The sequence below is a fragment of the Carica papaya genome, chromosome 6 (assembly GCF_054855325.1).
Source record: "Carica papaya isolate Zhongbai chromosome 6, ASM5485532v1, whole genome shotgun sequence".
NCBI classification, from domain to species: Eukaryota; Viridiplantae; Streptophyta; class Magnoliopsida; order Brassicales; family Caricaceae; genus Carica; species Carica papaya.
The window spans coordinates 17,248,157-17,320,245 of record NC_142314.1 but is presented as its reverse complement, the minus strand read 5'-3'; the positions used below and the strand labels follow the sequence as shown (position 1 = coordinate 17,320,245).

Sequence of the window (72,089 nt, the reverse complement as noted above, 5' to 3'; positions counted from 1 at the left end):
AAGTACTTATGAGAAACAACTTGTCATCTTATTACTTCCAATCAACAATTAAATTGAAAGAGAAAATTGAAACTCAGATGAAAATATACAAGTGGACACTTCATATTGTATTCCCTGAAATGGTCATAACAAATTAATAATCACTAAAAAAATGAAACAAACCCCTGAAATCATGGCATGAAAAATCCCTAAAGCTATGTTTGGAAAAGGTGAATGCCACAGAAAAGAATTTGTGCAATTCATTTGCAAATCCATTTTAACATTACAACTAACCAAAGAATTTGAATTCCATATGAAATTAAGAAAATGAAATTCAAATCCTACCAACTGTGGTGAAATTTGAAGTGATCCTGAGAGTTTTGAGAAAATATGCTTGAAATGCATTTTGCAATTTTATCTTGGCTTGTCAAAAGTAGTGGTTCATTTAAATTCTGTGAAAGTCCATGACTTCTTTGAAATATTAAAATTCATTTGTTTGATGAAATAATTGTTCAATTCATCCACAGAAAAAAAAAATTGAAATTTCATTGTTTGTTGTTTCCAAACAGAAGCTACCATTTGATATGCTTTACATCTTGGATGGATGCACAGAGTACAGATCCCAATACTTGTAACGCATATGATTAAATTTGCGTAAGGTAAAGGGATAAATCAAGAAAAGACCACTCAGGAAATCGCAAGGAATACCACCTGAGGCCTGAATAGTTTTTCAAATTATTACTATAAGAAAAGAGTATAAATCAACTTGCTATTAACCACCATTTTACTCAGATGGACGAAGTCATTATCGTCAATTTAAAAAATCCAAACCCGAAATATGTTGTTGACTCTCTTAAGGAGTCTAATTACTTAACAATGACGGATAGAACCAGTGCTAGAATAATTTTCATGCGAGCACAACTCTGATCACTATAAGCAAATACCTAGGTACAAGAGGATATAACAGTAACCGATAGAACACACAAAATAATACCCAGGAGTACAAAAAGCATAGAAATAAACCTGATTATAAAGCTAGGTAGACCTAGAAATGAAATGAAAGGGCATATAGAGAATCAGTGAAAGCCGGTGGAGAAGAAAACTTACCAGCAGGGAGATCCTTCTGAGAATTCGAAGCCATGAAGAAAGCTGAATCCAACAAAAAAAATATATATATATATATATAAGTGACTCATTAAGAACCAAGATATCGAGAAAAAAACAAAGCAAAAAAAGGCAAGAAAAAATCCGATAACCCCAAAAACCCAATAACCTAGAATTTGATCGATAGAGTACGACAGAGATAACAATGAAATGAAAATCTGGAGAGATATTATCGAATTTTCTAATACCGCAAATCAACGAGCTTGATGGGATGAATCGATAGATGGAGAGCTAAGAGAGCTAGTTGAAGATGGATAAAAAAAACCCTTGTCGCTCCCCCACCACTGAAATCTCAATGTACACCGAAGCAGGATAGCATACAAATGGGGCTGCGCGGTGGGCCATCTCTATCCTCATCTGGTCGTCAAATGGCTCTTTTGCCTTGCTCTGAATTACGTGGGCAGGCTCGGCCTTGCAATCGCTCTTGATCGGCTCATGGGCCGACACGGATGAAGATCCATGAACACGTCTTTCTGGGCCAACTTAAAAATGTGATAATAATTAAAATAAAAAAATAGAAAAGAATTAGCTTTGTAGCTGTTCTGCAATATTTTATGTGCGTATAAATTATATATTAAATATTATTCGTAAATTTTATTTTCTTAGAAACAATGTTCTTAGGGCAAGTTAAACATTTTGGTTTTCGAATTTTTAATTTTTTTTATTTTAGTCCTAAATTTTTTATTCATAGCAAATTATTGCTGAATTTTTATTTTTTTCCAAAAGTTAACTTCATTATGTTTTAAATGAAAAAAAAACTAAAAATTGGGTTACTTTATGTTTGGCGAAAAAAATTGTTGTATCTATGTGAAATACACACTTTTTCAACATATTATTCTTTCTTCTCTTCTTGCAATTTCAAAATGAAAAGAAAAAGAAAATTATAAAACAAAATTAAAATTGAAATTAATTACAAATTAAAAAGCAAAAATTAAAATTAAAAAAAATAAATTGAAACTTTACTCTTTAAATCCACTCTTTAGACAAAAGATTAGAAAGAGAAGAAAGAAAGATGCATTGAAGATTAAACAGAGAAAAGTAGTATAAACTATAGAGAGAAATTAAGGCTTTATTCTTTTGTTTTTAGTGAAGAAAAATGAGAATCACCATAAAGGGGCACTAGCCGATAAACAATTCTTCCTTTAACTTGCTTATAGTTCCAACTATATCTTTTGGATCATCTATAGGTTATTATAAGGTGTAAGACCAATTTCATGAGATAATGAAAGAAAAAGTGGAAGGAAAAAAGAATTCGTCATCATAAATGAATGGGAGAAGGGAACGAAGTAGAGCTTTAGAAGGATGTACGTGTAGGCAACCGAGTGGTAAGATGATAGCACCTAATGATTCTGCCAACTACATGCCTCTACAAAGATGCGAACTCTATTGTGTTGATGAGCATCAAACACTTGTGAGCCCAAGCCTAGTTTATTTAAGCCCACATCCATGAGTGCCCTAGGTCACAACACCTGTTTCATTAAACATGTGTGGATTATATTGTGGTGCATCTCAGGTGTTCTTACACCCAACTGACTAGGGTATAAAAACCCTTTTTCACCAAAAGCCTAACTCTTCCTTTTATCTTTTTTTTTTCTTTCCTTTCAGCTGACAGGTGCAAAAAACCCTAAAAAAGGTTTTTCTTAAGGGACAGGGCGATGAGTGGGTTTATAACGGAGCTAAATATACTTGCTTGCTTTTCTTTATTCAATATTTGAATATAATACATGATAGAAGATTTCTACAAAGAAAATATCATTTTATTATACATTTACAAAATGATAGTTGGAATTATTACATGGTACCATAGCAAAAATCCAATGAGATATTGGCTTAACCTAAACTCACTGTTTTGACCAGATTGATCTAAACTTAGAAAAAATAGGAGATTTGTTTGGATTGGACTAACATAAAACTGAGAAAAAAAAAAGAAAGGGAGTCATTGTTTCGATTGATTGATGATCTAAACCAAAAATAAAAAAAAAGAGTTTGAAAAGTCAGAACTCTCAAAAGCATGTTAGCAATTGAAAGTCTAATTTCGTACAAAACCAACACATATCAAAACCCTAGGACTCTAGAAAAGATGAATCTAGATCCATCAAACCTTTAAACTTAATCGTAGTATTAGTCTATTAGTTGTTTGATGGAATCAATTACTACACTTGAGCAAGATCCATGCAACATGCGTTGAGCATACAAAACAAACTAAGTTTCATATATGGAGCCCTAGTAGAACCAAAAGATCCAACAAATCCACAAAGGAAACATTGAACGCGGTGTAGTGATATCATGGCTACTTGGATACATAATGTACTTTCCTATGATATTAGGGATAACACATTTTATAATAAAAGACACGTTTGTTAGTCATCTAAACATTCTAACATATTTAAATGACAAAATTATAGTGATAATTAGCATAAGCATAAGATCGATAAATACGTCTCACCATTACTTTGAATAGTTGGCCTGTTTTTCCTCTCTATATTGGATTCTTCTAAGCACTTAAGAACTTCACACGATAGAGCAATGTACTGAAGAAGATTTTCTATGCTTAGGGACCCAACAAACACCACTTTTATTTATAGACGTTTTTCCATAAAAAACATTATGTATAATTAATGGGCGATTCAATTTTGTAACGTCTCGTCATTAAAACTGTAATGGAAATACTTAATTGTATAATATTTTTCTCATTAAGGAAATGTAACGAAAGTACTTAATGAAATATTTATGGATTTGAGTTACTTACACAGACCATAAAAGGAAAAATAACTTACATTCTCCTGCTTGGTCCATATATTTCATTAATAATACTCAAATGTTATGAATCTATTCTCCTAAGAAAAGAAGGAAAATATATGAATCCTGGCGATAAATCCTCTAAAAAATGAGTATTATCTTCCACATATCACTATGCATTTTACGTCTTTAATTTTGCCCATTATTACTTAATGAATAAACCTTATATTTATTATAGGTCTAAACTTTAACGATATTTCTTAAAATAAACAAATAAATATGTACACAAGAATTCCAAAATGAGACATCACAAATAATAGAGTTTCATTAACATTTGTTCTCATAACGAAATTTAAATAGTGGAACCAGGTCTTATCTTGATTTCTTGATCCTTAAATTTCAATGGTGAAAGGATCAATTATCATCAATTCAGTTATAACATGCTATATGACCACTTTTTTATTTTTAACACGTTCTCTTATGGTTAAATACTTAATGTTGATGTGTTTATTTTAACTACCACATTTGTTATTTTTAGCCAAGAAGACAACAACTGAATTGTCGCAATTCATTTTCATTGGCCTAGAAATTGAATCAATGATTCTAATCCCATAAATAAAACTCTTTAACCATACTTTAAAACATAAAACAAACTCAGCCTCCATAGTGGAAGTAACAATCAAGGTCTACTTAGTGCTACTCTAGGATATAGTTCCACTAGCAAACATAAAAATGTATCTTGATGTTAATCTTCATGAATTAACATTGCTAGTGAAGTTAGAATCAGAGTAGACAATCACCTCCAAGTTATCAGTTCGTCTATACTTAAGCATGTAAACATTTGTTCTTTGAAGATATCTCAAAACTTTATTTGTAGCTCTCTAGTGGTCAATACCTAGATTATTCTGATATCTTCTTAAGATTCTAATAGCAAATGCAATGTCAGGTCTTGTGCAAACCTGAGAATACGTTAGGTTTCCAACAATAGAAGCATATGAAATTTTCTTCATTTGTTCCCTCTCTAAATTATTCTTCAAGCATTGGTTAAAACTGAACTTATCACCCTTCACAATAGAAGCTATACTTCATGAAACATTTTTCATCCAAAATCTCTCTAAAGTTTTGTTAATATAGATTTCTTGAGACAAACCTAAAATACATCGATTTCTATCTTTATGAATCTTAATGCCTACAATATAGGACGCATCACCCATATCTTCTATATCAATATTTTTAGAGAGAAATTGTTTAACCTCATATGACATTCTTTTATCATTACTTGCAAGTAAAATGACATCCACATATAAGACAATAAAACAAATTTTACTCCCACTAATCTTTTAGTATATTCACTTGATGATAGCCCATAATTAGTTCCAAAGGTACAATCTTGCATCCATGAAGAATGCCCAAAACAGAAAAGTAATTTCATCCTTGAATGTTTTCCTAAATGGGATTATTCCTGGGAATAGGCTAAGTTTGTCCAAAGGAATTTTAAGGCCCAAGTAAGGTTAATAGGCTTGAAGAATCAAAAGGAAATCCAAGTTTTAGGCTTAACTCAAGGAGGATCTTCTTTATTGTAGGGATTTATATGATCTGATTAACTTAGGAACTACTAAACCAATGAGAAAATTAGATGATGACTAAGAGAATATGCATAGAAAGATTGTAGGAACTATATGATAGTGGGTGGATAATAGTGTCTACCATTATATAAATAAAAAAGTAAATGCACAAAGGACAAATGCCTCTTTGTACTTTCTTTTTTAAGTCATTATATCTATTCTATTCATTGAATAAGTGATCATCCAAGGGTTCTTACTTAGGGAATCTTTGGACTTTGAATTGAAGGTTTTATTGAATCATGGTGGTTCTAGTTTTCTTTCATTTCCATGTAAAGATCATTTCCTTCACGAGTACGTTCGCCTACTCCGCCAAATACGGATACACCCCCATGAGCTTTGGCAATGTTATTGATCAATTCCATAATGAGTACTATTTTACCCATTTCAGCTCCCCCGAATAGTCCAATCTTTCCTCCACGACGATAAGAGGCTAAAAGATCTACTACTTTAATTCCTGTTTCGAAAATAGATAATTTTGTATCTAATTGTATAAAGGCAGACGCAGATTTATGAATAGGAGATGTTGTGCGAGCATCTACAGGGCCTAAATTATCAACTAGCTCTCCAAGCATGTTAAAAATTCGTCCTAGAGTCGCTTCGCCGACTGGAACACTTAAAGGAGCTCCCATATCAATCACTTCCATTCATCTCGTTAGACCATCCACTAGTTTTGTGGAACAAATTGAAAAATATGTATGAGAGAAAAGATGCTCGGAATAAGATTTTTATTATTAGAAAGCTTGTTAATCTTAAGTTGAGAGATTGACAATCACTTGTAGAATACTTGAGTAAATTTTAAGAGTTGATAAATGAGTTAAACACCATAAAAATTGCTCTAGATGATGAACTGTTGGCATTATTGTTCTTAAGCTCTTGTGCCAGATAGTTAGAAAACCTTAGTAGTGTCTCTCAGCAATTTTACTCCAGATGGTATTTTGTCTTTACCTGTGGTAATAGATACTACACAATGAAGAGCTTAGAAGAAAATATATAGGTATTCAGACTTCACAGACACTTATTACAATAATAGATAGCAGGGGTAGAAGTAAAAGTAGAGGTCCTAAGGGGTGCTATAAATCTAGAGATATATCACAAGTGAAAGATAAGTTCAGTTGTTATCATTGCGACAAAGAGGGACATATGAAAAGAAATTACAAGATTTAGAAAAAGGAACATAAAAGTGAGAAAAATCAGAAAAAAATAGATGATCAGAACACTACTGTAACTATAGCTGATGACAATGAAAAACTAATTGTACTTTCATTTGTTGAGAATCATAGCCACGTCACTGATTCTGATATTGAATGAGTTGTTGATTTTACAGCATCCTATCATGCTACACCCAGAAGAGATGTCTTTACTATTACAAAGTAGGGAATTTTTGCAGAATAAAGATGGATAATACCAGCTACCACGACATTGTGAGTATTGGTGATATTTGTGTGTAGATAAATGTTGGTTGCACGTTGACTCTGAAGAACGTGTGTCATATACTAGATTTACGTCTTAATCTAATTTCTACAAATGCTCTTGATTTAGATGGTTATTACAATCTATTTGGTGGTAGAAAATGAAAACTCACTAAAGTTTAATTGTGGTTGCTAGAAGCAAATTGTGTCATACACTTTACAAGACTCAGATGAATATTATTATAAGTGCATTGAATGTAGCTGAAGATGATATTTCACCAGACTTGTGGCATAAGAGGCTAGATCACATGAGTGAGAAGGGGTTGCAGATTTTGGTAAAAAAGTCCCTTATTCCCTTTGCAAAAGGTATGAGTTTAAACCCTTGTGATTATTGTGTGTATGGTAAACAACATAGAATTTTTTTTACTAGCTCATCTGAAAAGAAAAAGAATGTTTTTGAATTAGTTTACTCTAATGTGTGTGGTCACATTGATGTGGAAATCTTAGGAGATAGTAGATATTTTTTTACTTTTATTGATGATGCTTCACAAAAGGTTTGGGTGTTTGTGTTGAAAACAAAAGACCAGATTCTTTAGTATTTTAAACAATTTCATGTCATGGTGGAAAGAGGGAAAGAAACTTCCTTAAAGTGTCTTCGTAGTGACAATGGTGGTGAATACACTTCAAAGGAGTTTGAGAATTACTGCCTACAGCTTGGAATTAGACATGAGAAAACAGTGTCTGTTACTCCTCAACATAATGGCGTAGCCGAAAGAACAAACAGGACTCTCTTTGAAAAGGTCAGATGCATGTTAAAAATGGCTAATTTACCAAAATCATTTTAGGGTGAAGCACTCTACACTGCCTGTTACTTGATGAATCGATCCTCATCATCTCCTTTAGATTTTGATATTCCTTAGAGAGTATGGTCTGGGAAGGACGTTAGTTATTCTCATTGAAGGTATTTAGCTACAAGGCATTTATACATGTACTTAAGGAGCATAGACAAAAGCTTGATGAGATGACAGTTTCATGTATTTTTCTGAATTATGGAGATACAGAGTTTGTGTACAGATTATGGGATCCAGTGAAGAAAAAAGTCGTAAGGTCTAGAGATGTGATTTTTGACGAGTACAAGAACTTATCAGATTTTGAGATATCAGAGAAGATTATAAGTGAAAATGTTCCTCTTCCTGCACTAGTTTCTCCTTCGATCAGAGATGTTACAGATGAGAGAGAGTTACATAATGGTCAAGGGTTTGATAATATGTCAGCACCAGATGATACTGAGTAGGGGGAGTAACCCCTTACATCCCAGGTTACAGAAGAACATCAGCTTAGAAGATCAATTAGAATACATCATCCTTCTATTAGATACCCCAGTTTTGAGTATATTATAATTACTGAAGAGGAAGAGCCAGAAAGTTTTCAAGAAGTTCAGAACCATTAAGAAAAGGCTCAGTGGTTGAAAGTAATGGAAGAAGAGATGAGTTCTTTGAAGAAGAATAATTCCTATGGGTTAGTTGAACTTCCAAAAGGCAGAAAAGCTTTGAAAAACAAGTGGGTTTACAAGCTTAAGATGAACGGTGAGAAGCTAGTGAAATATAAGGATCTTTTGGTAGTAAATGGTTTCAATCAAAAAAAAGGAATTGACTTTGATGAGATATTCTCTCCTGTTGTGAAGATGAGCTCTATTCAAGTAATTCTTGGTTTGACTACCAATTTAGATCTTAAACGGAACAACTAGATATTAAAACAACATTCCTTCATGGTTATTTGGAAGAAGAAATCTATATGGATCAACCAGAGGGATTTAAAGTCAAAGGGAAAGAACACATAGTTTGCAGGTTAAAAAAGAGTTTGTATGGAGTGAAACAAGCTTTGAGACAGTGGTACAAAGAAATTTGATTCGTTCATGGTTAATCATAGCTACACCAGAACAGATGCAGATTACTGTGTATACTTTAGGACATTCCCATATGGTAAGTTTGTCATTATGTTGCTTTATGTTGATGATATGTTGATACTAGGATAAGACACTACAGAGATTAGTGGTTTGAAAAAAGAACTGTTTGGCTCTTTTGATATGAAAGATTTATGACCAGCACGATAGATTTTGGGTATGCAGATTACTCATGATAGGAAAGGTAAAAAGTTATGGTTGTCATAACAAAAATATGTTGAACAGGTTATAAATAGATTTCATATGAAGAATGATAAGCCAGTTAGCACACTACTTGCTAATCACTTCACACTTAACAAAAAATTATGCCCTGTTAATCAAAAGGAAAAAGAAGAAATGTTAGTTGTTCCTTACTCCCCTGCAGTTAGGAGTTTAATGTATGTTATGATTTGCACTCGATCAAATATTGCTCATGCTATTGGTGTTGTAAGTAGATTTCTTTATAATCCTAGTAAGAGTCATTGGAAAGTAGTAAAATGAATTTTCAGATATTTGAGAGGTACTTTTAAGATGTGTTTATGTTTTGGAGGTCCAGAACTAATTCTAGAGGGATATGTAGATGCAGATATGGCAGGTGACCTTGAGAGCAGGAAGTTTACTTCAGGTTATGTGTTTGCTTTTGCAGGGGGAGCTGTATCATGACAATCTAAATTGAAAAAATGTGTTGCCTTATCTACAATTGAGGTAGAGTATATAACTTTAATTGAAGCAGGTAAAGAAATGCTCTGGATGAAAAGATTTCTCGAAGAGTTGGGTTTGAAGCAAGATGGATATATGATGAATTATGATAGTCAAAGTGCTATAAATTTGAGTAAGAATGTCACATATTATTGTCCTACGAAGCATATTGATGTGAAATACCATTGGATATGAGATTTGGTGAATAATAAAGATATGCTATTGAAAAAGATTCATACTGATAAAAATCCAGCTAACATATTGACCAAGGTAATGACTCGTGACAAGTATCAATCTTGCACTAAAAAGGTGGGACTGATTGAACATTGAGCAATGTATGGTGGACATCTCCTCATGGGCTGGAGGGGGAGATTGTTAGTTATATATCCAGCCCAAAAGAAAAAAAAAGGGATAAATAAGTAATTTAAAAGAAAAGAAAAAAAAGGGAATTATGGCTGCAATTTATTGGGTATATATATATATGTGTACTGCAGAAAAAGAAAAAAAAGAGTTAGAAAGAAAGAGAGAAGGGTGTGCAGCAAGAGGAAAGGAAGAAGAGAACTTGTATGTATATACACATAGATACAAGTTGAGTGGCTACCAAAAGAAGAAAAAAAAAGTGGTTTTCATTCTCTCTCCTTGATGACATCATCACCAACATCAACAATTTTGTCATTTTCCTAAGGAAGTTTAAATTTGATTTTGTTTACTTCTTTCTTCTAGTTATGCATAAAGAAAAGATTGTTCTTTCTGTTATGGGTTTAACTCTTGATGGATTACCTTGTATTTAATTTTATTAATAGTGGATTTGATTCAAAACTTGACCTGTAGTTTTTTCTTTCACACTGAAGGATTTTCCATGTAAAATATGTGCATATTTATAGGTTTTCCATGTAAAGGCCGCACACATATGGACCCAGTTGACTTGCCTGCATGACCTAGTAAACCAGCCACGGACCCACATCCAGTATGTGGCCCAGCTCACATGTGGGTCCAGCCAGCACAGATAGTCCATTCGCACGACCCGAGTAGGCCCATGACCCAACACGCGTGCTCCATCTAACCCGCAACCCGTGACCTGACCCTCCACTTCCTTAAGTCTATCTTGGACTCCACCACCTCATTTTTTCATATGTTTAATTTAATTTCTCCATGTGTTTTACATAAAAGTCACATAGGATAATTTCACCAATATTTTTCAAGTCTTCTTAGACCCCACTGTAATTTTTCCATGTTTTTAATTAATTTCCACATGTTTTAATTAATTTTCCCATGTGTTTTACATGGAAAACACATGGGATAGAACATATCCTATTGTTATTATTATTTTAATGTAAATTATATTCCTATTATTATTTTAATTATTTATCTTATAATTAAATTGGAATAGACTATTATTTTATTAATTTTTCAAGTGGTTGGATCATTTATAATTATCTCGGAAAAACCTATAAATAGGTTTTTGCGCATAGGTTATAAACACAATTTATTTAAGAGAAATAATATTGAAAGATTTACTTTTTCTTCAAGAATTAGCATTTTGCTAATTTTCTTTTAGCTTCTTCAAGTTCTTCAAGAAGCAGGAATCTTCAAAAGTCTTATTGAGCTAAGGAGCAGAGATCAACTTATTGGTAAGTTCGTAATATTTTTCCTTTCCTTGTTTTATCTTCCTAGTCTTTATTTTTGCATTCTTTTTAGCATTATAGATTCAATTAGAGGGAGGAGTTTGTAAGTAGTTAAGTTTCGGTATTCCATACATTGAATGGGTTATAGAAGTTGGTTTGATCCTCCTTATACCCTCCCATGTCATCTGGTATCAGAGCTTAGGCTCCTAAAATCCAAAGCCATCTTTATTATTCTTCAGCATTCTTGTTATTTAAATTAAAATTAAAATTTATTTTGCTTGTTAATTCGTTTGCATATCACTTGGTTTCATTCTGCCTACTCGTTTCAAGTAATTTTGTATTTATTCTAATATTCAGAAAAATTATATATATAAAAAATACAAAAATACTCTAATTGCACCCCATAAGGCAATTGACATGTTGTTAGCATCTTGCATGATAAAAGTAGAGTTTATTAGATTGCCAGAAAACCACCAAGAGGAAGACTAAGTCATCTATTAGGTGCGAGTGAAAAACTTTTATTTTCATTCTGTTTGTATCAATCATTCTATATTGCAAAGCACACTCGTGTATACACACATTGGGCTTCTAGAGTCTAATAGGAATTTTGGAAAATTCTTTATAACTCGCAGGGACTCGATTAAAAAAGATCCCAACTCTAACACTTAACTTTGCAAGTGAAGCTTGAGGGTCGAGAGTTGAGAGTTAAAACACGAGTGATTGTGAGAAAGTGTTATTTTCCACTAACCTTTTTTGCATATTTTACTCACAATGAATTTTTGTGAAGAACTCACCGAATTATAGTGCAATATGCGAAAATTTGAGTATCTATTTGATGAATGGAAGGACTTAGAGTGAGAAGCATTAAAGGAAGAGATGGTCTAGTCATATCATGTTGTGACAAAGAACCTTCCTATTCAAGTTGTGATTCAAGCTCCCACAGAGGTTAAACACCCCATCACGGAAGATATAAAAGAAGACGAGGAAGTCGGCCACCAAGATGAGCCATGTGTAGTTGATAAATCCTTTATTTCCAGTGATCATATCTTGCATGATCCATGAGGAAATGTCGTTTTGGTCAAGAATTACATCAATGATAAAGTTAGCAAGGCAGATAAATATGGTGAGCTTTCTATTGTTGTCATTAATCAGTCTCTTTTTCATAAAGGTCAAGATTCAAGGACGAATTTTTTTAAAGAATAGGGGGATGATGTGATCCTAGATAGTCTAGAATTAGTTCTAAAGATGCAATCTTACATCAATAAGAAATGCCAAGTTTGTCCAAAAGAAACTTAAGGCCTAAGTAAGATTAATGGGCTTGAAGAATAAAAAAGGAATCTAAGTTTTATGCCCAACTCGAATAGGCCTCATGGCCTCACGACTTGGAAGATTGTCGGTTAAGGCAGGCCACCTGCATGTGCAGCCCAACAGACCCATAAGGCCACACTCACGCAGACTTAGCTGACTTGCCCACACAACTCAGTAGGTTAGTCATGGACCCGTATCCAGCACGCGGCCCAGCCCACATGTGGGTCCAACCTGCATGGATAGCCGATTTATGTGACACATGCGGGCTCATGACCTCATCTGCAACACGTGACCAGACCCTCCATTTCCTCGAGTCCATCTTAGACTCAACCTCTTTATTTTTTTCACATGCTTAATTTAATTTTTCTATGTGTTTTACATGAAAGTCACATGAGATAATTTCACCAATATTTTTAAATTCTTATTGGACCCTGCTTTAATTTTCCCATGTTTTAAATTAATTTCCACATGTTTTAATTAGTTTTTCCATTTGTTTTACATGGAAAACACATGGGATAAAGTCTATCATATTTTAATTACTACTTTAATGTAAATTCTATTAATAGGATTGTTTTAATTATTATCTAGTGACTAAATTAGAATATTTCAAGTGGTTGTGATCATCTAGAACTATCCTAAGAAAGCCTATAAATAGGCCTTTATACATAAGTTGTAAACACAATTCATTTGAGAGAAATAATATTGAAAGCTTTGGCTTTTCTTTAAGAATTAACATTTTTCTAATTTTCTTTTAGCTTTTTCAAGTTTTTCAAGAAACAGGAGTCTTCAAAAGTCTTTTTGATCCAAGGAGAGGGGTTTAACTTATCGGGAAGTCGTGACATTTTTTCTTTCTTTGTTTTATGTTCCCTAATCTTTATTTTTGCATTCCTTTTAGGATTGTAGATTCAATTAGAGGGAATAGTTTTCTAAACAGTTAAGTTTCAGTATTGCATATATTGAGTGAGTTATAGGAGTTGATTCAATCCTCCTCACACCTTCCCACGTCAACATTGATCCACAATGTTCTTTATAAAAACAAATGAAGAAATAACATTATGGAATTTCAAATATCACAGACAAGAGGCTTGTTTTAATCCATATATGGATTTCTTCAATTTGTACACTAAGTGCTCACCATCACTAGAGGAGAATCCTTCTAGTTGTTTCATGTAAACCTCTTCCTCTATATCACCATTGAGGAATGTTGTTTTACATTTATTTATTGTTTTCACCAATGAGTTACCAATGCCAATTTAATTGGTAAAAAATCTTTCTTAAATATAGGAGAAAAGTCTCAGTGTAGTCAATTCTTTCCTTTTAAACGAATTTATTTGCAATGAGACGTGTCTTATATCTCTCAGTGTTGCCTAATGAGTCTTTCTTTATTTTTAAGACCTATTTGTAGCCTTTACACCATTAGGCAACTCAACAGGATCCCATACCTCGTTACTATTCATGGAATCCATTTTATCTTTCATGGTATTGAACCATAATTTTGACTCTCTTTCATTTATGACCTATGAAAAGGACTCATGATCATTTTCTGCTAGAATACTATAGTCATACTCTTGTAGATATACAATTACACTAGAAATTATTGACTTTCTCTCTCTAGTAAATCTCCTTAATGTTGCAACAACATTTTCTTGAGAATTCTGTTGTTATTCAACTGGTTGTTTAGAGTTTTTTAGTATCTCTTGAACAATTTAATCTACCAAAATATTGTCAGCATCTTGTAGAACTTCAATGATTTATTGCTTAACTCTTGTTTGTTCTTCAGGGGTATTATGTATGATAACCAATCTATCTCCTGAAGTGGAAAGTTGATCTCTCACAAAAACTATGTTATGAAATTGATCACTGCTATTGATTAAGTCATCCTGAAGAAACTTTACGTTTCTTGACTCCACAATCCTAATGTTGTGAAATAGACAATAGATCTATATCATTTGTGTGACATCCCTAAACTTATCCGAATTATTGTATTCGAAATTTTATTTTTAAAATACAAATAATTTTCTATGTATGTGATTTACATTTTAAATTTAATTTAGATCCTTAAATATATTAAAAATGGGAAGAAAATAAAAGAAAAAGAAAACAAAAATAGAAAGAAAACACTTGTGGCCATCTTATGGGACTGCTTTGTGGGCATGCATGCCCTGCGGGCAAAAAAGTCCCACCTGCACAACAGGTTAACATGCCTTCGCATGGGTGAATAGTGTTGAACGGGACTGCAAGCAATTCAGCCCGATAATTGGTAGTTAGGCAAAAGTCACCCATCAAACTGATCAGCCATAAGGCCGATCAACAATTTGGGGAGCTTACGTGTGATCTACCAAATAACATACATCTCCCATGGCCTTAAAAAGGCTGAATGATCTTGCCTCTCTTCATTTTCTTCTTCTTTCTTCGTCTTTTTCCCTCAACAAAGAGAGAGAGACCGAGAACAAATTTGAGAGACTACCACAGTAAACCACCATATCCTTCCTTCATTGAATGCTCGGTAAGTCTTTTTCTTCTTTCATCGATTTTTTCTTTCTTTTGGGTGTCAAACAACTCATCTCGAGTCTTCTTTTTCTTCTTTTTCTTCTACCCACTATTTGCAGATCCCATTTACAGCTCAAGGCCACCTCTATAACGTTGTGGCTACTGCAACTAGTCACTCTTCTTTGGACCACCCTTAAATCACCTTCTTTTTTTAACTTAATTAGCCCACATTGAAGGTAAGGGCTTGAGTGTTTCTTTTCATGCTTCATGTGTGTATTTTTATGTTTTGAAGACCTTTAAATACTGGAATTAACACATGCATGTTTATTTCTAAGAGGTAAGAATGGGTGTTGGATGTTTTTTGGTTATTCTTCTAAATTTTTGATAATGAGGTATGTTATTCTGATGTGTTTTGATGACTTGATGATTTTGATACATGATTTAATTCCATTTGTGAAAATGGAAGGAATTGCACGAGTGAAATGCCAGAAATAAAATCAAGTTTGTGAGGGCACGACTATGCTAAAGTGCTTGCGAGCTGGAAGGGCTTATTCAGACAAGTCAAACTATTGGGATAGTTTGCCCGTTGCGCACTACATGTGTAGCCTGCTGTGCTTCACGGCTTGCTTAGCACGCCCGTGTGCTGGGCATACTGTATGGGATTTGGCTTGGGCCCTTTGCCTCACCTGTGAGATGAAGGTTGAGAGGGTTTTCCCATTTAGAACTTGGCTTAAAATGAAAACCCAATGGCCCAGCTGGTTAAAAGGGCCTAATGGATCTGGGTTTGGTTCGAGTTGGGCCAAATGTGTTCAAGGACCCCTATTTGGGTTCGAGTTGGGCCAAATGTGTTCAAGGACCCCTATTTGGGTTCAAGGTGGGCCCTTATTGTCCGAGTTTTCCTAATGGGCCTTAACTGGTTCAGGTGGTTTAGTAGGCCTTGGTCGGGCCAGATTTGGGTCAATGGACCGAGTTTTGGTCAAAGGTCCCCATCGGATCCAAGGTTGGGTCCAAGTAAATAGATCCACTGCAAATCTGGGTTCAAGCTAATAGGTCCTCATCGGACCCAAGTCAAGTTAACGGATCTTTGTCAGGTCCGAGCTTTAATCAGTGGGTCCCCCTCGGACCTAATTCAAATTAGTGAGCCATGTCGAAGCGTGTTAATTCAAAGGATCCTCTTAGGTCCAGTTCAGTAAAGTGGGCCTCAATGGGCCAGGTTTTTCTAAAAGGCCCAATCAGGTCTAGGTTCTGATAACGGGCTTCACGAAGCCCAAATTGGTTTAGAGTCTGTATAGTTGGTAAGTGGGAGAAATGGGATGTTTAAGGCTAAGTCTGTCTGTTTATGATTGCTTTTGAACTGTCATTTTGTACTCTATCTAAAAACAAAAAGAAAAGATTAAAAACTGTTTAACCGTTATCACTGAGGAGTTTCTAATCTGACTGATAGTGATTGTTGGCGAACACTCCCTGTGAATGGTACTAGCGTTCCTCTTACGAGAGCAAATCACAACTGATTATAGGTGTCATAGTGGGGGCGTAATGTCGTGGTCATAGAATCTGATCGAATGATCATACTGAATTGTATTGTTTCCCATTCACAATAGTAGTCAGGGATCCCCTCTACCTTCTGTTGATAAAGACCCTAACAGCTTCATGTGAAGATTTGTAGAATTGTAAAATGAATAAATGATTGATTTGGTAGGTCTAGGGTTATCACATGTGTGTTATGTTTGTCTAAATTCTATCTCTTGAATGCTTATGTTTCTTACTGTTCCGTTTCAATGTTTATGAAATTGGATACGTTTTCTAAAATAAACTTCGTAATCAACTTAAAATGTTTCCAGAAATTTCTAAATTAACTGTATCTGATGATTTTCGAAGGTAAGGTTGATCGATGAAAGATAATTGACATCTTTTTATTAGAATGCAAGTTTTAAAACTTTGATTGTGTAATTTATATACTATCTCCCTTACTGTGTTTCATAGAACTTACCCCAAATTCATCCCCCTAGATGGTGCCGATAGTGAAGACTTGGCTCTTTATCTACCCTTGGATGCTTGTTTGGATCCCTTCGCGGACTAGTAGATGACGAGTGCCTCTGATTTTATTGTACCTTAATGAAATATTTTTTGTATTATGTAGAATTAGGTAAATAATATTTTGTAAGATTTGTACCTAATTCATTGTCGTAGTGATGTGCACTTGGTATTTGTAAGGAATAATTTACTTCTGTTAATGTTTATATACTTATTGCACTCGTATCTATTATGTTATCGAACACTGATGCCTTATTGGGTACTGGAACATCCCAATTTGGATCTTTCAAGATATCCAATGAAATACCCACTAATGGTCCTCAGGACTAGTTTCTTTTCTTTAGGATTATAAACTCTCACTTTAGATGGACATATCCATACATGTATATGTTGCAAACTCAATTTCTAACCCTTGAATAACTTAAATGGTGTCTTTCGAACAGCCTTGGTTGGAACTTGGTTTAATATATACATTGCCGTCTTAAGTACTTCAACCCATAATGAATTAGGCAGGTTAGAGCTACTAAGCATACTATAGACTATGTCCATTAAAATTATGTTCTTTTTTTCTGCTACGCTATTATGGTCTGGAGAACCAAATATAGTGTATTTAGAAACTATCTCATATTCTTTAAGAAACTTCGTAAATGGATCAGGTGCTTATCGATCTTTAATGTATCTACCATAATACTCTCTACCTCTATTAGTCCTCATGATCTTAATTTTTTTATTACATTATTCTCCACTTAGCCTTAAAAACTTTAAAGGCTTTCAAGGTTTTGTCTTTATTATGAAACATATAAAGATATATGTATCATGAGTCTTTATTACGAGGGACTTATAAAGGTGATGAAGTATTTCTGACTACATGCATCCATGTCTAGACAACAGATATCTGAATGTATGATTTTTAATATATTTGAGCTCTTTTTGACACCTTTCTTTGTCTTGTTGGTCTGCTTCACCTTAATACATTCCACACAAGTGTTAAAATTAGTAAAATCTAAAGTCTGAAGTACTATCTTTTACTAATTTTTTAATGCTATCAATAGAGATGTTCCCTAATATTCGGTGCCACAAAATAAAGTCCTCGTCCATAACACATCATTTAGTACCAGCTTTAACATGTATAACATCATTAGCGATTTCATTTTATAAATTAAGAAAGAAAAACCTATCAGAAAATGTACCATTCCCAACAAGTTTAGATTTATGAAATAAATGAAAACGAGTATTAGAAAATTTAAAGGAATATCCAAAAGGTACAAGTCTTGAAACTAAAATTAAATTTCTAGAGAAATTTGGAATATAAAATACTTTCTCTAACTTCAAAATAAAACGACTACTTAAAAGTAAATTGCATGTTCCTATGGCCTCCACATGTGAACATGTCTTGCTGCCTGAATAGATGTATTGTTATTTGCCATTGGTTTCCTTGGGTTTTGCAAACCCTGCAAGAAATTCAAAATATGGATTGTAGAACCAGAATCAATCCACTATGTGTTATGACCAACATCAACTATATTAGACTCATAACAAACTAATGGGATTGGATTACCTTTCTTCTCAAGCTAGTTCTGAAATTTAGTACAATCTTTCTTCATGTGCCCCTTCTTTTTACAGAAGAAACACTTGGATTCTTTCTTTATATCAACCTTAGGACAAATTTTGTTTTTCCCTTATTATTGGCTGGATTCTTCTTCTTTCCTTGGGTTGCCATAAACACACTTTCTCCCTATTCCATTATCAGCCTCCTTTCCTCTTGAACACACATAGTCAAAAGTTCATTAATTGACCACTTATCCTTATGCGTGTTGTGTAAGATTTTAAAGGGTTCATACTGCTATGGAAGTTTGTTCAAAATATAGTGTACAAGAAAAGTATCAAACATCTCAACCTCAAGTTTTTTTTAGCTGAACAACAATGTCCCTCATCTACATGATGTGCTCATGCACACCTTTCACACTAGTGAGCCTTAGGGATGAAAACTTCATGATTAGGGTGTTAACAAGTGCCTTACCTAAAGTTTTAAATTATTCATCAATTGCCTTCGGTAATATCTTGACATTGGTATACTCTTCGACATAACTACGAATACCAACAAGAACTTTTCTCTTAATGAGCATGACACTGAGGCAGTTAGATCGCTCCCACTGCTCATGAAGAGCAATGTCAACTGGAGTGTTGGTTGTAGAAACTGCTGGTTCATCTTTCCTAATAGCACAGTCGATGTCCATGCACCTTAAGTGGAGGATAATTCTTTCCTTCTAAACCTTGCAGTTTTCACCTTTTAATTCAGGAATATCAATTTTAATATCAAATAAATTTGCAGGTTGCGTAACTGTTAAAATACATGCTTATAATTAATTCAGGCTAATTAACAAAAATTATAATTTATTAATGCAAATCATATAAATAATGAATCTAAGGACATAAAAATTGCATGTGAGCTTAATTTTTAATTCAGCTAGATTCTTAGTTTACAATAGAATTATCAATTTTGATTCACAAATAATTTGATATTCTATCCATTATTTATGATAAAGCTATTAAATTCTACTCCATAATTCATGTGGGTAAATTATGAAAAATTATCTACTACTTTATCCTAATCAATTATGTAAAATGTAATTAATTTTTTGTGGGATAAATTTATTATATTTAGATAATTAATCACAATAATGTCTATAATTATCTTATGTGATTCTAAACATGATACATAATTTTATTTAATGAGAGATGTTGTGACTATTCTGCAATTAAATATAATTTTGCAGATCACTAGATATTAGATCAAATTTTAATTGCTAACATTATGCAATTTTAACTTATTTATGTGATCTCAGTCATAATATAATTTTATCTAATTAAAGGTGCTGCGACTAATCTCTAATTAAACAAAACTATATTGACCATTATTCATGAATTTTATTCAAAATGATTTGCTAAATGTATTATACAATATCATGAATAAAATTATTTACTTTTATGCACTTAAATATTTTTTCTAAAATTCTATGCATAAAACAATAAATACAAAATTTAAGCATATAAACTTAAATATTAAAAAAGTTTAAATTTCTTAAATTTAAGACCATACTTAAATAAAAATTTACACAAGATAATAAAAATTTACACAAGATAACCAAATTTGTGAAAATTTCATAAAAGGTTAAATTTAAAATAATGCCAAAAGTTTTTCCAAAATTGCCTCCTTTTTAAAATAATTATGGCTGTAAAAAATGATATGTCGTTTGGAACAACCTTAAGCAAAAATAACGTGTCGTTCGAATGTTAAATTTGGATCCCTTGCGCAATAAAAACGAGGTGTAGTTTTCCTCAGCCCCCATGATTGCGGCAAGCTCCAAGTCATGAGTGGAATAGTTCTTCTTATGATTATTTAACTCTCTGGACCCATATGCTATAACATTTCCATGCTGCATCAGAACACAACCCAGGCCTAGATAGGAGGCATCACTATAAACTGTATATCCTCTCGATCCACTCGGTAAAGCCAGCACGGGTGTAGTGGTCAGCCGCTTCTTTAATTCTGAAAAGCTTCTTTCGCAGTCCTCATTCCACTCAAACTTGGCATTTTTCTTTGTGAGTCGGGTTAGAGGAGCTGCTAGACTGGAGAATCCTTCAACGAACCTGCGGTAATAACCTACCATCCCTAGGAAGCTACAGATTTTCTTAACTGATGTCAGCTTCTCCTAGACAACTACTGCTTCAACCTTTTCGGGATTCACTGATGCCCCTTCCTTTGACCTTGCTTCAACCTTGCTCAACTTTGCATATAACTTTTTTTTTTTCTGAGAACCTACAGAACTTAGGGAAGATGGTGAGCATGTTCTTCTCTGCTTTTTGAGTAGACTACGATATCATCGATGAACACGATGACAAATTGATCCAAGAACTCTTAGAAGACCCTGTTCATCAGATCCATAAAGATTGCATTAGCATTGGTTAGCCCAAATGGCATGACCAAGAACTCATAGTGTCCGTACCTGGTTCAGAAAGCCGTCTTGGGGATGTCTTCTGTTTTTATCTTCACCTGATGGTAACCTGATCGCAAGTCTATTTTAGAGAAGACCTGTGCACCCTGCAGCTGATCGAAGAGGTCATCAATCTGGGGAAGGGGATACTTGTTCTTAATTGTAACATTGTTCAATCCTCTGTAATTAATACACAGTCTCAACGTTCCATCTCCATTCCTTGCAAAAGTGACTCCAGCACCCCAAGGGGACACACTGTGTCTAATAAAACCACTGTCTTGCATTTGAGTGATCTGTTTTTTCAGCTCTTCCATCTCAATGCGGCTCATGCGGTAAGGAGCAACTGAAATGGGCTGGATACCTGGCTGTAGGTTTATAGTGAACTCGACTTCCCTGTCCACTGGCAGACCGGGCAGTTCGTCTGGAAACACATCTGGGAAGTCTCGGACTACCGGAATCTCTTGAATACAAATTTTCTTCTTGGGCTTGCCTAGTTAGAGAAAATACCAAGATTAAGGCACTAGAAGTTAAGAAAACTTGCCATCAAGTAATAAGTACTAAATGATTTTATTAATTTATAAATGGCTCCTCGTTAGGAGGATTAAATACAACTTTCTTGTTAAAGCAATCTATGGTGGCGTGATACGCCGCTAGCCAATCCATTCCTAAGATTACATCAAAATCCCCCGTGTCTAACCCTATCAGGTCTACACTCAATTTCCTATTTGCTATCTCCACGACACAAGCCCTGTAGATAACTTCCCCTAGTAGTGTTTCACCCCCAGCAGTAGACACAAACAACAATGAATCAAGTTTATCAGGTGATACATTAATTTTGGAAGCAAAAACATGTGAAACAAAAGAGTGCGATGCACAAGTGTCGAATAAAACATGAGCAATATGGTCACAGATAATATACATACCCTGTACCACATCCGGGTCGGTGTCGGCATCTTGCTGGGTAAGGTTGTAAGCTTTGCCCTAGATAGAAGGCCTTCCTTGATTCTGGTTCCTCGGGCATTCTCTTGCATAATGCTGGGCACTGCCAGATATGCGACAGATGTTGTTGAGGCGGTAGCATGGTCAGTCCCCGTGATCTCTGCCACAGTGCTGACAGATCTTCCCACGTGCTGCCCCTAGAGCCTGAGGAGGGGCCTGGATGGCTGGTCTGGGCCTCTTATTTGGTTGGGCAGGCGCAGTAGGTGCTGGCCTGCCGAGCAGAGCTGAGGGTCGAGAACTCCCCGCTGGCTGAGGACGGGCGTTGAAGCTCTTTTCCACGATCTATGCCTTTGCTAGAACTGCTGAATATGTCTTGAGCTCCAGTACCAACAAGTGTTGCCTGATCTTTGGGCGAAGGCCCCACTGGAATCTCCTGGCCTTTCAGCCCTCATCCATCAATGTCTCCGAGGAGTATCAGCCCAGGTCTAGGAACTTATGAGCATATTCTGATACTATCATGTTTCCCTGAACTAGTTGAACAAACTCCATCTCCTTTAGGTGTCGGATGTGCTCAGGGAGATACTCTGCATGGAAGGCTGCTAAGAATTGCTCCCAAGTGACTGGTGTAGGTAGGGTGGTCTACTTGAGCTCCCACTAACGACCTGCTTCCCTTACCAACGTGTAGGAAGCAAGGGCAGCTCTCTGCTCAGGAACCACTCCCAAGGTCTTGAAAGCTCTCTCAGTCTCCGCCAGCCAGTACTGGGCATCTTCAAAAGAGGGCCCCCCTGCAAAAGTGGAAGGGTTTAGTCTCCTATACCTCTCTATGTAGCCCGGGTCGATCAAGGAAGGAGCTGGGTCCCATGGAAGAGGGACTGGGCCTGGCTAGGGATAGACTGAGGGGCCCTACGGTGGCACCTGCTGATATGGTGGGGGCACCAGATTGTACTATGGTGGTGCCGGGCAGTACGGTGGCTGGGGCATTGGTTCATACTACGACGGTGGTGCCGGGTGGTACTGTGGTGGAGCAGACTCGTGCCGGGGTGGTTCGGGATCCACTTGCTGTAGCGGTGGCTCAACCCGTGGTAGTGGGGGAGGTTCGGGTAACTCCCTTCTCTCCTTTCGACCTTGCTGGGTGGCCATGATCCTTTCCAGCATCTCGAATATTCTGTCCACATCTTTCCGAAGTGAATCATCTCGGGCTGCTCAGTTTAGTGGGGGTCTTCCTCTCTTCATTTCTTTGCACCTGCATTTCACACGGAAGAGTTGAGTAACGATTTATTGATGGGTATTTCTCTAAGCATTATTGTGTAATGGATGAGTCCGAGGAATGCGGTTCTGATACCAACTGTAACGACCCCGAAAATTTAAATGAAGATATATGTATTAAAAATTCTGATTAGCATCCCTTACACAATAACAAAAAACATATTCAACATATGAAAGAATAAGCTGATTAAAAAAAATACTCGAAATAAAAACTATAAATAGAACTATAAAGTCTCTAGACGCCTAACTCGCCGTCTTCTTGTGGAACAGGCTCTGGAACCACGTCTTCCTGATCTGAAATGGTTAAGTAAGGAATGAGCTACACTAACCCAATAAAGACATCACACTATCTCACTGCCACAGAAGTAAAGGTTGGTAGAAAACAAAAACGACCAATGGAGCATAATTTATAACAAACTCATTTATTAACATAAAAACATTTACTGTCTACTTATCTCGGTGAGATTCATGAAAATAACATATGAAAATAATAACATTATAACCATCATAAAATCATATCGACTTTGTAACAGAACACATGTCATACTTTTGCACTTCAATAATCAGACAACAAATTTTCTCTTTTACCAGCCTACTTGTATCCATAGGGATCCATAGGGGGTCCTCGCTACACGTGAACCATTAACATTAATAACCTGATTCCAGGGCCATCCCCATACCCCGTCCAGTATGGGCGCCAAAACCATAAACCTCAATACCCTGTCCGGTATGAGGGTGAAACGGGCCGTCCCCATATCCCGTCCGGTATGGGTGCTAAAACACATGAGGTCTCCACACCCCGTCCGGTATGAGAGACCACGTTCCCGGTAGAGTTTCCTACGGACCCGGTCCGTCCATCATCTCCCAAGATATCTAGTCAGACTGTCCACATTATCCATTTATCAATTCACATAACCTTTTTGCCATTTTTCTTGGTCTCAATCATCTAATCATACACAAACATGTAAACCAGTAATTGACACCAAACAAGACAACACAGCATCGGGTTCACCATAATACAAACCATAATAAAAGAAACTATGATTCATGCATACGAGACCATAAAATAAATACATCAAATATCATAATGCATTTAATACTAAAAAATAGATCAAATAATAACTGACCAATAATGTATCAGATTCGGGCTCCATTGGCAACCTCAATCAATTATACATATCTATAAAGTCACAAAATACCGTTTAATCATTTATTAAGCTTTAATGCCGTGATAGGAGGTAGGGTGAGAGATCCTTACTCTTTTTGGGGTTTGAAATCGGCTCTACAATGCGCCTACGGGCTGTCCCTAAATTTCTTGAATTTTCTCCAAGAAACTGAAATGCACTACCGGTACCTGCACGTGTCTCAAAAAAACCCCAAATCAGACCCAGGGCCCCTTTTTAGCCAATATTGGAATTCTAGCACGGCAGGTCCGCCGTGCTCCGGCGACGGGACCGCCGCCCGCGGCGGCGATCCGCCTCGGGTTGGCTGTTTTCGGCCAAATTCAGCCAAACTTGCATTAGTTCCTGCGATAAAATAACCTTAGGGCCCTCGGTGGGCCAAAAAATTACGAAAAACCGAGACTTACCAGCGGCGGAGCTCTCGGGTGCGACAGCTTCTCCGGCACGAGTCGCGGTTTGATGTTTTGCTCCAGTCAACCTTAAAGAAAAGGACGGTGATCATAGTGGTATAAAAGTTGCATCGAACGGAGACCGGGAAGGGCCTCATCGGAGGCAAAAACAGAGGGAAGCTACGGCGGCGCCGCTGGACTTCGGCGGTGTTTTCCGACTGATTGGTCGGTGATTTGGCTCTGATTTGGCCATAGGCAGATTCAGCATCGAAAAACGAGCCAAGGGGAGAAAATTTACCTCGTTTGGCGGTCTGAAAATTTTTCGGTGCAGCGGCGGGTGGCGACGGCCGGCTCCTCCGGTGTCTGGTTCTTCTTCTCCGGTGAGACACTGGCAGCTAGGGTTTGTGGTCGGGTGTGGGTGAGGTTATTTATACCATTCCCCTTTTAATCTCAACCGTCCATCAAGATTTTATTTGGACCGTCCGATCGCGATTTATTTGGGATTAAATCTGGGCCGTCCGTGCACACATTTGATCTGGGCCGTTCGTGCGCACGGGAACGGATCTAGGACGTCCAATCGCGCGCACGTGATCGCCCACGTGGCCCCGTCCCGCGTCAGCGTTCCTTGCCACGCGACGTGTCCTGGTTGGCCGGGGCTGCTGACTGGGCTGCTGACATGGCTGCTAATGTGACACAACTTTTTTAAATTACGTTTTGACCTCCGATTTCCTATTTTCTTTTCAAAAACACTCTCAGAATCTAAATTTTCACCTTTTTTTTTCAAAATCAATTTCAATTAAATTCCAAAAATAATTTTACCCTATTTTATCATTATTATTAATTTTATTTCTATTAAATTAAATTACATTAAGTTAAACACATAATTATTACAAAATAAATTAACCATAAAATAAAATAAAATATAAAAAAAAAAAGTTCCAATATTCAAAAATAAAAAAATTTATTTTTGGGGTGTTACATAAAAATTCTGATCATATTTGGTTTGGTCTTCTATTCGAATAAGTCTAATTGAATAAGTTGAATTCTAAAAATATTTTAAAAGATTATCATCATTATCAATTAATATTGATAAATTATTATTTACTTTATTAATATATTAAATTATAAATTTGATGAATAATTATTATCATTAATGGCGAACAATTCCATACAATTTTTAATTCATCAAATTTTTTTATCAAAAAAGAAAGTCGTTAATGAACCTATTAGAAACATAATCAAATGTTAATTATTGCAACTAATTTTTTTATCAAAAATTTCAAATAAAAATAATATAAAATAAAAATATTAGTCACTTATTCTATATTGTTGATTTATTAATTTAACTATAATTTATATATATCTTTTAAATTTTTAATTATTGTAAAGTGTACGATTGTGATATTGATTTTTACATAAAATTTAATAATTAATATTTACGTGTCAAAACACGGGAATGGGGTATTAGGCTACATCAAAAGGTGATAGAGTGAGGAAAAAAAAGATAAAACAGATAAAAAAAATAAAATAATCATATACTAAAGTGTTAGTGGTGATACTGAGGATAATACTAATAATAAAATAAAATAAATATATATTAATATCTAGAATAATTATAAAATGAATAAAAATATTATTTTATAATAATAATAATAATAATAATAATAATAATAGTGATAATAATAATAATAACAACAATAATAATAATAAAAGAGAAAATAATGAAGAGATAGAAAGAAGTATTAAATTTTACCATTTGTATTGCTAGTAATTTATTAATTTAATTAATTAATAAAAATTATTTTTTGAGTTGTTTTTCTAAGTATTTAAACATGAGTTAATTATTTAAAACTTTTTCAGTTAAAAAATAGAAAACATCAGGATCACATAGGAACAAAGAACATATTATGAACTAATTTATAATGAATACTAAATTTTGAGAACTAATATGATAATTTGGTCTAATTTATAATGCAATAAACTTTCACACACATTTATTCTCTAAACATTTCACAACTAACGAAAATACAACCATTTCTCATTAAACTTTTGTCTCTCTTGACCCAAAAAAATGAGACCATTTTTTTTCTGCAAGGTTGTAATTTTCTTATTGACAAAACATTGTTGAAAGCTGTACAAGTTGGACGTTCTTTTTCTTTTCCATTTTAGTGAAGTGTATTGCTTATGGGATGTTTACTATTATAAAAGACCTGAATTCTTATTTTATTTTATTTGAATTTTTATTTGTTTTATTAAAAAATAAATATTTGAGAGTAATAGCTTCCCCTAATGAATGTAGAGGTTTAAGTGGTAGGTTGAATATAAACTGGGTTTTCCTTCAATTTTTTAAGCAAAATAAAATTTACATGAATTTTTTGAAAACTATTACTAATTTATCCATGTAGAATTTAACTGCCAAATTTCCTGATTTTTCATGTTTTATTTTGTAGCCATCGATAACTAATTTTCCTATTATAAAAACCTTTTATTTATATGAAATACACACACAAATGGCTATATGGTGTCTTTATTAATTGTATTGCACTAAGGTACATTGTTCTACCATATTGGTTTAATGCCATGTTTTAAAATAATGAATATAGTACTACTGGTGCTCTATATATCAATTCTTTTTTTAATTAGTTAGGTTTAAACATTACTTGTCTAAAACTTTTGAGTTCAAAACACTAATCCATTATAACTTCAAGTAACTCTTAGGTAACCACGATAAATGACAATACTAGTAGAATTTGAGTTATATATAAAATTTCAAAAGTAATTTTATTTATTCTATGTAATACTCCGTTTATTTCTGTGCTTAATTAATTTTTAAAAATCTATTTATTCAAGTCTTTAAGCTGCATTGAACTCATTTAATTTACTTCGTAAATTATTATCATAATTTGTAAATTTTGTCGATTTTTAATTATTTTAATTTTATTTAGTTTTAAATAAATTTTATTTTTATTTTATTTTATTTCAATACAAAAAAAATAAAATTTTGAAAAAACGGCGAAACGAAAAAAATTCTACGGGGAAGGGGAGCTGCTTGCGCGGGCGCCTGCACACTGTGCACACACACGCGCGCACAATTGGCACGGGACTTGCGCACAACGCACACGTCCCATCCACGCGCGTCCTGTCGCACTTAGGCGGGCTATTCGCGTGTCACCTCGCATGCGGACAAGCGCCACACAGTGTGCACGCGTCGTCCGAGCAGCAGGCCTGCGTGGATAGGCCCTTGTGTGCTCAACAGGGAGGGCTGTGCGCCTGCAGGCTAGCTTGCAGCACGCTGGGTGGGCCACTGCCACCTCGGGCAGTGTGCCGCCATCACCCCATGCAATGCACTGTCGGCGGCGGCGGAGGAGACTTTTCTCCCTCATTTTTCGTGCCGAACATTTTTTTTCTCTCTCTTCACCGAATTTTGCCACTTGGCACGAATCCGATGGCTCTTAATTTATATAAATAGGGTATTTCCGTCCCATTCTTCTATTTTTTAAGAATTAAAGAGAGAAAGAGAGAGTGATCTAGAGAGAGGAAAAAAAGAGAGAGAGTGATCTAGAGAGAGGAGAGAAAGAAAAGAAGAACGGTGAAGGAGAAATTATTAAGGTTTCGGTAAGAAATTTAGTATCTCTTTAAACGTCTTAAGGGGTATTTTTAAATAAAAAAATTTATTAAATATGATAATTGTGATTTTGCCTATTTTGCATGTTTTTGTGTTTATAGGTCTAATAAGTTGAATTGTTTTTGATTTCAAGTCTGCTATGTGATTTATAGACACTTCATGATTTGCATGTAATAAAAATAATATAAAGTCAGTATTGTTACTTAGAAAATAAAAGAAACAAAAAAAAGAAAAAGAGAAAAGCATAATGAAGCATGAATTGTCCGAAGTATGTATCTGTATTGACATGCATAATACATCAAGTTTCTCGTTAGGCTTTTTATCTCTAAGGGGTATATGTTCCCCTAACCCCATCCGAGGTATTTGTTTCTCCCTCCCCCATCTAGTCTGGAAAGACATAAGAAGACTGCTCCCTGTGGATGACGACGTACCATCTGATAAGAGTGATAACACAAATATCTATTAGGGTCACTTTTGGCTAAGTACTGTCGTGACTATAGAATATCTAATAGGACCATTATAGTCGGTACAGCTGTGGTCATAGATCGTATCACAGTTTGGCAAGCCAGAAATGTGCATAAGAAAATTATCGTTATCTGTATCTGATTTGGTCATTTCACATGGGTAGTTAGAAATCTGTATTTGCCTTCAGAGATAGAAGTTGTAACGACTTTGCGAAGCATGACACGAAAATCTAAACATTTTATGATTTGTTTCATTTTCTTTATTATCTGGTGTGATGTGTGTTTGTTTGATTATATTAACGTGATATTTTCTCTAATAAATAAATTATTTTTATAATGTAAGATAGGTTTACGAAGTAGTCAAATGATAAGTATTTATGTTAGAATAATTCACCATTTAAAACCTTATGATGTTATTTAAATATTGTTTTTCTTACTGAACATATAAAACTCACTCTTAGAATAATTCACCATTTAAAACCTTATGATGTTATTTAAATACTGTTTTTTTTTACTAAACATATAAAACTCACTCTTTCCATACCCTCTCCCAGATGAGGAAGAAAATGAGGAACCGCAAGCTGACCTACCTATTGAAGTTTTTGAGGATCCTATGGATCTATAAAATTTGAGTGCATGATCGTTCCCTCACTCTGATGAGTCCAATAGCATAGTGAAAGAAGTGACCCTCTTTTGTATTTTGACTTTGTATTTTGTAGCAACTTCTGGCCTCAGTTATATATATATAATTAGAACTCATATATATTTGTAAAATATTTTTATTAATTTATTCCGCTGCATATAATTTTATCATGCATTCATCATTTTATTTCTGTATTTGACATCCACATGCTTTAATTAGTATTTGGGATATTACAGATGGTATGAGAGCAGAATTATGCATATTAAATCCCTTACACTGAGGCGTTCGGTAGAAAGACCCTTAGAGTACCTAGGAAGAATAAGTCCTATTTTCCAAATTAGACCACCAACTTATGTCTTCCTTTTTTTCATAGGAATGACGTGAGGAAGACCATTCGTAGAGCGTACTGAGATACCCGAAGCCCAGGATCTTCTAACTAGGGTTGAATTTATCAAACTCTTTCGAGCCATCTAAGGATTGACTGCAACCGTAGGACAAAATCAAGTCAATCCTTGTCCACCTCCTGCCCCATAATACTGAACAGCCGAGAGGTCCATTTTCCACAACATAGCGGAGTTTAGGAAACTTAACCTGCCACATTTTAAAGTTGCCCTGACACCTTATTAGCCGAAGTCTGGATCCTACAGATAGAGAAGTTTTTCTCTATCCTAGACCTGACTGAGGAACAAAAGGTTTCCTAGCAGCTTTTATGCTCAACGGTGAAGCTGAACACTAGTGGTGACTTAAGAAGGAAGTCCTACCCACCCCTATCACCTGGAAAGTTTTCATGGATGTATTATTTGATAACTTCTTCCCTGCCTCTATCTGAGAAAAGGAGGACAAATTTCAAGATCTTTGCCAAGAAAATCTAATGGTTTCCTAGTATGTAGCTTGTTTTATCCAATTGTCTAGATTCACCCCTCTAATGGTTACCCCCAAAAGTAAAAAAGGTAAGAAATTTCTAAAGGATTTTTGTGCCAACATCTATGACTGGGTCGCAATGCGGAGACCCAACTCGTATATAAAGGTACTAGAACATACTCGGTTGGCCAAAGACCTCATCTTGGCCAAACACCAATGTATTGCCCCAGTCCATACCCAATAACAACCCTAACAATTTAGAAGGAGATTGTTTGACACAGTAAGTAGCCACCTTGATAAATGAACTAGAGTTGCCCTTCTCCCTGCCTTGCTTCCACCTAGAGCTCAGCCTGCCCGACCTAACCAACCCTATCAGCATTGTGTTCACTCATATAGGGACCTACTCTGTCAGCGTATCAATCATGCCTTCTATCAGTACGAAAGCACCCAACATCTTATAAAAGACTACCCCTAGCAATTGAAAGACGTATCCAAGCATGTAGCTTAGAGTCGAGTGTACCACCTATATGAACCTAGTGCTCTCCCCACTCTTGTTCTCATCCAGGGTATGTTTTCTATCCATGATACTTCCGCCAAGGCTTTGATTAATATAGGTACTACTCATTTTTTTTTAATTTCTTGTGCATTAATTGTAATCTTGATTTTAGGCCAAAACCTTTAGTTGAAATTTTAACGGTAGAAACTTCCTCTAGGGGACTATTCGAAGTTCATTGTGTATATAAAGATTGTAAGATAAAAGCTTCAGGGATAGAAATATTTGTGAATATAATATTGTTAGATTTTTTAGGATTTGATGTGATATTAGGAATGGACTTGCTAGAAAAGTATAGAGCAATAATAGATTATGAATGTAAAATTATAACGTTATGGTCCCCAAAAAAGGAATAAAATTTATTGTTATTATTTTTCCTAACAATTGAATAAATAGAAAAATGGGTGTTAGTCCTACTGTGTGTTCCATATTGATTATTTGCAACTTTCCAGATGTCTTTTCCATCAAACTTCCTGTTTTGCCTCTCCCGCGAGAAGTAAAGTTCCTAATTGAATTGCTTCCCAAAACCCAGCCAATCTTGAAGCATACCTATCATATAAGTCGTGCTGAGCTAGTTGAGCTGGAAAATTAGCTTCCTAAACTTATTACCCTGAAGTTTATCTGCCCTAGCTATTCTCTTTGGGGCGCTTCTGTATTATTTGTGAAAAAGAAAAATGGTCCTCTCATACTCTATATGGATTACCGGGAACTCAACTGTGTAACAATTAAAAATAAATACCCCTTATCTCTGATCGACGATCTCTTTAATCAACTGCAAGGAGGTATAGTCTTCTCTAAAATTGACCTCATGACAAGATTCCACAAGTTGAGAGTCAAAGAAGAAGATATTTTAAAGACTACTTTTCGATGTAGGTACGTTTTGTATGAGTTCAAGGTAATGTCGTTCAGGTTAAACAATGCTCCTGCAGCCTTCATGGACCTCATGAATAGAGTTTTTCGGTACGCACTAGATCAGTACGTCATCGTATTTATTGATGACATCTTAATGTACTCCAAGAGTCTGGGGGAGCATGTAGTACACTTGACTGAAGTGTTGGAGACCTTTTATCGGAACCAAATGTATGTTAAACTTAGCAAATGCTCCTTCTAGTTGGATCGAGTTTCCTTTCTCGATTATATAATTTTAAGTGAAGGAGTTTTTGTGGGTCTGTCTAAGGTTGAAATAGTAATCAACTGGAATTTACCCACTAATGGAGCCGAAGTACGTAGTTTCCTTGGTTTGACATGTTACTACCTGTGATTCATCGATGGATTTGTTAAGTTTGTTGCTCTATTGACCCGGCTCAGCCAAAAAGGTACCATTCGTCTGGAATTACGAGTGTAATAAGAGCTTCATGGAATTAAAGCGCCGTCTTACCTTTGTTCCTGTGTTGATCCTCCTTGATAATACAGGAAGATTTTAGGCTTACTGCGATATATCTCATATCGGTTTAGGGTGTGTCGTGATGCATCATGGTAAAGTGGTCATTTATGGGTCCCGATACGTGAAACCCCATGAGTGAAACTACCCTACCCATGATCTGGAGTTGGCGGCTATTATCTTTGCCCTGAAGATATGGCGTCATTACCTGTTTGGTCAGACTTTTGAGCTTTATATTGACCACAAGAGTTTGAAACACATAGGGAGGTAAATATGAGCGCTGGATGGATCTCTTGAAGGACGATGACTATAAGATCATTTATCACCCCGGAAGAAAAAATGTAGTTACCGATGCACTAAGCAGAAAGGAGTCCGCAGTGTTGACCTAAACTATGGTCTCCAGTTGAAAATTGATGGATATTATGTAGTCTCTCTACCTTAGTTATTATGGCAAAAACACCTATCTTACTCAAATCCAAGCCTTGCCATATCTCTTCATAAAAATCTGGCAAGCTCAGTCTACGGATCTAGAACTCACCAAGAATCTAGGTAAGTTCTCTTCTGACGAATCTCTTGATTTCAAAATTTCAAATGATGGACTGTTTAGATTTCAGAACCAAATTTGGGTCCTTATTGCTATAAAGGCTGATGTTTTTAAGATCGTTCATGCTTCCAAGCTATCCATCCATCCTAGGAGTACCAAGATTTATTGAGATTTGAAGCATCAATACTGGTGGCCGGGAATGAAGAAGGACATAGTTGATTACGTGTTCTGATGCCTCACTTGCTAGAGGATTAAGGCAGAACATCAAAGACCTGATAATTTGTTACAAGGTCTCCTAATTCCATGGTGGAAATGGGAGCATATAATTATGGATTTTGCCACGGGATTGCCCAGGACTTATTTTGGTTGAAATGCTATTTGGGTCATCATTGAAAAGCTAACTAAGATCGCCCATTTTTTGCCCATCAGAACTACTAACTCCACCAGCAAATTAGCCCGTCTATATGTTGATGAGATTGTTCGACTTCGTGGTGTTCCCTCATCTATTGTATATAATCGAGATCCTTGATTTACCTCCCACTTTTGGGACAACCTTTAGGAAGCTCTGGGGTCTGAATTGTATTTCAGCACCGCTTATCATCCCCAAACATATAGTCAGTCGGAAATGTACAATTCAGACATTGGAAGACATGTTGTGTGTTTATGTCATTGACTTTAGTGATAACTGGTATGAGTATCTTTCCCTCTGTGAATTTGCTTAGAATAACAGTTATCATTCCAGTATCGACATGGCTCCGTATGAAACATTTTACAGTAAACCTTACCGTTCTCCCACTTTTTGGAGTGAAGTCGGAAACCAGTGCCATTTGGGATCAGACTTCATTCAAGAGAGTATTGAGATGGTCACAATTATCCGCAAAAACTTGGCTACTGCCCAGAGCCGTCAGAAAAGTTATGCCAATAATCGTAGGTGACCCCTAGAATTCACCATTAGAAACCAGGTGTTCGTTAAGGTTTTTCCTACAAGGGAAAGATGTAGTTCGTGAAAGAGAAAAGTTAAGCCCTCGTTATGTGGGACCTTTTCGGATCATTGAGTGCATTAGACCTGTGGCATACCCCCTTGCTTTATCCTGAGGGTTTATGGGTTTACATGACGTCTTTCACGTCTCGATGCTTAAAAGGTACCACATTGACCTTTTTCATATCATTCCTCATACTGAAAGGTCGATACAAGCGGATATAACGTATGACAAAATCCCTGTGGAGAGTCTCGGATGGACTGATGAGGTCTTGCGAACAAGATGATTCCCATGGTGAAGGTACAGTGACAACATCATGCCTCGGAAGAAGCAACATGGGAGTTGGAGAAGGAAATGAGGGAGAAGCATCCGGACTTGTTCGAGACAAATTTGGGGACCAAATTTTTCTGAGGTGAAGAGGATGTAACACCCCGCCCATCGCTGTTCTTAATTAATTTGAAAAATCCTATTTATTCAGGTCTTTAGGCCGGATTGAACTCATTTAATTTACTCTGTAAATTATTATCATAATTCATAAATTTTGCTAATTTTTAATTATTTTGAATTTAATTAATTTTATTTAATTTTAAATAAGTTCTATTTTAATTTAATAGCATTAATTTTATTTTATTTCATTTCAATACAAAAAAAATGAAATTTCGAAAAAACGGCGAAACGAGAAAAATCTCGCAGAAAAATTCTGCAGGGAAGGGGAGTTGCCCATGCGGGTGACTGCGCATTGTGCTCGCGCACGCGCGCATTGTCGGCATGGGACGTGCACACAGTGTGCACGTCCCATCCCCGTGCTGCGTGCGAGGTCAGACCTTGCGTGCGTCCTGTCGTGCGAAGGCAAGGCTGTCCGTGCATCACCTTGCACGCGCAAGTGCTAGCCTGCGTGCGTGGTATAGAGGGCTGTGCGCTTGCAGCGTATCGGGAGGGCCACTGTCGCCTCGAGCAGTGCACCGCTGCTGTAACGGCCCCGAAAATTTAAAATGAAATGTATATTAAAAATATCAAATGTGGAAGTGAAGTAAAAAATTCGATTAACATCCCTTACACTAAAACTAAAAACGTGCTCACAATATAAAAGATCAAACTACCTAAAGGAGAAACTTGAAAGTAAAAGCTACGAATATGACTATGGAGTCTTTAGGCGTCTCCTTCGTCGTCCTCCTGCGGAACCGGCTCGGGAACAATGTCTTCCTGATATGAAATGATTAAATAGGAATGAGCTACACTAGCCCAGTAAAGACATCACGATATCTCACCGTCACGGAGGTAAAAGTGGGTAGAAAACACAAAAAGACCAATGGAGCATAATTTACAACAAATTCTTTTATCAATAATAAAACCTTTACCATTCACTTACCTCGGTGAAATTCATAAAAACAATATACGAAAGCAATAACATTATTATCATCATGAAATCATATATAAACTGTATAACATAACACTTATCAAGCCTTTCGTAATTCAATCGTTACACAACATATTTTCCTTATTTACCAGCCCACTAGTATCCATGGGGATCCATAGGGGTCCCGTTACCCGTTAACCCTTAACACTTGAAATCAGATTCCAGGGCCGTCCCCATACCCCGTCCGGTATGGGCGCCAAAACTATAAACCTCATTACCCCGTCCGGTATGAGGGTGAAACAGGCCGTCCCCATACCCCGTCAGGTATGGGCGCCAAAACACATAAGATCTCCATACCCCGTCCGGTATGGGAGACCACAATCCCGGTAGGGTTCCCTACGGACCCAGTCCGTCCACCATCTCCCAGGATATCTAGTCAGGCTGACCACATTATACAATTACCCATTTACATAATCTTTCATTCTCTTTTCCCTCAGTCAGCATTATCAATCCACATACAAACAAGCAAACGGTAATTTATGCCAAACAGACAACATACAGCACCAATATCCCAGTCATTCAATCCATAGTCAGTAAAACAGTAAAATATGCACACGAAACTATAAAATGAAAACATCAAACCTCATACTGCATTTAAAACTGTAAAACAGGCCAAATAACAATTAACCGACAAACACACTAGACTCGGGCTCCATTAGCGACCTTAAGCAATTTCACACATTTGTTGATTCATGGAATACCGTTTTATCATTTATTGAACTTTAATACCATGATAGGAGATAGGGTGATGGGTCCTTACTCGTTTCCGGGTCCGAACATCGCTTCACAGTGTACCTACAGGCTGTCCCTAATTTTTCCTGAATTTTTCCCGGGGAACTGAAATGCACTACTGGTACCTGCACGTGTTCCAAAAAATCCCAAATTAGGCCCAGGGCCCCTTTCGGCCAATATCCAACTCCGGCACGGCGGCTCCGCCTTGCTCTGGCGGCGATTCGCCTCGGTTTGGCCGTTTTCGGCCGTTTCCGGTCGAATTCAGCCACACTTGCATCGATCCTTGCGATTAAACAACTCTAGGGCCCTCGGGGGGCCAAAAAATTACGGAAAACTGAAGCTTACCGGCGGCGGTGCTCTCGGGTGCGGCGGCTCTCCGGGGAAGTTCGTGTTTTGGTGATTCGGCTCCGATCAACCTGTAGAGAAAAGAATGGTGATCACGGTGATATAAAAATTGCATTAAACGGAGGCCGGGAAGGGCCTCATCGGAGGCAAAAACCGAGGAGGGGCGCGGCGGTGCCGCTGGGTTTCGACCGTGTTTTTCAGCCGTTTGGCCAGGATTTTGGCTCCGATTTGGCCATAGGGGAAATCAGTGTGGAAAAACGAGTCGGGGGTATGAAATTTACCTCGATCGGCGGTCGGAAATCCCTCCGGTGCGGCGGTGGGTGGCGGCGGCCGGTTTCTCGTTTGTCTTCTCCGGCGATGGCAGGTGGCTAGGGTTTTGTGGTCTGGTGTGGGGGTCTTATTTATACCCTTTTGTCTTTTGATCTCAGCCGTCCATTTTGATTTAATCTGGGCCGTCCGTTTTTTATTTAATCTGGGCCGTCCGTGCGATTGCATCTAGGCCGTCCGATCGCACGTTTGATCTGGGCCGTCCGATCGCGCATATGCGGATCGCCAACGTGGCCCGCCCCAGATCGACGTGGTCTTGCCACGTGGCAGGTCCCGGTTGGCCGGGACTGCTGACGTGGCTGCAGACGTGGCCCTTTTTTTTTTTTTTTTTTTTTCAATTTCCCGGGCGCTACAACTGCCACCGGCGAAAGACACTATCCTCCCTCATTTTCGTGCCAGTGTCTTTTTCCTCTCTCTCTTCACTAGATTTTGCCACTTGGCACGAATCTGACGACTCATAATTTTTTTAAATAGGGTTTTCCCTTCCCATTCTTCCCCATACTTCTATTCTTCTATTTTTCAAGAATTAGAGAGAGAGAGAGAAAGAGAGAGAGAGTGATCTAGAGAGAGAAGGAAAAAAAGAGAAAAAGAATAGTGAAAGAGAAATTATCAAGGTTTCGGTAAGGAATTTAGTATCTCTTTAAACATCTTAAGGGATATTTTTAGATAAAATAAAAATTATTAAATATGAGAATTGTAATTTTTCCTATTTTGCATGCTTTTGCATTTATAGGTCTAATAAGCTGAATTGTGCTTGATTTTAAGCATGCTATGTGATTTATAGATCCTTGATGATTTGTATGTAATAAAAATAATATGAAGTCGGTATTGTTACTAAAAAAATAAAAGAAACAAAAAATAAGAGAAAAGTGGAATGAAACATGAATAGTCCGAAGTATGTATATGTATTGACGTGCATAATGCATCAAATGTCTCGTTAAATTTTTTATCTCTGAAGGGTATCTATTCTCTTAACCCTATTTGGGGTATTTGTTTCCTCCTCCCCCATCTAGTCTGAAAAGATGTAAGAGAACCGTTCCCTGTGGATGACGACATACCCTCTAACGAGAGTGGTGACGTAAATATCTATTAGGGGTCACATTTGACTAAATACTATAGTGACTATAGAATATCTAATAGGACTACTATAGTCGGTACGACCGTGGTCATAGATCGTACCATAGTTTAGTAAGTCGGAAATGTGCATGAGCAAATTGCCGTTATCTGTATTTGATTTGGTCATTTCACATGGGTAGTTGAAAATCTGTTGCCTTCAGAGATGAAAGTTGTAACGAATTCACGAAGCATGACACAAAAATCTGAGCATTTCATGATTTACTTAATTTTCTCTATTATATGGTGTGATGTGTTTGTTTGATTATATTAACATAATGTTTTCTCTAATAAATAAATTATTTTCATAATATAAGATAAGTTTACAAAGTAGCCAAATGGTAAGTATTTATGTTAGAATAATGCACCCTTTAAAATCTTATGATGTTTTTTAAATAATATTTTCCTTACTGAGCATATGTAACTCACTCTTTCCATCCCTTCCCCTCCCCCCCCAGATGAGGAAGAAAATGAGGAACCGCAAGCTGACTTACCTATTGAAGTTTATGAGGATCCCGTGGATCCACAAAACTTGAGTGCATGATTGTTTCTACACTCTGATGAATCCAATAGCATAGTGAAAGAAGTGGCTCTCTTTTGATTTTGTATTTTGTAACCACTTCTGGGCCTCAGTTATATGTATGTAATTGGAACTCATATATATTTGTAAGAAATTTGTATTAATATGTTATGTTGCATATAATTTTATCATATACTCATTATTCTATTTTTGTATCTGACACCCACATGCCGTAATTAGCTTTTGGGATGTCACATCCTATATTCGTAAATCACAAATTAAAAATAATTACATAATGCGTTCTTTCCTCAAGTAAATATCTTGAGCTTTCCACTATTTTTAGTAAATCTCTTATAATAGCTAGATAATAAGGTATCTAGCTAATAAAAATGTTTATCTCAAACGAGAGTTCCACCAACCTCTTTTATAAATCACAAAATATATATTTGTATATACCAAAACATGTGACACCATCAACCTTTCTACATATGTAAATTGTGTGTTGCTTTATATCATGTTACATGATTTAACTGACTTTTCATGTGTGAAAACTATGTTACTCCACCACACATCACATTATCTATGCAATTTTTATGTATGAAAACTGTGTGTTACTTTATAACACATTCCATGACTTGATAAAAAAACTTTGCAAATTTTGTTCTAAAAAATTTTCTTTCTAACATGAAATTCTTTAAAAAATTATTTTTAAATTATTTTTCATGCAAAATACTAAAAAATATTTTTTTTTAAAAAAATTTCAAATTATTTTTAATATCCACAAAAAGAGCTAAAATTATAATTATATACTTACAAAGACATTATTGCATTGAACACATCATATCTTCCATTCTTCTTCTATTTTGCCTTTTTCCCATGATATGTTCATGCTCCATTTCCTATTTTAATTTTCCTGTTATGTTTCTTAGAAGACTTATTCAAGTAATGTTAATATAAATTTAAATATTTAAGCATATATATAGTAAAATAAGAACCCTAATTTTCAATCTCCTCTTTTATCTCTTCTTTTCAATAGTCTTCGCCTTTTCCTCTTTAACTGGTGTCTTTTATTATTATCAGCTATTGCCTCTTCCTCTCAACATTAGCCATTGCCTATTCCTCTTAACAGTACGTTTTCTTCTTAGACGTCGTCTTCTTATACCTCTTCCTTTTCTTCAAAACTTAATAGCAACCATGTATCTCCTCTTCTTTATACTTTAATAACATCTTCTTTCTCATATTCGACATTCAAAATAAACATTGTTTCCTATTCTTCAATACTCAATGGTGACAATCATTTTCTTCAACATCAACAGCTGATCTCCTCTTCTTTAGTTATTTTTCTTATTCTTTGTCTTGTTTCTTTTTTTTTTTCCTTAAATATTTAAAAACTAGGTTAGATATTATCAGGTTTATGTTAAAGAAAGGGGCTTAGATGAACTCACAGTTGATGCAAAGTTGCTGCAACTACATGGAACATGTTAAAGATTGATTTAAGAATTAGTTAAAAATATGTTGCATATATTTACTGATTTTATGCAGAATAGTTTTTTTATTGATATTTTCATAATTTTATGTAGAATAATTTTCCTTATTTTTCTATTTTTGTTAATTTGTTATTAGTGGCAGAATTTGTAGAGATTATATGAGGATTTTAGCCTTTTAGTTTAGTTGCAAGCCTATATAAAGGCATGTTCAGTTCTGGAATAATGTAGCGGGTAGCAACTAGTTTCTGCAATTTTGTGTGGACTTGATCTACAGAATCTCTCTTCCTTAAAACTCTGTTTCTCAAATTGTTGCAACAGTTTTAGCATCAGAGCCAAAATATCGAGTGAGTATAAGGAGATAAACAAGTGAGGTGAGTGAAACAAAAAAGTCGTGGCAAGTAATAGTGATTCAATAAATGCTGCACAACCACTCATTCCCATTTTTAAGGGAGAAGGTTATAAGTTTTGGAGTATAAGAATGATAACTCTACTCAAATCTCAAGATTTTTGGGACTTCGTAGAACATGGCTATGCAGATCCAGATGAAAAAAAACGTAGTAAGGGACAACAAGAGGAAAGACTCCAATGTGATTTATGGAAAGACATCAAAGTAGGCTTGGTTGATTCTGTATAAGGAGTTTTAAGGTGATTCAAAGGTGATCGTGATGAAATTGCAATCACTTCTACGTGACTTTGAGAACTTGGTCATGAGAAATGGAGAAATCGATTCTAATTTTTTGTCCATAACCATGACAATAGTCAGTCAAATGTGATTTATGGAGAGAAGGTTGCTGACCAAACAATTATTGAAAAGATATTGAGAAGCTTGACTTCCAATTTGACCATTTAGTTATTGCCAGAAGCATCAAAGGATTTGTCAATATTTTAATGGGGTCTTTGCAAACACATGAGCTAAAATTAATTGATCACTTGGAAAGATCGAAAAACAAGCTTTTCAAGTGGAGGCAACTTATAAAGCTGGAGAAGGTGAAACTTCAGCAAGTAAAGGCCGAGGAAGAAGAGGATTTCGTGCCCATGGCTGGGGTCAGGTAGAGGTGGAGGTCGATCTAATGGGCAACAAAGGCAGTCTGGAGAGCAAAACAAACACATGAAGGACATTCAGTACTATCATTACAAGAGATATGACCCTGTAAAAGCTAACTGTTGGTATAAAGATCAACAAGTAAATTATACATAAGAGAACATAGAAGAAAGTAAGCTTTTATGGCTCATTTTGCTATTAATAATACTTCAAGTAATGAGTGGTTTGCAGATATTGGCTATTTAGATCGCATAATTGACATAAGATCCTTATTCAAAGAGCTTGATGAAACAAAGAAGGTGAAGGTTCAACTTAGAAATGGAAAAGAAATTCAAGTTGAGGGGAAAGGCATTGTGATACTTAAAACTAGCAATGGTAAAGTTAAAGTCCTGCATAATGTGTAATTTTATACCTAATTTGGGAAATAATTCATTAAATATTGAAAAACTAATGGATGGAGGTTATTCAATATTATTTAAGGATGGTGTATGTGTGATTGGAAACAAGAAATCAGGCTAGATGATGACCAATGTCAACACGACTTAAAATAAGATGTTCCTGTTGCAAGCCTCAAGTGTGCAGGATTTGGTTCTTGCTGCTATCAGATTAGATGACTTGCAATTATGGCATCTTCAGTACGAGCATCAACATATTAAAGGCCTGAAATTGCAATGTGACTAAGGTATGGTTTTAGGCTAACAAAAATTAATTCGATTGAGTTGTGTGAAGGGTATATCTATGGAAAATAAAGTAGAAACTCTTTTCTAGTAGGCAATGGTTGGGGAACTTCAAAATGTCTTAAATTAATAAATGTTGATTTATGTGGACCTATACATATTGCATCTTTGGGTGAAAGTCGTTATTTGTTATTCTTTACTGATGATTGTACTCGTATGAGTTGGGTTTATGTTTTAGAAAATAAGTCAGAAATATTTCAAAAATTCAAGCACTTTAAAGTTAAGGTTGTGAAACGGAAGTGGTACTCACATCAAAGTACTTCACACCAATAGAGATGGAGAGTTTTTGTCCACAAAATTTAATCTTTTTTGTGAAGAGCGTGGCATTCAAAGGGAGTTGACACTCTAGAGCAAAATGGTATCATCTAGTGAAAAAAATCAAATTGTTGTGGAGATGGCAGTGAGTATGTCACAAGCGAAGGGACTTTCCAATCAACTTTAGGCTGAAACTATAACAACATTAATTTATTTTTGAATCTATTTACCATAAGGGCTGCTATGAATCAAACTCCATTTGAAGCCTATCATTTGATGTATTGTATTTTGATCATATTTTTTAGATTATTTCTACTCAAATTTTGAAGAATTTTTGGAATAAATGATGAGTTAAAAAGCAATTAAAGAGTAAAAATTTGTGATGCAGATGCTTTGGTGAGAAAAAGAACAAGAAAAAAAGAGTTAAAGAGAAAGGAAGAAAAAGAAGAAGAAGGCAAAAAACCCAGATCCATTAAAACCTAGCTTCTACTCTCCAAAACGACATCATTTGGAGAACTAGGAACCATAAGCCAACAATGATCAAGACGACAACATTTTGAAGAATTAAAAAAAGATAACAAAAATAGAAAAAGGCGTGTACGCATATGAAGAGGAAAAAGAGTCGGCTGAAAGGGAAAAGAGAGGCTGAAAAAAAAAGCAGCGACATGTGGAAACCCTATCTCCTCTCTTCCTTCTGCCTACAAAAAAGAGAGGGAGAGAGACAACAACTTGCAGAAGGCAACGACCAACAGGTGATGTAGAAAAGATTATAAAGCTTGGTGGAGATCCAGAGTCATGAGCAAAGAGGAGAGCAAATATGATTATATAGCAAAATCATAGAAGTAGACGAGCATAGCCGGAGCGCGAACAAAGAGCAGCAGCGCAGCTGAAGCAGGAAAATAGAAGCAGACGTGAACAACAAAGAGAAGTTGAGAAAAAAATTAATCACGTTATTTAATTTTACTTTCGATTTGAATATTTTGGGTAAAACTTTTTAGGAATTTTTTTATGAAACTTGAATGTTAATGTTTGGAATTTTTTAGACAATTATTTTAAATTATTGCATGATTATATTTTTCTCAATGATAATTAGTGTTATTTAATCCACCAAGTTTAACTAAATTTTCTTCTTAAGAATGATTGATGTAGCCCGAATCAAAGGTACATTTGAGGTTTAATTTTTAGCTTTCTTCTGGTTGTTATTTAATAATATTGAACTTAATTTAGTATAGAAATTGACCAACTCATGACTTTATTTGTGATTTATGATTTTAGAGTAGCAGGAGTGAAATTCTATTAATTAAACACATATTATTAAACATCAATTACGATTTGAACAAGAGTAATATAGTAAAGTTAACGTGAATTAATTGAATTATAAAAATTTAATTGAATTAAACTAATAATTGCTATAAAAAGTTAGTAGTTATTAATTAATAGATATAGGGAATACCAGGAAGGAAACCAAAAGTATATTAAGATAGTTTAACCATTACAAACTAAATTAAATTGATTGCAAAATTAAAATTTGAGTGTACCCAAGATTCAAGTAAAATCAATTATTTTTGTGTGTTTACATTGATAGTTGTCTTATTTAATTATTTTATTTTAATTAAGTCTTTTTAAAATTTTCCTTTATAATTCTAGTTTCAATTTTTGGATAATAATAGAATTTCTACAATTTTAATACTTAGATACACAATTCTTGCGAAACGATACTCTACTTATCATTTTATTACTTAAATGATTTCGTGTACTTGCGAATTCACTCATCAAGTTTGTGGCCTTGTTGCCGGGTATTATCGGTATCAATATCAATACAAAGGGTTCTATTATTAATTTAGAATTTTATTTTACTTTTTTAATTTAAGTACAATTTTTTTTTTTCTTGTAAGCATATTATACCATTTCTTTCTTGTTTTCAGTTGGTATATGAGCCAATCAAACAATGCATAACTATTTCCTATAAGTCCAGAGATGGAAAAAATTACACCCTAGTCATTCATCTGCTCACAAGAAGGAAGAGAGCGATTAGTAGCAGATAGGCAAGTAAGATTAGATATGGCTGAAAATGAAAAAGATGAATGACTTATGGTTATTTTGAACGAGAATACTCAGGAAATTTGTTATTCCTTCTTTTATAAGAGCTTCGTTTAGCATAGTTTGACCTAATGTCAATGCAAACAACTTCAAAATCAAACCTACTATTATTCAGATGATCCAAAGCTCAATTCAATTTAGGGGTTTACCAAACGATGATCTAAACGTGCATCTATTTAATTTTTTAAAAATTTGTGATACTTTTATGTGTGCTGGTGTTTCTAGTGATGCAATTAGACTCAGGCTTTTCCTTTTTTTATTTAAGAGATAAAGCTAAAAATTGGTTGCATTATCTTCCTATAGATATAATTACTATATCAGAAGGCCTACCTCAAAAAGTTTTGGCTAAGTTTTTCCCACCAATTAAAACTGCAAAGATGAGAAATGATATCTAAGTTTCTATCAAATGAATGGAGAGACATTGTATGAGGTGTGGGAGCAGCTCAAGGAGTTGATAGAAGATGTCCTCACCATGCATTGCCTAAGTAGTTATTGGTTCAAACCTTTTACAATGGATTGAGCCAACAAACTAGGGTCACAATTAATGCAGCTGTTGGAGGTGCTTTGATGAGGAAGTCCACAGATGCTTATGAAATATTGGAAAAGATAGTCATGAACAACTATCAATGGCCAACAAAAAGACTTTAAACCAAACTAAATATTGGATTATATGAGATCAATGCTTTAACTGCTCTTGATACAAAAATTAATTCTTTACTTAAGAAAATTGATCAAAAGAGTGTTAACATTGTTAATTATCATGTACAGGGTTTATTTGAAGATCATTTCCATGGACATAAGGGGAAGTTGAGCTTTGTAGTAGGATAGGGTAGACCGTCATACAACCCATACTCCAACACATACAATCCTGGAATGAGAAATAATCCTAATTTTTCATGGAGGAATTAGCATAATATAGTCGGGCCTCCCCCAGGATTTCAGTCTTAAGAAAAGAAGCCTTCATTTAAAAATAAGATCACAGCTATTCACAAGAACACAATAGATTTTGCAATGAAAACTAAAGTAGTCATTCAGAATAAATAATTAATGTTGTAAAACAAGTAAAGACTAATTAAGAACTTGAAAATTCAAGCGGGCCAATTGGTAAGCATGATTAATGGAAGAGCTCAAGATACCTTGCTGAGTGACACTAAGACATATATAAAAGGATATGTCAAGGCAATCACCTTGATGGGGTGGGAAGTAGTTGGAAGATCCAATAAAGGATGAGGGAATAAAAAAGGAGAAGGTTGAGAAAGAGAAGGTGAAAAAAGAAGAGAAGAAGAAACCAGATGTCCTCAAGCCCTATATGCCACCCATTCCATTTCCACAATGCCTTAAAATGCATAATAAAGATAAGAATTTCCTTAAATTTCTCGATATATTTAAAAAACTTCACATTAATATTCCTTTTGTAGAGGCTCTTACTCAAATGCCAGGTTATATGAAGTTTCTTAAAGAGATTCTAGCAAAGAAGAGGAACTTGGAAAACCATTAGACTTTTATGCTCACCGAGGAATACAGTGCCATAATTCAAAACAAACATCCTAAAGTGAAATATCCAGGGTGTTTTACTATACCTTGCAATATTGATAATTTTGATTTTAATAAAGCTCATTATGATCTTGATACTAATATTGATTTAATGTCTTATCGTATGTTCAAAAAGTTAGGTATTGGCGAGGTGAAGCCCATAACAGTATCATTACAATTAGTGGATAGATCAGTGAGATACCTCTTAGGAATAGTGTAGGATTTGCTAGTAAAGATGGAGAACTTCATATTCCCTATCGACTTTATGGTTTTTGATATGGAAGTTGATAGAGAAGTTTCATTCATACTTGGAAGACCCTTTTTTGAAGCGAGTAAAACATTGATTGATGTGCATGATGATAAGTTAACATTGCGAGTTCGTGACAAACAGGTAACTTCTAGTATTTTTAGTGCCTTCAAAATTTCATTTGAAAATAAATTAATTATTTTAATATTGATATAATTGATTAGTGTTTGTCCAAAAGTCTCACTAAGACAAGAGAGACCTTGATGGCAAGGGAGCAAGTAAATTAATTGAAGAGAATGATCAAGAAGAGAACAAAGCAATATGTGAGAAACTGGAAAAAGGTGTGTACATCAAGAGACCTTCCATTGAGGAGCCACACAAACTTGAGTTGAAACAATTACCTTCACATTTAAGGTATGCATATTTGGGTAAGAACTCCACTCTTCCTATGATTATTTCTGATTCTTTAGATAAAGAATAAGAAGAGTCTTTATTTTGTGTTCGTAGGAAAAGGATTAGGGCCATAGGTTGGGGTATAAATGATATAAAAGGTATTAGTCATTCCCTTTGCATGCACAATATTTTAATGGAAGATAATTATAAGCCTTCTATTGAGTATTAATACAGGTTAAATCCTCAAGTAAAGGATGTAATCAAGGCTGAAGTGCTTAAAATCTTGGATGTAGAGATTATTTACCCAATCTTATATAGTGAGTGCATAAGTCCTGTATATGTAGTATTTAATAAGAGGGGCATGATTGTAATCGCCAATGAAAAAAATGAATTAATCCCAACTAAAACAGTTATAGGATGACGTGTGTGCATAGACTATAAGAAGTTAAATAAAGCCACCTAGAAAGACTAATTTCCCTTACCCTTTATAGACCAAATGTTAGAGGGATTACCATGTTATGGTTACTATTGTTCTTAAATGGTTATTCAGGGTATTACCAAATTCTGATTGCACTCGAGGACCAAGAAAAAACTACCTTTACATGTCCATATGGTACATTTGCATATCGAAGGATGTCATTTGGATTATGTAATACACTTGCAATTTTTCAAAGGTGTATGACATCTATACTTCATAATATGATTGAGGTATTTATGAATCATTTTTATGATTTTGGTTCTTCTTTTGAGTTATGTCTTGCTAACTTTAATCGAGTATTACAGCAATGTGAAGAAGTTAATTTCGTGCTGAATTGGGAAATGCCACTTTATTGTACAAGAAGGTATTATATTAGGGCATAGAATTTCTAAGAGCGAAATAAAGGTGCATGGAGCGAAGATTGAAGTTATTGAGAGACTACCCCCCAACTAATTCTGTGAAGCTAGTGAAGAGCTTCCTCAGGCATACAAGCCTTTATCAATAATTCATAAAAGGCTTTTTCAAAAATTGCTAAACTCATGTATCAATTACTTATTAAAGATGCATCATTTGATTTTAACGAATAATGTTTATGTGCTTTTGGCAAGTTAAAAGTGAACTCATTTAAGCTCTAATTATTTTAGCGCCGGATTGGTCCTTGTTATTGGAGTTAATGTGTATTGCTAATGATTATGTTATTATTGTTGTGTGTAACACCCCAGAACCTCTATATTCGAATGTCATGTTTTTAAAATTCATATTTTGGTAATTTACGATGTTTTAATGTTTGTTTTTAATTTTTTTCTGCATTTAAATTATGAGCATGATTTTATTTTGATTTTAATTTTTATTATTTTGCACAAAATAATCGATAAATTTCAAAAAGAAATAAAATAAAGAAAAAAATAGAAAAATATGAGGGAAAACTTGCGAACACGTGAGAACGGCTCGTGCCTGCATGCCAATTACGCACGTGAGGTAGTCACGGACATAACTGCGTGTGTGTATGCCTGTGCACAAGTGCAGGCTGTCACCTCAGGCCGCCTTCGTATTGGTGCAGGCTATCCTATCAACTTGCAACACTCACCTCTGTGCGCACATGGTCATTTGGTGATCGATTAACGGATAGGTTGTCCCGTTCGTCTGTCATTTCTGCCCAATCAGGCGTGCATGGCCGCCACGTGGCATGCACGCATGCCACCTGAGGTGGCCAGTCGACCACTTAGCCGATCGACGACCACCATTGGCCTGTTCGATCCGACGGTCTCTATTCTTCTAGAAAGCCTATTTAAAGGCCCCATTTCCCCCTTTCACTTCACAAAATTTCTACTTCTTCATCTCTAAAGAGAACTTGAGGAAAAATGTGAGAAAATTAAGGGAGACCAAAAGTTCAATTTCCTTCGTATGATTCATGAATTGCCAAACAACATTTCCATCTTTCCTCGTTAGGACTTCGAAAAAGCTTAAAGGTTTCGGGAAGGGATTTCTTAGTATTTTCTCGTATATTTCTAAGCAAATTTATAAATGATTATATTATGACCATCAATTTGTTTTTAGTGTATGAAATTGAATATTGTTATCAATCATAGATTATCAATTACTTGATAAGATTGGATATATGTTTTTTATTTTCATTAAAATGAATATGCATGTTTAGATCAAAATCCGAAAACGACTGATGTGTATGTGCAGATTTAGCCTTATGTCTTGCCTTTATGTGATGACAAAGAGGGTTATCTGATTAAAAAGGTGGCTCGATGGCAAAATTCAGGTAAAGAAAAATTAATGATTATCTATTAATTTGAGATAATAAAGAAAAAGAAGAAAGAATGGAAAATTCGTTTGACTGCTATTATTGTGGAGTTTCTGAATCTGACTGAAATGACCATTAGTGAAGTACTTTCTATGAATGGTATTGGTGTTCCCTCTAACAAGAGTGGATTCGTGATTGATTGTAGAGGCCACAGTGGCGAAGTACGACCAAGTTTATTAGACTTCACTGTTATTATAGGGGCCAAAATGGTGAAGAATGACCTTGATCATTAGTTTCCTCTCTGAATTATCTTATATCGAAATTGATCTGTTTGCCCATTCACAGTGGTAATTGGGATCTCTTCTGCCATCAGCTGATATAAGTTAGAACAGTTTCGCATGAATATCTATAAGATATGTAAAAACTATCCAACTCTTTATTGAGATTATTGATTGTTGTTAGTGCATGATTTCCATTTTCTCCTCGATAACTATGGTTTGTTTGCCCTTACATGTTTCCTATATGTTTTTTCATTATTATGCCATACTATATGAAACTATGCATGTTTTTTATTGTTTTCTTTTCGCTTTTGCTCTATTATTATTCATTTATTCTTTGCTACATATGTTTTTCACTATTCTGCATAGAGACTTACGATTTAAAAAGGATTTTGATCGAATACATTGTTTTTCTAAAAACCAATATTTTTTAAAATACTTTAATCAAGCCTGTTGCAGTTCCATCCAATGGTATGTTTTGAAACCAAGCAACTTTTGAAAATCTTCGTAGTGTAGTTTAAATATTGTTTCTTTTACTGAGTTTATTAAAACTCACCTTAATCTATGTCCCCCCTTAGATGACGTTGGAAGTGACGATTTGCTTGCTAAGTTGCCCATTGAAGCCTGTTGGATTCGTTCTCAGATCTTTAGAAGAATTTTGAGTGCATTAATTGTCCACACTCTAATGAAACACCTTTATAATGAAAGAAGTGGCTCTTCATAAATTTTGTGTATATATGTATTTTAGCAACCATCTTCTTGGCCTCAAGTGTATTTGAAACTCAAATATTTTGTAAGAGATGATATTTTTCATTGATATGTTTATATTTCAAGCACTCATATTTGTTTTGTTATTAGGCACCTTTTATCCCATCTGGTATCGGGATGTCATAGTTGGTATTAGAGCATGATTCTCGAAACATCCCTTATACTGAGGTTTAAGGTTTAGATTTAGAAAACTCAAAAATTCTTAGAAATAGAAATAATCTTTTGCAACCTAGCCAATAAACTTTTTTTCTAAACCTTTGTCTCCTTTTTCTTAGTAAAATTACTCGAGAGAGACCTTTGTAGAACAACCTGAGTATTTTTTTTGAGCTATTCAGGGTTTGACTGCCTCTGTGGGCCACAACCTTACCCCTAATGCTAGCTAGCCACCTTTTATAAATGACCATCGTCTAGTTAATTGTACCATTCCACAAAATATCACAGAATTCAGGAGACCGAACACTTTTCATTTTGATTGTGGACTTGACCCCATAGTTGCCGAAGCATGGATAATGCATATCAAGAAACTCTTCTCCATTCTAGAGCTCACCAAAGAGCAGAAGGTTCCCTTAACAGCCTTCATGTTCACTTGAGGGGCCGAACATTGGTGGCATCTCAAGAAAGATGCCCTACCGACTTCAATTACCTGAGATCATTTCATGGATGTTTTTTTTTTTAAAGTTTCTTCCTAGTTTATGTCCGGGAGAAGAAAGAAGAAGAATTCTAAAACATGTGACAATGAAGCATGACAGTCAACCAGTATACCACTAGGTTTGTCCAACTATCTAATTTGCCCCTAAGATCATAGCTACTGAGAGCCAGAAGGCTCCAAAATTTTTGAAGGGTTTTAGGGTAGACATATTTGATCGAGTGGCTATGTTAAAGCCAAATTCTTATGTTGAGGTCCTTGATCATGCCTAGTTGGTCAAAGAACTCCTTGCAGCCTAATTGGCCAAAGAACTTCTTGCGGTCCAGTTGGCCGAAGAACTCCTTACGACTCGATACTAACACATCAACCATGTCCGAACGCCACAACTACAGAAGAAGAAGTTGATTGGCCAAGACCGTATTGACAAGTGACTTAGAATAGCTCTTTCCATAGCTGCTGCTTCATTTCTACCTCTTAATAAGTCTGCTCAACCTATCCAGACATGATAGCATTGCGGGTGAAACCATGGTAATCGACCCTTCTACCGACTAAATAATGCCTACTATAAGTGCGGGAGTGCACAACACTCCATGAAGGACTATCCCTAGAAGCCGCGGGACACAACTAGACCGGTTGCCTTGAAAAAAGTCTTCCATCTTGATGAGCCTAGTGGCTTGGTGACACCGGCTATTATTTAGGGTACGCTTTCTATTCATAATTTTACCGCCCGTGCTTTGATTGATACTGGTACCACCCATTCTTTTGGGTCATGTGAGTTTGGCTAAAAATTTAAAAATTAAACAAAAACCTCTAGGACCAATCTTAGTTGTAGGAACACCCTTTAAGGGACTTTTAGAAGTACATATTGTATATAAAAACTATAGAGGGAAGGTTTTAGGAAAAAAATTAACTCTATACCTTTACTCTTGGATTTTTCAAAGTTCGATGTAATTTTAGGTGTGAAGTAGTTAGAAAACTATTGAGTTATCATCGATTGTGATGACAAAACTGTAACTCTATTTTTTAAAAAAGAAACAATCCTAGGATTATAGAAAGCTTTATTTTTTAAATGAATATTTTTTGAATATTTAAAATTTAAATGTGTTTAAATATTTGCATGAAAATGATTTTTAAGATTTAGATTGCTTGTCTTTTTCTAACCTCCGTGATGTATAGGCACATGGATTCTGAGTAGTCAGTATGGATGATTCCTATTGTCTGCAACTTCTTAGATGTTTTTCCTGCGGAATTATTAGGTTTGCCACCTAGGTGGGAGATCGAGTTCTCCATTTATCTAGTCCTAGGGACACAACCTATCTCAAAGACTGCCTACCGCATGGGCTAAACAAAACTTCTGGAGTTAAAACGTCAAATCACAGCTTTGATGGAAAAGAAGTTTATCAAATCAAGTCATTCTCCATGGGGTGCTCCAGTTTTTTTTATTAAGAAAAAATATGGGACTTTTATGTGATAATCAAGAGTAAATATCCATTGCCCCATATTGATGACCTATTTGACCAATTATAAGGTGCATCAGTCTTTTCTAAGATTGATCTCAAGTCAGGCTATCACCAGTTGAGGGTTATGGCCAAAGACATTCCCAAAATGAAATTCTGCTATAGGTATGACCAATTTGCATTCAGGATCATGTCCTTCGGGTTAATCAATGTTTCTGCAGTGTTTATGGACCTTTTGAATCAAATTTTAATGCTTGTACTAGATCGGTATGTCATTATTTTCGTTAATGACATCTTAGTGTATTCCAAGGACCCTCAAGAACATGTTGTCCACCTAATTCAAGTCTTGAGTACTTTTTGACAACATCAACTCTATACCGCACTCAGTAAGTACTCCTTTTAGTTGGACTGGATTTCTTTCTTTGGTTATATGGTTTCTAGTGATAGAGTTTCTATTGACCACTCAAAAGTTGAGACTGTAATTAATTGAAGTCAACATACCTATGTTACAAAAGTTTGTAGCTTTTAAGGATTGGTGAGATATTATTAGCGCTTTATTAAAGGCTTTTCTAGCATTTCTGCTCCCTTAACCCGCCTCACCAAAAAATACCAGTTCCTCGGTATTGATTCTTCTTGAAAATACCAGTTGATTTTAAGTTTTTTGTGATATGCCTCATGATGGTTTGGGATACATACTCATGCAACATGGTCGAGTAGTAGCATATGGTTCTATGCAACTAAATTCGTATGAACAAAACTATCCCACTCACGATCTTGAGCTTGCTGCCATAGTCTTTACCCTTAAGATATGATGTCACTACCTACACGGTCAGACTTTTGAAGTCTATATTGATCACAAAAGTCTGAAGTATTTGCTTTCCCAAAAAGAATTGAACATGAGATAGAGTCGACCTTTTGAAACACTACGACTACAAGATCCTATACCACCCAAGTAAGGATAATATAGTCACTGATGCCCTTAGTGGAAAGAAATCAGCTATGTTGGCTCAATTGATGGTTTCTAGCTAGAGGATGCTCTAAAAAATTCAAGGTCTTTGACTAATCATTATCATGAAGGTGTATACCTTACCTAAATTCGGATCTAGCCCACTCTCTTCATGAGAATTTGGGAAACCCAGTATATGGATCCTAAAATTTTGAAGTACATAGACAAGTTTGCATTAGAGAAATCTCGTGACTTAAAATAACCGATAATGGAATTTACAGATTTCAAGATTGAATATGGGTATCAAGTGATCCCGAGCTCAAGTTTGATGTTCTGAATGAAGCCCATGCATCCAACTTGTCTATCCATCCAGGAAGTACGAAGATGTGTCAGGATTTGAGGTGCCGTTTTTGATGGCCTAGTATGAAAAAAGGATATTTTTGAATTTGTTTCCCAGTGTCTTACTTACTAAAGGATCAAGGTAAAACATAAGAGACCCAGTGGCCTTCTGCAGGGTCTCCCCATCCTAGAATGAAAATGGGAGCATGTGAGTATAGACTTTATCATGAGTTTGTTGGAGACTAGTTCATATCATAATGCTATTTGGGTCATTGTGGATAGGTTGAATAAATATTTCCATTTTCTTATAGTCAAGACTACTGATTCAACTAGCAAGTTAGTTAGGTTGTATGTTGAGGAGATTATTATAATCCATAGTGTCCCAGTTTTTGTGGTTTCAGACAGGGATCCTTATTTTACTTCTTGTTTTGGGTGAAGTTTCCAAGAGACTCTTAGCTGCAGCCTTTACTTCAACACTACTTACCTTCCACAAACTAATCGGTAGTTTAAACAAACTATTTAGACACTAGAGGACATGCTACGTACCTATGTACTGGAGTTTAGTGGTAGTTGGGATTAACATCTCCCTTAGCTGAGTTTGCTTACAACAACAACTATCACTCCAGTATTAGTATCGCTCCATATGAAGCTCTCTATGATCGACCCTGTTGATCCCCTACTTGTTAGAATGAAGTTGGGAACAAGCATCTCCCAGGAACGGATTACACCCAGGAGACCATTGATAAAGTTGTCATCATCCATAGGAATCTCATTATCGTTCAGAGTTGTCAGAAGAGTTACACTAACAACAGAAGGAGAGCATTAAAATTTGCTATTAGTGACTATGTTCTCCTCAAAGTTTTTCCATACAAGAGAAAAATGTGGTATAGGAAGAGAGGAAAGTTGAGTCCTCGTTTTGTTAGAATTTTTGAGATTTTGGAGCGTGCAAGCCTTGTGGCATATCGTATTGCTTTGTTCCCTGAAGTCTCTAACCTATATGATGTTTTCCACATCTTCATGCTCAGGAGATATGATCACGATCCTTTTCACATCATCTTGCATCAACAGACCCTAGTCCATTCAAACATGGCTTATACGGAGTACCCTATCGAGATCCTTGATCGAGTGGAGAAGGTTCTGAGGAACATGAGGATTATAATGGTAAAGATGTTATGGCAGCATCACACTCCTAAGGTGGGTACGTGGGAATTAGAAGACAAAATGCAGGACAAGTATCCTGAGTTTTTTTAAATTTCAAATTTGGATGGCCAAATGTTTTGTAAGGTGGGGAAGATGTAACACACCAGAATCTCTATATTCGGATATAATGTTTTTAAAATTCATATTTTAGTAATTTACAATAATTTAATGTTAATTTTAATTTTATTAACATTTAAATTATATGCATGGTTTCATTTTGATTTTGATTTTGATTTTGATTTTTATTATTTTTGCAAAAAATAATCGATAAAATTTCAAAAAAAAATAAAATAAAGAAAAAAAGAGAAAAGTTAGAGGGAAAACCTGCAAATCTCGTGGGAACGGCCCGCGAGAATGTCCTGGGACTGCGTGTTTGCTGTGCAGGCTGTAGCATCAGGGCGTCTGAGAGTGTCAATATGTGTCTGCGCATTTTGCAGGCTATCCTATCAACCTACACCGCACGGCTTCGCATGCCTATGGTCACTTGTTGATTGCTTGAAGGACGTCCTGTCCTGTCCGTCTGTCATTTCTACTTAGTCAACTGTGCATGACCGCTATGTGGCGCGCATGCATGTCGGGTAACACCCCATCCATCACAATGCTTAATTAATTTGAAAAATTCTATTCATTCGGGCCTTTAGGCCGCATTGAAATATTTGATTTATTCTGCAATTTATTTTCGTAATTCATGAATTATGTCAATTTTATTTATTTTAATTTTAGTTGATATTATTTTATTTTATTTAATTTTAGTTAAATTTATTTTATTTTAGTTTAATTAAAAAAGAATTTCAGAAAAATGAAAAAACGGGAGAAAATCCCATGGGAAAGGAAGCTGCTTGCAAGGGTGCCTACGCACTATGCACTTGCACACACGTAAAATAGGCGAGGGACGTGCACACAACGCGCACGTCCCGTCCAAGCACGCGACGCAGGATGTGCGAACAACACACACGTCCCATTCAAGTGCACAGCGCAGGGTCAACCTTGGGTGTGTCCTATCGCGCGCGTGTCACCTCACGCGCGAATAGGACCCTGTGCGCCTGAGGCCTGCTCTAAATAGGCCTGTGCGCATAGTGCTTAACACTCCAAGGCTCTGTGTATGCATAGACTAGCCCTGTGTGCACGGCAGGGGGGCCATTCACCAGCAGCGCACCGAGCGGGCCACTGTCGCCTCGGGCAGTGCTTCGCCACCCACCTCTGGGGGCACGCTGCCATCGCCGGTGGAGGAGACCTTCCTCCTCCATTTTCTGTGTCAAGCCTCTTTTTCTCTCTTTTCACCAATTTTACCACTTTGCACAAATCCAACGGCTCTAAATTTTTATAAATAGGGGCCCTTCCTTCCTATTTTTCCCACACTTCCATTCTTCTGCCTTTCAAGATTTAAATAGAGAGAAAAAGAGAGTGATCTAGAGAGAAATGGAGAGGAAGAAAATAAGAATGGTGTAGAAGAAATTATCAAGATTTCAGTAAAGAATTTAGTATTTTTTTAATACGTCTTAGGGGGTATTTTAGATAAAAAAAAAATAGATTAAATTGATAATTTGTGATTTTGCTTGTTTGGCATGCTTTTATGTTTATAGATTGAATAAGTTGAATTATTTTTTATTTCAAGAATGCTATGTAATTTATAAACACTTGATGATTTGCATGTAATTAAAATAATATAAAACCAGTAAAATTACCTAGAAAATAAAAGAAACAAAAAATAAAAAAAGAGAAATGTGGAATGAAGCATGAATGGTCTAAGTATGAATCTGTATTGACATGCACAATACATCAAGTGTCTCGTTAGGCTTTTTATTTCTGAAGGGTATTTGTTCTCCTAACCCCATTGGGGTATTCGTTTCCCTTTCCCCATCTGGTTTGGAAATACGTAAGAGGACCGCTCTCTGTGGATGATGGTGTACCCTCTGACGAGAGTGGTGATATGAATATCTGTTAAGGGTCAACCTTGGTTAAGTACTTTGTGACTATAGAATATTTTATAGGACCACTATGGTTGATACAACCATGGTCATAGGTCGTACCATGGTTTGGTAAGCTGGAAATGTTTGTAGCAAATTACTGTATCTGTGTCTGATCTAGTCATTCCACATGGGTAGTTGGAAATTTGACGACCTCTTTGAAAGAAAGTACTCTTTACCTTGGATTGACGACCTCTTTGATCAAATGTAAGGAGCCACTGTCTTCTCTAAGATTGACCTCAGGACAGGATATCACTAATTGAGAGTCAGAGAAGAAACTATTTTGAAAGTAACTTTTTAAAGCAGATACAGTTTGTACGAGTTCAGGGTAATACCGTTCGGGTTAACCAACGCCCCTACAGCCTTCATGAACCTCATGAACAGTGTTTTTCAATATGCACTAAATTAGTACATCATCGTATTTATTGATGACATCTTAGTGTTGGAGAGCCTGGAGGAACATGTAGTACAGTTTACGAAAGTGTTGGAGACCCTTCGCTGGAATCAACTGTATGCTAAGTTTAGTAAATGCTCCTTTTGGTTGGATCTAGTTTCCTTCCTTAGTCATGTAATTTCAAGTGAAGGAGTTTATGTGGATCTGTCCAAGGTTGAAGTAGTAGTCAACTAGAATTTGCCAACTAATGTGGCCGAGGTACGTAGTTTTCTTGGCTTGATAGGTTATTATAGGCGATTCATCGACGGATTTGCTAAGATTATTGCTTATTTACTCGACTCACTCGAAAGGGTATACCATTAGCCTAGAATTATAAATGCAATGAAAGCTTCATGGAATTGAAGCGTCTTACCTGTGCTCTTGTATTGATCCTCCCTGACACTATTGAAAGATTTCAGGTCTACTACGATGCATCTCATATTGGCTTGGGGTGTGTCTCGATGCAGCATGATAGAGTAGTCACTTATGAGTCGCGACAATTGAAACCTAATGAGTGAAATTACCCTACTCATGACCTGAAGTTGTTGGCCATTATCTTTGCCCTAAAGATATGACATCATTACTTGTTTGGTCAGACTTTCGAGATTTACACTGACCACAAGAGTTAAGTACATCTTCTTATAGAGCTTTGTTAAATATGAGACAAAGACACTGGATGGATCTCCTGAAGGACTATAACTGCAAGACCATCTACCACCCCAGTAGAAGAAATGTAGTCATCGATGTACTAAGTCGAAAAGAGTCCGTAATGTTAGCCCAAACCATGGCCTCTAGTTGGAAATTGATGGATATGATGCAGTCGCTCCACCTTAACTACTATGGCAAAAGCACCTATCTCGCTCAAATATGAGCTCTGCTAGATCTCTTCATGAAAATCTGGAAAGCTCAGTCCATAAACTTAGAACTCACCAAGAATCTAGGTAAGTTCTCTTATGATAAATTTCTGATTTCAGGATTTCAAATGATGGACTGTTTAGATTTTGAAACCGAATTTGGGTCCCCGTTGCTGTAAAGCAGATGTTCTTAAGACAGTCCATGCTTCCAAGCTATCCATCGATCCTAAGAGTACTAAGATGTACCGGGACTTAAATGACAATATTAATGATCGGGTATAAAGAAGGAAATAACCAACTACATTTTTCGATGCCTTACTTACTAGAGAATTAAGACAGAACATTAGAGACCCGACGATCTGTTACAAAGCGTCCTGATTCCAGAATGAAAGTGGGAGCATGTAACTATGGATTTTATCGTAGGATTGCCCCGAACTTGTTCTGGTCAGAACACTATTTGGGTCATCATTGACAGACTAATCAAGATCGCCCATTTTCTGCCCATCAGAACCATTGACTCCACCAGCAAATTAGTCCGCCTATATGTTGATGAGATTGTTCAACTTCATGGTGTTACCTCATCCATTGTGTTTGATCGAGATCCTTGATTTACCACCTCCCACTACTGGGACAACTTTTAGGAAGCTCTGGAGTTTGAATTGTATTTTAGCACCGCTCATCATCCCAAATGGATGACAAGTCAAAACATACGATCCACATGTTAGAGGACATGTTACGTGTTTGCATCCTTAACTTTGGTGATAACTTGTATGAGTATCTTCGTTTGTGTGAATTTGCTCATAATAACAATTATCATTCCAGCATCAGCATGGCTCCATATGAAGCATTGTATGGTAGGCCTTGCCATTCTCCAACTTATTAGAGTAAAGTCGGAAGCTAACGTCATTTGGGACCGGACTTCATCCAAGAGACTATTAAGAAGGTCACGATCATCCGCAAGAACTTAGCTATTACTCAAAGATGTCAGAAGAGTTATACTGATAATTGTAGGTGACCCCTGGAATTCACTGTTGAAGACCAGGTTTTCTTCAAGGTTTTCCTCTATAAGGGAAAGATGGGGTTCGGAAAAAGAGGAAAGTTAAGCCTTCGTTATATGGGACCTTTTTGGATCATTGAGTGCATTAGACCCGTGGCGTACCACTTTACTCTACTCCGAGAGTTTATGGGTTTACATGATATTTTCCATGTTTCGATGCTCAAAAGGTACCACCTTGACCCTTTTCATATCATTTCCCACAATGAAGCATAGATTCAAGCTGATATGACGTATGAGGAAATCCCCCTGGAGATTCTTATATTGAACAACAAGATCTTATGCAACAAGATGATTCCCATGGTGAAGGTATAGTGGCAACATCATACCCCAGAAGAAACAACATAGGAGTTTGAAAATGAGATGAGGGAGAATTTTCTGGACCTTTTTTAGACAAATTTGGGGACAAAATTTTTCTAAGGTGGGCGGATGTAACACCCTGCCCATCATTATGGTTAATTAATTTGGAAAACCCTATTCATTTGGGCCTTTAGGATGCATTGAACTCATTTAATTTACTCCATAAATTATTATTGTAATTCGTAAATTATATCGATTTTTATTTATTTTAATTTTATTTAAATTTTAGTTGATATTTTTTTATTTTATTTTAGTTTATTTTAGTTTATTTTATTTTATTTTAGTTTAATTAAAAATGAATTTCAAAAAAATGAAAAAATAGGAGAAAATCTTGTACGTCCCATCGTGCACGCAGCGTGGGGTCAACCTTACACGCGTCGTCCGCGTAGCAAGCCTATGAAGATAGCCCCCTGTGTGCCTAAGGCATGCGCGCAATAGGCCTGCACATGCGACGCCCAACAAGCCTAGGCCCTGCACGCTCGGCAAGTTGGGCCATGCGCTTGCAGGCTAGCCTACAACACATCGAGCAGGCCCCTGCCACCTCAGGTAGTGCGCCACCATCTAACTCAGGCGGCACGCCGTCGCCACCAGTGGTTTTTCCCCTATTTTTCATGTCGAACATCTTTTTCTCTCTCTTCACTGGATTTTGCCACTTGGCACAAATCCAACGGCTCCAAATTTCTATATATAAGGGCCCTTCCTTCCCATTTTTTCCAGCTTCCATTCTTCCACTTTCAAGAATTAAAGAGAGAGAGAAATAGAGAAAGAGTGATCTAGAGAGAGAAGGAGAGGAAGAAAAGAAGAACGGTGTAGAAGAAATTATCAAGGTTTCGGTAAGAAATTTAGTGTTTTCTTTAAACGTCTTAAGGGGTATTATTAGACAAAAAAAAAAGAGATTAAATTGATAATTTGTGACTTTGCATGTTTGGCATACTTTTGTGTTTATAGATTGAATAAGTTGAATTGTTCTTGATTTCAAACATACTATGTGATTTATAGACACTTGATGATTTTTATGTAATTAAAATAATATGAAACTAGTAAAGTTACATGGAAAATAAAAGAAAAAAATAGAAAAAGAGAAATGTGGAATGAAGCATGAATGATCCGAGTATGTATCTGTATTGACATGCATAATGCATCAAGTTTCTCGTTAGACTTTTTATCTTTGAGTGGTATCTGTTCTCCTAACCACATTAATGGTATCTGTTTTTTCCTCCCCCATCTGGTCTGCAAAGACAAAAGAGGACTGCACCCTGTGGATGAAGGCATACCCTCTGGCGAGAGTGGTGATGCGAATATCTGTTAGGGGTCACCCTTGGCTAAGTATTGTTTGACTATAGAATATTTGATAAGACCATTATGGTTGGTACGGATGTGGTCATAGATCGTACCATGGTTTGGCAAGCAAAAAGTGTGCTTGAACAAATTACTGTATCTATATCTAGTCTAGTTATTCCACATGGGTAGTTAGATATCTGTATATGCCTTTAGAGATGGAAGTCGTAACGACTTCGTAAAGCATAATGTGTTTTTGTTTTGATTATACTAACGTGATGTTTTTCCTAATAAATAAATTATTTTCATAAGCTAACATGGGTCTAAAAGAAATCAAACGATAAATATGTATGTTGGAATAATTCATCTTTTAAACCTTACGATGTTAATTAAATACCGTTTTTCTTACTAAGCATATAGAACTCACTCTTTCCATGACCCCTCCAGATGAGGAAGAAAATGAGGAACAGCCAGCTGACCTACCCATTAAAGTTTATGAGGATCCCTTGGATCCACAAAACTTGGGTGCATGATCATTCTCGCACTTTGATGAGTCCAATAGCGCAGTGAAAGAAGTGGTCCTCTTTTGTATTTTGACTTTTTATTTTACAGCCACTTCTAGCCTCAGTTATATATATATAATTGGAACTCATATATTTGTAAGGGATTTATATTAATTTGCTTTGCTGCATATAATATTTATCATGCACTCATTATTTTGTTTCTATATCTGACACCCACATATCTTAATTAGCATTTGGGATGTCACATGTCGCATGAGGGTGACCAGTCGACCAGTTGGCCGATTGACAGTCACCGTTGGCCCGTTGTATCCAATAGTCCCCGTTTTTTTAGAAAACCTATTTAAAGGCCCACATTCCACCTTTTCTCTTCACAAAAATTATATTTCTTCATTTTTAGAGAAAACTTGAGGAAAATTTTTAGAAAATTAGGGGATCAAAATTTTTATTTCCTTCGTATGATTCACAAATCACCGAACAACCTTTCTATCTTTCCCTGTTAGAATTTCAAAAAAGCTTAAAGATTTTGGTAAAGGATTTCGTAGTATTTTCTCATACATTTCGAAGTGAATTTATAGGTCATTAAATTTTGACTATCAACTTGTTTTGAGTGCTAAAATTGAATATTGTTATTAATCATAAATTATCGATTATTTGATAAGATTATATATATATTTTTTGTTTTTCTTAAAATGAAAATGCATGTTTAGATCGAACTCTGAAAATGACTGATGTGTAAGTGTAAATTTGGCCCTCTTCCTTGCCTTTGGGTGATGGCAGAGAGGGTTATCCAATTGAGTATCGGCTCAAGAAGGTGACCTGATGGTAAAGTTTGGGTATGAAGGCCTCATTAGGCTAGAATAAGTTAATGGACTCCAACGGGTTCTAATTTGAATGATTATCTGCGAATCTGAGGTAGTAAAGAAATATTGGAAAGAATTAAAAATTCGTTTAACCATTATCACTGGGGGGTATATGAATCTGATTGAAATCATTGTTGGTGAACCACTCCCTATGAATAATACTAACATTCCCTCTGACGAGATGGATTCTTGATTGATTGTAAGGGTCATAGTTGCGAAGCACAACCTTGGTCATTAGACTTCACTATTTTTATAAGGGCCACAGTTGCGATTTACAACTGTGATTATTAGTTTCCTCTTTGAATTATTTTCTTTTAAAATTGATCAATGTGACATCCTAGATACCTGGTGGGCTAAAAAGGAGTCTGATAACAAAATAGCTACGAGTACAAATAACAAATATATATGCAGCGAAAAATAATATTTCTTACAACAAAATTTGAGTTCTAAATTTTACAATTGAGGCCAAGAGGGTAGCTACCGAAATAAATATATATAAAAGTTTAGAGAGAGCCACTTCTATCATTACAAGATGGTTTCACTAGAGTGCGAACAGATAAAGCACTCGTAATCTTCCTAAAGATTCGAGAATGGATCCAAATAAGATTTAATGGGCAACTTAGCGAGCGAATCATCACTTCCATCATCTGAGGGGGACATGGATTGGAGTGAGTTTCAAATAACTTAGTAAGGAAAATAGTATTTAAATTACATTATTAAGGTTTTTTCAAAGGTTATTAAACTTTAAAGTATAACATTACTACAAATAAGTGACTTACCTCTTAGACTTGTCGTAGAATTGGTTTATTTGAATTATTGAGAAAATGTTTAATTTTTTATAAAAAAAAACTAATTTAGAACATTGGTATTTAAATCATAGTAGAAAGTAAAGATAGAGCAATATAACATAAAATAGTTAAGATACAACCAGACAGTGCAATAGAAACTAGTTGAACCAACTAAACGAATGGCAAAGTCATCATGAAAATAGGGAAGAATATATCACGAGAACTAGTAGAGCATGGAATGTCAAGAAACTATTCTAGCCATGTCATCAGATGGTTAAGTTTTATTTATATCTTTTATAAATCTTCGCGCGAACCCATTATAACTTATCTCAGCTAAAGGCAAAAGGGATCCTTAAACTACCATTGTGAATGGCAAACATATTTATTTCCATATCAAATATTTTAGATATAAACTAATGATCACGATCGTACTTCACCACTGTAGCCCCAACAAATCAGATAAAGTTAATCAACACGACTGTACTTCGCCACGGTGGCCCCTACAGATCAGATCAGATCAGTAATCCACTCTCGTCAGAGGGAACATCAGTACTATTCATAGGGAGTGATTCGTCAATAAATTCAAATACATAAGCAGAAACCTCTGAGAGATAACGGTCAAATAAATTTTTCATTTTTTCTATTTTCTTTACTAATTTCAGTTCACAATCAATCTTGACCTTAAGGGCTTTTTTACTTAGACTTACAACTGGGAACTTACTAGTTGAGTCAATAGTCTTGACTGCAAGGAAAAGGGCAGATTTGGTCAATCTATTCACAATGGCCAAAATAGCATTATGATATCAACTCATCATCGACAAACTTGTGATAAAGTCCATAGTCACATGCTCTCATTTGATTCTAGGATGGGGAGACCTTACAGAAGACCAATGGGTCTTTGATGCTCTGTCTTGATCATTTGGCACGTGGGACACTGAGAGACAAATTCAACAATATCTTTCTTCATACCAGGCCACTAGAAATGGAACCTCATATCTCAGTACATCTTGGCACTTCTAAGATGGATAGACAACTTGGATGCATGGGCTTCCTTCAAAATATCCAATCTGAGCTCGACTAAGTACCCATATTCGATCTCAGAATTTGTACAGTCTATCATAAGTTATTCTAAAGTCGCAGACTTCCTCGGACGCAAACTTATCTACATGCTTCAAAATTTTAAGATTCGTTGCTTGGGCTTCCCAAATTCTATAAAAAGAGTGGGTTGGATCCGAATTTAGACAAGATAAGCACCTTAGCCGTAATGATTCAATTAGAGACCTTAAATTTTCTCGAGCATCCTCCAGTTAGAAACCATCAATTAAGTCAACATGGCTGAGTCCTTTCGACTAAAGGCATCAATGATTACATTACCCTTTTACCTAGGTGGTACAGGATTTTACAATCGTAGTCCTTTAAGAGGTCCATCCAATGCTTCTGTCTCATGTTCAAATCCCTACGAAAAACAAATACTTTAGACTCTTACGAATGGTGTAGATTTTAAAAGTTTGATCATACATGTAGTGGCACCATATCTTCAAAGCAAAGACAATGGCGGCAAGCTCAAGATCGTGAGTAGGGTCGTTACATTCATATGGCTTTAGGTGCCTAGAACTATATGCTACTACTTGACCTTGCTGCATAAGTACACATCCCAAACTAACATGAGACACATCACAGAAAATTTAAAATCGACCGGTATTATTAGGAAGGATCAACAACAGGGCAGTGGTAAGTCAACGCTTAAGTTCAACAAAACTATCTTCACATCTTTCATTCCAATCAAACATGAAACCTTTATGGTGAGACTAGTTAAGGGAGTGGCAATACCGGAAAAGCCTTTAATGAAATATAGGTAACAACCGACCAGTCCCAAAAAGTTGCAATCTTTGTGACATTGGTCAATTAACGCCAATTGATTACACTTTCCACCTTTGAAGGGTAAAAAAAACTCCATCACCAGAATTCATATGACCAAGAAAATAAATCCAGTCCAACTAAAAGAAGCATTTACTTAACTTGTCATATAGTCAATATCGTCAGAAAGTCTTTAAGACTTGATTTAACTAAACGATATGTTCTTAAGGGCTCTTAGAATACATTAGGATATTATCAATAAAAATAATGACATATTGATCCAGTGCAGGCTTGAAAACTAGGTTCACAAGATCTATAAATGCAACAAGGGCATTAGTTAACCCGAAGGGCATGACTCTAAATTCAAATTGCCCATACCTATACCAGAACACCATTTTGGGAATGTCTTTGGCCTTAATCCTCAACTGCTGATAGCTCGACCTGAGATCAATCTTAAGAAAAACTTATTCACCTTGTAATTGGTCAAACAGGTCATCAATACAGGGCAAGGGGTAGTTATTTTTTATGGTCACCTAGTTGAGTTCTCGATAGTCAATACATAAACTTAGGGTCACATCTTTCTTCTTCACAAAACAAACTAAGGCACCCCAAGGAGAATGACTTTGTCTGATGAACTTCTTTTCCCTCAATGCTGTGATTTGGCATTCTAACTCCTAAAGTTCCATTGACCCTATTTGATAGACAATTTTAGAGATGCGATGTGTCCCTGTGACTAGGTTAATGGAGAACTCGATCTCCCGCTGGAGAGACAAACCTAGTAGCTCCAAATATCTGGGAAGTTATAGACTATTGAGATCATCTGTACTGACAATTCAGGATCCATATGCCTATACATCACATAGGTTAGAAAAAGACAAACATGTTTCATTTTTTAGAAAAGTCTTTTCCCTGTAATTACTTAGAAGCATAAAATTTATAAACATTTAAAAAATATTCATTCACAAAATAAAATCTTCTTATAGTTCTAGGATTATTTCTTTCTGGGCGAGCAAATAGTTACAATTTTCTCATCATAGTTGATGACAGCTCAATGGTTCTTTAACTAATCCATTCCCTAATATTACATCGAATCTAGAAAAATCTAAGAGTACAAGATCTATAGTTAGTTCTTTACTAGAAGCTTTCACTCTACAATTCTTATATATAACATGTGCTTCTAAAAGTCCCTTAGAGGGTGTTTCTACTTCTAAATTTATCCTAAAGGTTTTGGTTTTATTTTTAAGTTTCTTGTAAATTTACATGATACAAAAGAATGGGTGGCACAAGTATCAATCAAAGCACGGGCTATAAAATTATGAATAAAAAGTGTACCTTGAATGATAACAGGTGTCGCTACGACAACAGGCTCGTCAAGATAGAAAACTCTTCCTTGGGCAATAGATCTAGCAATGTCCCACGGCTTTTGGGGACAATTCTTCAAAAAATGACATGTGCTCTTACACTTGTGGCAGGAATTATTCAGTCAGTTGCAGGGTTGGTTATCATGATTTAATCTGCAATGCTGACATGTCTGGCCAGGCTGAACAAGGTTACAAGGAGATGAGGGTGGGACAGTAACATAAACTATACGGAGTCATTATCAACGTGGTTAGGGCCAGTCATCTTCTTTTTCTATTGATGTTGTGCTTGGACATGATTAATATACCGACATGGGGTCACAAAGAGTTCTTTGGCCAACTGAGCTTGCTCAAGAACCTCTGCATAAGCGTTGGGCTTCAATATAGTCAAAGATATCTATTCTTAGACCCTTCAGAAATTTATGATCCTTTCGGCTCTCAGTGGCTACAATCTTAGAGGCAAAAACATGATAATTGGACAAATCGGGCAGCATACTGGCTAACAGTCATGCTTCATTGATACTGGTCTTGGAATTGCTCTTTTTTTTCTTCTCGAACATAGACAAAAAAAAAGTTCTTAAGAAATGCATACATGAAATGGTACTAAGTAGTCGGAGTTAGCAAGGCATCCTTGTTAAGCTGCCACCAATGTTCAGCCTCTCTAATGAACATAAAAGCTGCTAAGGGAACCTTCTATTCTTCGATAAGTTCTAGGATTGAGAAAAGTTTCTCGATTTGCATGATCCATACTTCTGTGGCCATGGGATCATACCCACCATCGAAGTAAGGTGTGTTCAATCTCCTAAATTAAGAGATGTTTTAGGAGATAGTTCGGTCAATAGGACGATGGTCATTTATAGGAAGTAGCTTATCATTATGGGCACAACTGTGACCTATAGCAACGATCAGACCCTAAATAGTTCGGAATAGTTATATAAACTTAGCCTGGGTTGGAACATCCTGGGCCTCAAGTTGTTCTACGGAAGTCTCCCTCAAGTCATTATGCCTACAAAAGGGAGACAGAAGGTTTTAGAAAGAAAGTTTGATGGCTAGGTTGAAAAGAGATTATTTCTAATGCTAAGAATTCTCTAATCATTCTCTAAATATAAACTTTAGACCTCAGTATAAGGAATATTCCGAGAACCTGGCTGTGATACCAACTATGACATCTCAGATACCTAGTGAGGTAATAGGGAACATGATAACATAAAAACTATGAGAGCAAATAACAAATATATATGCAGCAAAAAATAATATCCCTTACAACAAAATTTGAGTTACAAATTTTACAACTAAGGTCAAGAAGATGGTTACCAAAATACAAATACATAAAAGTTTATGGAAAGCCACTTCTTTCATTACAAGATGGTTTCATCAAAGTCTGAATATAGAAAACATTCATAATCCTCCTAAAGATTCGAGAATGGATCCAAACAAGCTTTAATGGGCAACTCAACGAATGAATCATCACTTCCATCATCTGAAGGGAACATGGATTGGGGTGAGTTTTAAATAACTTAGTAAGAAAAATAGTATTTAAACTACACTACTAAGATCTTTTAGAGATTATTAAACTTTAAAGTATAATATTACAATAAAAATAAGTGATTTACCTCTTAAACTTGTCGCAAAATGGGTTCATTTAGATTATTGAGGAAACGTTTACCTTTCTTTTAAAACTAATCTAGAACATTGGTATTTAAATCATAATAAAACATAAAGACAGAACATTATAACATAAAATACTCAAGATACAATAAGACAGTGCAATAAAAACTTGTTGAACCAACTAAAAGCATGGCAAAGTCATGATGAAACAAGGAAGAACATATCACGAGAACTACTAGAGCATGGAATATCAAACAACTATTCTAGCCATATCATAAGATGGTTAAGTTTTATTTATGTCTTTTATAGATCTTGGCATGAAACCATTTTAACTTATATGATGTGACCGTATGGAGGCATTCCCGTTACCCGACAAACAACAATTAGGATTTATACTAACTCAGAGTTAAAATTTAGAAGAAGCCTATACTAAGGAAATGTAGTCAAGATTCAGGGACAAGGCCTAATCTTGTGAAGTCCAAAATATAGTTCGTGCAAGCTTAGATCGGGTAAGGTGGATCATCAATGCCATTAAGACCGAAAAGCCTTACGGGCTACCAAGACAACCAGCCCGAGGAAGCATCAAAGACAATGAATCGTGGGCTTTCAAATTGATCCATGAAGAAGAAGATAGAGCATCTGAGGCCGTGCATGGAGAACAAATAGCCGCAGTTAGGCAACCCGAGTCACCTGACTTGCCCCATAGCCCGGTAAGCCCAACCCATGGGCTAATAAGCTGCACACCCGAGGAGATCGTGCCTTCTATGCCGCACATCTGCAAAGTGGGCCGACGGGGGCCCATCAAGGAGAATTGAGGGTCGGTGCTTGTCCTAAGACCCGGCCAATAGGTTCATACCCAAGGGAGAAGTCGTCAGGCTGATCGAATGGCCCAGCAAGTACATCGCCACAATTAAGTAGGCTACGGAGCCTAGGAGAAGGCCGCACAGGCCGCGGCCGTAAAGCTCGAAGACCACTCGTGCCCCAGCCTGGCCCAAGCTGTGCACACATGTGCGGGATTCCCTAGCTCGCATGGGTGGAGTGTGTGACATGTGTGGGAAAGGGGAAGAGATGACATACCTTTTGGACTCCTTTTCACCACATGCCCCAAGTGATTTTCAAGACCAAATTTAGCAAATTCACGTGATAATTATCCTCTATTATTTAGTTAATATTATTTAATGCATTTAAATTTCAAAGATATATAGGGATTAAATTATATAACATTTTACCCTTAGGATTATCCTAGGTTATTATTTTATTATGTAATTTTAATCCTAAAACCTTATCCTATTATTATTTTAATGTAAATTATATCCCTATGATTATTTTAATTAATTATCTTGTATTTAAATGAGATAGAATAAATATTTTATTATGTAATTATGCTAGATTTAGATGAATTTTACCTTGGATATTATTTTATTAATTTATTCAAGAGATTATAATTATCTAAAATTATCCCAAGGAAGGCTATTAATAGGTTTTTTCCCATAGGTTGTAAAGACACCAATTATAATCAATTTAAGAGAAATTCTTGAAAGCTTAATCTTTTCTTCAATTAATATTTTTGCTAACTTTTAGCTTCTTCAAGTTCTTCAAGAAGTAAGAGTCTTCAGAAGTCTTGCTTTTTAACTTATTGGTAAGTCTGTGGTATTTTTTCTTTATTTTTTTTTCTTAGCCTTTTTTTGTATTCTTTTTAGGATTGTAGATTCAATTAGAGGGAGAGATTTTCTAAGAAGTTAAGTTTCAATATTGAGTTATACGAGTTGATTTGATCCTCCCCATACCCTGCCGTGTCATCTAGTATCAGAGTTTAGGCTCCTAAAAACCCAAATATATCTTTATTGCTTTTAGCATTTTTATTCTTTAATTAACAATTCAAAATAATTTTTGATTTGTTAGTTCGTATTGCATCCCGCTTCAATTTATATTTATCCGTTTAATTCAAATGGTTCGTGTTTATTATTAAAAAAAAATTATATAAATAAAAAATACTAAAAATATTCCAATTATACCCCATAAGGCAATTGACACGTTGTTTGTATCTTGCACGACAAAAGTACAGTAACCGCCAATCAGATTGCCAAAAAATCATCGAGAGAAAACGTAAGTCATCTACTAGGTGCGAGTGAAAACTTTTGTTTTCATTCTATTTGCATCATTCATATTGTATTGCACAATCCACTCGTGCTTCCACAATTTTGGAATCTAGAGCCTGTTAAGAACTTTTTGCAAAAATTTTCTAACTTTCAGGGACTCGAATAAGGGGATCCTAACTCCAACACTCAACTTGATCAAGAGAGTGAGTGTGGTAGCAAACACGAGTATAGTAGGACAACATGATTTTTGCTGCCGAGACATTAGCGCAATTCCACATACACACGTGTTCCACCATACCATAGTACCATCCTAATGCCTTCCACTACTTTTTAGCTTGTCTATTATATCTAGGATCACTATGTAGTAGTGAGATGGATTCGAGGACAAATCCTTTTGAAGAAGGGGAGATGACGTCACCATAGACAGGCTTTCCAGTTACCCGATAAGCAATAATTAGGATTTGCACTAACCTAGAGATAAAACTCAAAAAAAGCCTATACCAAGAAAATGGAGTCGAGATTCGGCAACAATGCCTAATCCCATGAATTTCAAAGATATAGTTCGTTCAAGCTTAGATCGGGTAAGGTGGATCATTAATGCCATCAAGACCAGGAAGCCTTGTTGGCTACCAAGACAACTGGCCCAAGGAAGAATCGAAGATGATGAGTCGTGGCCTTTCAAACTGATCTAAAAAGAAGAATAAGATGCATCTAAGGCTGCACATGGAGGGAAACCAACCATGGGTGGGTGACCTGAGTCACTGGACCCGCTAGGCGCGACCAACGGGCTAGTAAGTCGTGCGCCTGAGGAGAACATACGGCCCATGCTGCACATCGCACAAGTGGGTCGATTAAGGCCATCAAGGAGAACTGAGAGCCAACCCTCATCCCAAGGCCCGACCTAATGGGTTCACTCCCAAAAAAGAAGTCATTGGGTTGGTCGAACTGCCCAGTAAGCAGGCCACTATAACTGGCCCAACAATAGTCGCGGGCCCAACGAGGAGAAGGTCAAGTAGGCTATGAAGTCGTAAGGCCCAAAGGCTGAGTGTGCATGCAGGCTCGACCTAAGCACTACACACACGTGCGAGCTTCCCTAACACGCACAAGAGATTGTAATTATCTAGAATTATCCCGAGGAACACGCACAAGAGATTGTAAATTCTATCCCTAAGATTATTTTAATTAATTATCTTGTGTTTAGATTAGATAGAATAAATATTTTATTATGTAATAATCTTTGATTTAGATAGAATTTTATCTATAATATTATTCTATTAATTTCTTCAAGAGATTGTAATTATCTAGAATTATCCCGAGGAAGATTATAAATAGGTTTTTGCCCATAGTTTGTAAAGACACTAATTAGAATCAATTTGAGAGAAATTCTTGAGAGCTGAGGCTTTTCTTCAATTAGCATTTTTGCCAATTTTTTTCTTTTTTAACTTTATCAAAAAGTAAGAGTCTTCAGAAATCTTATTGAGCTAAGGAGTGAGAATTAACTTATCGGTTATCCGTAGTGTTTTTTCTTTCCTTATTTTGTTTTTTCTAGTATTTATTTTTGCATTCCTTTTAGGATTGTAAATTCAATTAGAGGGAGGGATTTTCTAGGTGGTTAGGTTTTGGTATTGCATAACATTGAGTGGGTTATAAGAGTTGATTCGATCTTCCTCATATCCTCCTACATCATTATATCAACCGAGGGCAAAATGGACTAAACTATCACTGTGAATGGGCAAACATATTTATTTTTATATCAAAAATTTTAGATATAAACTAATGAATACGACTGTACTTCACTACTGTGGCCCCTATAGGTCAGATAAGACTAATGATCATGGTCGTGCTTCACCACTATGGCCCCTATATATCAGATCGTGAATCCACTCTCATTAGATAGAATGTTAGTACTATTCATAGGGAATGGTTCACCAACAGATTCAAATACAAAAGTAGAAACTCCTTAAAGATAACGGTCAAATGGATTTTCCATTCTTTTCTCTTTCTTACTAATTTCAATTCACAATTAATCATGAACTTAAGACCCAGTGGGGTTCCAATAACATATCCCGGCCCTAAGGGCCTTTTTGTCCAAACTTGGTATTGGGTCAACTTCTCGAGTCAAGACCGAATAGAACAACCCTCTCCACCAACCCAAAGATAAGGCAAAGGGCCAAAACCGCAGATAATTCAAGTCATCAAACATTAAATAAAACATGCATTTCATTTTTACATAATAGTATTAACATATATTCTCATTTATATCAGATACCGATAAATTATGTTTCAAATTCATGCATAAAGATAATACAAAAATCATAAATTAATTATCTAGAAACTCATTTAGAAATGTATGAGAAAATACTCAAGAAATCTCTTACCAAAACCTTTAATGTTTTTTTTCGTAATCCTATGGAAAAGGATGAAAAGATTGATTAGCGATTTGCTAACCATCAAAAGAAATCCTAACTCCTAATCTCCCAAAAAAAATTTCCCCTAAACTTTCTTTAGATTTTGAGAGAGGACGAATGAATGAAGAGAAAAGGAGGGGAAGGACCCTTTAAATAGATTTTATGGGCAAACAAAAGCCGTCAGATCGCATGGGTGATAAATGGCAATAATTTAGCCCCACGCTCGATTGGGCATACGTGACAGTCAGGATGACCTGTCCGTCTATAGGTCATGTTAAGACCACAGGCGAAGATGCGTGCTGCAAGCTGACATGACAACCTGCACAGCATACAGGCTCATTGTAGGTGTATGTTGGCAGCCTGCGCATGTTGTCACACCTACACTTTTCTTTTTTTAATTTTCTTGAAATTCTAATTAATTTTTTATTAAAAAAATAATAAATAAAAACTAATAAAATAAATAACCAACATAAACTAATAAAACAAATAATTAAAATTAAAAATTAAAATACATCCAAGTGAAATAAATTCTAAATACCAATAAATATCAAAATTCAATGTCCAAGGTAATGCTAACATAAAATCTAAAATCTCTGCATTTGAATATAGAGGTTTCGAGGTGTTAAAATCTGTTTGCCCATTCAGAGTGATAGTTGGGGATCCTTTTTGCCCTTAGGTGATATAAATTAGAAC

At 35.8% G+C, this 72,089-nt stretch overlaps 1 protein-coding gene, 1 long non-coding RNA gene and 1 other non-coding gene across 4 annotated transcripts in view; 1 reads left to right on the top strand and 2 right to left on the bottom strand.

The window, feature by feature from the left end:
• The window catches only part of LOC110813636 (ankyrin repeat domain-containing protein 2B-like), a 15,402-nt gene extending 13,930 nt beyond the window's left edge, over positions 1–1,472 (bottom strand). Inside the window, exons 1-2 of one of the 2 annotated variants that reach the window (XM_088221908.1) lie at positions 1,332–1,472; positions 1,087–1,128 (exon numbers count right to left, since the gene is read on the bottom strand). In XM_088221908.1, coding sequence (XP_088078034.1) covers positions 1,087–1,120 — 34 coding nt within the window. In that variant the 5' untranslated portion in view covers positions 1,121–1,128; positions 1,332–1,472. Of the gene's footprint in view, positions 1–1,086; positions 1,129–1,252 lie in introns of both variants that reach the window. The other variant, XM_088221909.1, reaches the window with a different exon arrangement.
• A 37,793-nt stretch (positions 1,473–39,265) lies between these two features.
• Positions 39,266–42,913, top strand: LOC148253356 (uncharacterized). Its single transcript, XR_015812797.1, has 2 exons — positions 39,266–41,500; positions 42,199–42,913. It is a non-coding gene; the product is annotated as an uncharacterized LOC148253356 (long non-coding RNA).
• Positions 42,914–44,284: 1,371 nt separating this feature from the next.
• Positions 44,285–44,389, bottom strand: LOC148253355 (small nucleolar RNA R71). Its single transcript, XR_015812966.1, has one exon. It is a non-coding gene; the product is annotated as a small nucleolar RNA R71 (small nucleolar RNA).
• Between the last annotated feature and the right edge of the window lie 27,700 nt (positions 44,390–72,089).